Below are 56,353 nucleotides of genomic sequence, written 5' to 3'. Positions count from 1 at the left end.
TGTATATATATATATATATATATATATATATATATATATATTGATATGCAGATTTCTGTTAGGCTGTTCTTTTTACTATGTTTTACAGACTCTGTCATCTTACAGACTTACATCTTCACCTTGGTTTAAGACATAAGTTTGTGATATACCACTCGTACCAATTCATCATTAAATGTAGTGACTTTGACTTGATTTTCTTAACTTGATTGTCTAAAACAATTTTTTTGTTCCTTCTGTTTCAAGTCGTGCTCTAAAATGTTCCGTTGAGATCCTCATTAAGGTCTCTTTTGTACTGACAGAAGTTTGTGAAAAACCTTTATGTTTTAGGTTCCTGCTGATTGGAATTTGTCACCTTTAATCTTTTTGTCTTTAGCAGCTGAATCAGTTGTTGTTGTTCTGAATTAGTTATATATGACCTGCCTTTGTTCTTTTATGTGTTCTGTATTGTTCTGTACAAATGTTTGTTTAGACGTTGAGGAGTTCATCCCATTAAAATGAATTTGAAGGAAAGAGCTTAAAAATTAATTCCTGGTTGCTTCAAAAGTTTCTGAGCAGAAATCTGCCCTTGATCATGACAGGGTTGAAGCTTCATCGATTGCTGTTTATTTTAAATCGTGTTTATATTTATGTCAAGCTCCATTTGTGTATTTTTTTAAAGACAAAAGAGATCATAATTTTTTTAAGATGTTCAAATTTTATTAGGCAGAGGAGGTGTCCTTAAAGAATGAATCTGTAGTTATATGTAGTTTTGTGGACTGTATAATAAAGCAAGTTTCAGGTAGCCGTGATATCTGTCCATCGTTCAGTTTCATTTAACATCAATCATCAGTTCAAGTAATCAAATGAAGTCCAGGAGTCAACTCTGAGCATGAAAGAGTGTCGTTGGCAGTACATGACAAACAATTATAAAACTTGGACAGGTGAGCTGCCAGCAGAGTGATATATTTTAGAAAATAAAAATCTATATATACCAAGAGGTTAGACACATAAATGCAGACTTCACAACCAAAGCAGCAGTATGTAAGAGTAGTGCTGTGCAGTTATATAGCATTTATAATAGCTCCTTGAATAATTGTTAGGGTCTGCAGTGAGCAGTGTTGGGAAGGTTACTTTTAAAATGTATTCCGTTACAGAATACAGAATACATGCCCCAAAATGTATTCTGTAACGTATTCCGTTACGTTACTCAATGAGAGTAACGTATTCTGAATACTTGGGATTACTTAATATATTATCATGCTTTTTACAACAACGTGAATGTACTATTGCTGTGTGATTTATTACTGAAGGTCCGCGACTCCGAACTGTAGTAAAGGGACCTCTGTCTAATACGGCGGGGTCCCTGTCGGCTCGTAGCCGAAAACTAGCTTTACTTTGTTGTGTGGGTCAACTTTTCTTGCGAGAGACAGAGAGAGGCATTGAAAGACTGCTCCAACGGAACTTATTGTTTTCGGAGGAAAACACGAACACGGTGTACAGTCGAGTCTTAATAGCTTACTTATGTTACGAGATCGATCAACTTTAGACCAGACAACAAACGACAGAGGCTCCGGAAAAGTGCAATCAAACGATGAGTTTTATTGTCACAGGAAAACACATCAACATATGTCTTCTAATCAAAATACATGTTGTGAATACTTATAAAGCAGTGGGGTACACGCCCCCCCATGGCGTCAATGACAGATTAAAATAGGTTCCAGACATTAGTCACAGTTACTCGTACATCTTGTACATCTTTTAATAGCTATAAGCAGACATAGAACTTCTCTTTTCTATAACACCTTCCATACAAGGTAATAATCTTAAGCCCTTGGGGTCTCTGAGGCTAATTATTGACTCTGCTCATCTGTTACCAAGTAGAATAAAATGCAACAGGTTTGCAACAAGAAGCTGGAAACCTTGGGGCCTCTGCTCAGGCCTATTCCTAGATTATATGTATTATGTGTACTGTAAGCATGCATTGCAGTTATCCTTCTATGTTCTAGTTTCCCCTCAGCATGGATCATCTGGACACTCTCACCAGTGAAGCTTAAAACCTTCTAGAATGGAACATCAACTCTTAACCAAGCACATTTATGCATTGTGTATAAAATGAACTCAACCTGTAAAAATAGAAAGGTCAATGTGATGACAGACATATTCAATGCAATATAAACCCCGTAGGAAATATTACTGATAAATGATACTGTAAAACAAGTTATTAATACATTCTTCATAAGGCAGATTATATGGTAGCAATAAAAGAATCTCTGAATCCCAACACTTACAACTGGGCTCGTCAGGCACTCTTCTTGGCTGCAGTGGTTATTATTATATTTACATGCTTCCAGCTCCCGTTTTTCCTCGATGAGGACTCGTACCTTTCCACTCCCCTTTTTCTCCCTCCTCGCGCTCACAGACCCATAACGTGTATGGCAGTCCATTCTCCCTGCAACACGGACTACAGTCAAAGGATCTTGCAAAGAAAAGCATCTGGACTTCTTTAAGTTACTTGAAGACGTTTCACCTCTCATCCGAGAAGCTTCTTCAGTTCTAAGGCCAAATGGTGGAGAATCCCAGATATAAACCTAGTGGGAGTGACCCCCCACAGAGGGACAAAAGGACCCCCTGATGATCCTCTAATCGCCTGAGCCAAGGTGTGAAACTGGGTGTGGGTCACAATCAGCCAGAGTTTCGGGTGTGTTCATTGTGAAACCTGGCCCCACCTTATCATGCGAATTCCTGAGGGCAGATGGCCCAGGATGTGAGTGGGCGATAAGGCGTCTGGGAAGGGATCTCAAAACTGGATTATAGATGGCAGAGAGTTGGTGTCGTAAACCACCGCCTCTGTTCAAAGATGGTCGCTCACAGTGGACATAGATGGCTTCTTTCACTCCTCTTTCAAACCATCTGTCCTCTCTGTCCAAAATGTGAACATTGGCATCCTCGAAAGAGTGTCCTTTATCCTTAAGATGCAGATGGACTGCTGAGTCTTGTCCTGTGGAGGTGGCTCTTCTGTGAAGTGGCTGTTTGGTCTCTCCAATGTAGAGGTCTGGGCATTCCTCGCTGCACTGTGCAGCATACACCACATTGTTAAGTCTGTGTTTTGGCGTTTTGTCTTTCGGGTGAACCAGTTTGTGTCTGAGCGTGTTGCTAGGTCTGAAATGCACCGGGATGTCATGCTTGGAGAAAACTCTCCTGAGTTTTTCTGATACACTGGCTACATAGGGGATGACATGTTGTTACGTCTGTCTTTCTTGACATCCCGGTGCATTTCAGTCTGTCTCGAGCAGCCCGCTGGAAAGGTGTATTTTCGAGCAGGCGTCAAATATGAAACAGGGGCGCCACCTGGTGGACAAATAAAAAAATTACAACTCTAAGGCCCCTAGTTCAAAATGAAACTGAAAGTGGAAACATGACGATTACATTAGCGGTAATTATTTTGCAGTGAAAAATAGCGTTTATAATGGGTTTCAATGGGACACACATCGACCACTTGGCACAATAGTGTAAGTTTATCTGTAGCTTAGCCACTGAAGCTAATTTAAGGAAGTCAGACTGAAATTTTAAAATTAAATGTAACCGAACTTTTTTTTTGGAAAATCTGGCTATATTCCATTCAACACAGTGCAAATGGCTTGGATACGAAGAACACAAAAGCCACAAAAAGGTCCCAAGACAATCTACGGGTATTATCCTCACAAAAACATGAAAAAGATCTGGATACTTCATTATGTATTTAATGACACATTAAGCACAGAGTGTGGTTAAAAATGAACCGAGTCTCCTGCCCTTAAAACCTAAAATGTCAGAGTTTCAGTCTGCAGTGTAAAGAGATTCATTTACTTATAACTGATTCCATTCCTAGTTTTTATTATAGAACTATTAAGTTATTTCTGATGTTCAGTCACATGCTTCTACCAAACTGCCCTTTTCACACCCAAACGAGCCACTTATTTCCTGTTTAATGCAAAAAGTTGTGTTTGTGTTTGTCAGAGGGGGCGGTGGTGTATGGGCCATGAGAGGAAGAGGGAGGGGTGGTTAGAACGGTAGGCGTGAAAAATTTTGGCCACAAAAACTGAAAATCAGCAAACAAAACTGCCGAGCAACAGACTGGAGACACAAACTGAAGACAAACAACGAAGACATAAAGCTTCAAAACCAGTATAATGAAGTTACTGCTCCTACTCATCCTCTCTCTGACCACAGGTAATACGATTACTAACAATTGCTTACAGTGATAACAGACTTGAATATTAATTATTATATTACTGATATATAACGTTTTTTTCAACACATTTTGTTCTAGTTTGTTTTAGTTCTAGTTTGACCTTTTTTAATCTGTTCGTATAAAAACTATGTGTAAAATTCTACGGTAATACAAAAATCATCTATGATTACACAAAGCTCGAGGCTCACAAACTCAAAAAAGGCTTGTAAGCATAGCAGCTTATTTTCTTTCATTTTCAGGTCGTGAGGCTGAAGTGAGAGCATGTCACCATCGATGGGCTGAAATCACCTGCAAATATCCTGAAACAAATAACAAATATCAGTACACTGATGTAGTTCTTTCCAATGGAACACCTGTACAAACCTCTAAGAAGGACGTGTGGGAAGAAAATGGCAGATTTCGCCTCTACCATGATACAAAAAATAAAAATCTCAAGGTTGCAATAAAACAGGTTAAAGAGCAAGAGTTTGGGAAGTACAGGTGCAGGTTTTTTCAAAGATCGAACTTAACTGACATACAGGAAGGAAAACTGGAGACTGGTAAGAAATCTGACATCTGTTCAAATAATAATAATAATAATTATATATTAATCAATTTCCATAATCTGCAAGTCCTCATCGATTTAAAGTCACTGCCTATGGAGCTAAATTTTAAATACTTTAATTCTCTGATTTGTTTACAGAGCATGTAAACTGCCCGCAAACATTTCTCAGCGTGTACAGAACAGCTAACAGCACCATCACATGTGATTATCCAGATGTTTACGAGTCCCACATAAAGTTCTTCTGTAAAAAGAACCGTTTTACCTGTGAGGACAATTTATCAACGTCAAAAGGGAAGTTTACTCTCACAGGCAGCAGCCGTGCCTTGAACATTTCCATCAGTCATGCGACCTCACAGGATGCTGGTGATTACTGGTGTGGAGTGGAATCAAATGATGGAAGTTACAGATTATCACACACACAAATACACCTGAAAGTTATAGGTGAGTATTCCACATGTTCAGTATCACAGGTTTAAATGATAAAAGCTGGCTGATAAGCTGAAGGCAAATATTTGTCTTTTTGTCTTCAGATATTGAACCTTTGACATCAACTATTGGACAGAACTTCACTTACCAGTGTAAGTACAACCGGGATGCCTCCTCATGTATAAAATTCATCTGCAAAGGAGAAGATTCAACTGTATGCAAACAGCTAGTAACCAGCACAGAGCCTGGCGTGAACCAGAGGTTTATAATGAAAGAGAACAACGGGAGTATCACCATTACAGTGAGAGAAGTAACAGCAAACGATAGTGGGATATACTGGTGTGGAGCAAGAGTCCCTCACAAAGACAATCAAACACATGACGACTTCTTTGATGGATTTAATTTGACTGTAGGTAAGTTGCTTGTACAATTTATCACTAATTCTTAACATGTTTCTGTTCTATTGAGTTTCATAGAACTCTTACAAAATAATGTTAGCAATAATATTTGATTTATCTCTTGCATTAGGTAAACATCTTTTATGTTTCACTTGTGCAAGAGATGGTTTTAATTAGTATCTTAAAAATACAGAAAAGAAGTGACAAAGCTGGATGAAGACGTTCACACAGTTTATAAAAACATAAAGAAAAAGCTTTAACAGTGAGGACTGTGGTTTTTCTCAGAAACAGGTCCTCTTTTTTTTATTTTTTTATTTTTTTATTCTTTTTTACCAGGGACCAAATCACCTGCTCGAAGATCATCAGACAGAGATGAATGTGTTTAATGAGTCTTTATTTATTTGTGTTCACATTCAAATCACATACCAAAAAATACAAATTAGATTTTAAACCATGTTTGAACACATTAACAATGCATTTTCCATTTGTTATTATAGAGCTTTTGCCTGTAACAGAAACAGGTCCTCTAACCACAGCAACCACCCCAGCTCCTCAGAGTTCTGGTGAGAGACTTTATTTAATTTATTTAATATCTTAAATCTGCTATGAAGGCAAGTGCTGAAGCTGGATTAAGATGTTCACACTGTTTATGAAAACGTAGAAATAAACTGATGATGTGAAAGTCTTAAAACTTTCAAAAGGTTTATCTTTCCTATGTTCTTCAGCACCGGCAGTTGAACAATAATGTCATGCTGAATAATTTTCTGGTCTAAATTTCTGTGATGTAGTGATGACCTTGATCCTACGTGTGGCTGTGTTGCAGCTGATGTTTGCAATCATTTTATTCCTTATCTATAAACGTGAGTACATTCATTTTCATTTCTCAAAAATAAGACAATATTGAGATTCTTCCATATTTTGCACAGATAACATCTAAAAATCCACAGCAGACAGAGTGACATTAGCAGAGTCCCCAAATTCTCCATCCTATGACTTATGAATACTTCTGAATACAAGTTATGATTATCTTTTCAAATTTCTTGTTAAATCAGATTAAATCAAAATAGAAAATGGTTCAGTGATAATGATCAGTGCAACTCTGGCAGTTCTTTTTCAGAAGCAGCCAGTGGAGGCAGCTGCATATCAGTTTAGTGAAATGTGTTTATTTTCTCTTTTCACTTTGCAGGAGTCTCACATTTAAAAAATGCTGAAAATGGAGCTGGAGCATCGTATGTCAAACAGGTGGGTGCGTGTGTCTGATATGAAGTATAGTTAATGCAGCAATGTTTTGATACAACCATTAGTTAACTTTTTCATGTATTAGTCATTTTTTATACTGAGGAGAGAGCAGCAACAAAGGTACAAAAAACAATGATGTGGTGGATTTGGATGAGAGGGGAGAGTTATCATAGTGAGTAAGCTGAATCCATGAAAGGATGCACTATATGGATTTCAGTCACCCAAATGAAACCACAAACTTTCTAGTCTTTTAGTAAAACCATATAATTTTTCAGACAATCAACAAAAAGCTCTCCAAAAGCACAAAAAAATCAAGAAATCCAGTTCATTACCTCTTAACTAGTAGAGAATATTCCAAACTAAACCTCCTCATCAGCCTATCCAGTATGATAGGTATGAGTATTCATCCATCACCTCTGTGGATTTGTCATCCTGAGAGAAACCACTCAATGAGGGTTTATTATGGTGATGTTGCTAAGCCTCACTGTTTAATGAGTATTGTTGAGAGTAGAGGCAGCAATGTTGTACCAAGTGATCTAAAATAACTATGTAGTGCTATTTCACATAAAAGATTGCACTCATAAATGCAGCAATTTATAAACAACCAATTAGTTAAAACAAAAGTAGTTTCCACACAATGAGGAAGTAACGTTGATTAAATTTTAGGGACATAATTTTATTATTGACTCTCCTCATCAGGCCAGCTATTAATCTTTAACTGCATGGACATTATTTAAGCTCGTATCCAAAAAACAGAAATAATGTTGACATATTGCTCAACATGTCTTGCAGCCTGTCTGAAGAGATTAAATTTGTAGCGTTCTGTAGAAAACCACTGCCTATGTTTCCTCTGCTGAGAGGTTTGTGGCTTTGTAATCCATCAGATAAAACTCCAGCGACATTTTACATCAAGATGTTCTGAGTCTTGCTTTCATTTTGCTTGTCTGAACTAGATTCAAGGTACTTGGTTAGTACTGTTGTCTCACCAGTGGAGATTCTAGAGTCTGTTGTAGCTCAAGCAAATATTAACAGGGGGCACCTCGATCCAGTGTTTGTCACCATTATGTTTTAAATCCGACACCAACAACAAGCACAGACCAAATTCTAATTTTATTTGTCACATACACAGTACAACATGTAGTGAAATGCTTGTGTATGAGCTGTGGACAGGCAGCAGACGTAGCCACGCCATTCCAGGGCTTGGTTTTAGCATGGGGGGTCTAGCCAGGAGACCCTTACTGGATAACCAGTTGCTGGTTTTTTCTACTATCAGCTTGAAAAAACACAGCAATTAGTGCATGTAGTAGGTGTTAAAGGTACCACGCTGCAGTGTTTTGAATCACATCTATCTCAAAGACTCCAATTTGTGCATGTAAATGGAGAGTCCTCTTCACACACTAAGGTCAATTATGAAGTTCCGCAGGGTTTTGTTCTGGTACCATTTCTGCTACATTATACATGTGTCTGTTAGGCAGTATCATTAGAGGGCATAGTATACATTTTCACTGTATACACACCAATTAGTAACTGCAGGCATGTCTTAAAGTCCGGGATGGCCGCTAATTTTCTGCTTCTAAATTCAGATAAAACTGACGTTATTTTACTCGGCCCTGAAAATCTTAGAAATATGGTATCTAAGCAGATTCTTACCCTGGATGGCATTAGCTTGGCCTCCAGTAACGCAGTTGGTCTTGACCAATAAATGTCCTTCAAAGCACATATTAAACAAATATGTAAGACTGCTTTCTTCCATTTGTGCAACATCTCTAAAATTAGAAATATCCTGTCTCAGAGTGACGCTGAAGAACTAGTTCATGCATTTATTATTTCCAGGCTGGACTACTGTAATTCATTATTATCAGGATGTCCTAAAAAAACCCTGAAAAGCCTTCAGCTAATCCAAAATGCTGCAGCAAAAGAGTCCTGACAGGGACTAGAAAGACAGAGCAGATTTCCTCTTCATTGGCTTCCTGTTAAATCCATAGTCAAATTCAAAATCCTGCTCCTCACATACAAGTCTAGAATAATCAGGCCCCATCTTATCTTAACGAAGTTATAGTACCATATCACCCCATTAGAACACTTAGCTCTCTGACTGCGGGCTTGCTTGTTGTTCCCAAACCTTCAGTTTTCAGGCCCCTGTTCTGTGGAACCAGCTTTGGATTTGGGAGACAGACACCCGCTCTGTGTAGGCTTAAAACTTTCCTTTGTGCTAAAGCATATAGTTAGGGCTGGATCAGGCGATCCTGAATCCTCCTTAAGTCATGCTGAGGTAGGATTCACCCCCAGCATGTTGCAGCAGATGGCCCCGCCCCTCCCTGAGCCTGTTAAAAGGGAGTTTTTCCTTCTCACTGTTTCAAAAGCATTTGCTCATGTGATTGTTTAATTTTTTCTCTCTTTTCTTGTATTACAATATGCTTTTTATTCTGCTTTTTATTGTAGGATAATGGCAACAACAAATACCTTGAGGTAGCTGTTTTTACACACACACACACACACACACACACACACACAGACAGACAGACAGATAGATAGATGCTATTCTACTACAGATGACAAAATTTAGGTACTGTTTCATCATAGAAGATTGAATGTCATGAACCTTTAGCCATGCTAAAAGAGGAATATGTTAAGTTAAATTCAAATTTCCTTTCTTTTTTATAAACTTAACGATGTAGTTTTAGTGCCAACAGCTAACAGTATGTTATAGTCGAAGTATAAAGGAAAAAAAATGAAAGGAATCACTGAGTGAAGAGCAAAACATTACTTCAGAATGCTGTGTGGCTGCCTGTGTGTATACCTTATTGTATGTATTCTCTATTGTCTCAAACACAGGTACCCAGTAGTAACAATTTGGTATAATTATTATTTTAGTTGTAATTTGTAGTGCAGTTTTTATCACAAGTGTTGTGACTGTGTCTAAACAATGTTTGTCGTTCTCTTACTGAAGGTCTGTGCTGGTGAGGATACACAGGAGCACCTTCAGGTGTCAGAGTCAGAAAATGCAGCAAACTCAATTTAAGTTAGAGCCAACCTTCACTCTGTGCTTTCTCACCACATTATGCAAACATCAACTTTCAAAGCTGTTCTGTCAAAGCTGCTGGTGAGGTACTCAAACCCAGCTCCTCAGCCTGTGAATGTTCTACTGTGGAGTTCAGCAAATGTTCAACCAGCCCGACTTGCCTTTCTATCAGCTAAAACAACAAAGAGGAATGTTTTTCTGATTACTGCGCATTGCCAAAAAATGAGGTTTAAAGTTAACACAGTCAAACAAGAAATACTTTTTATTCTCAGAGTTCATAACAGAGTTGGGCAAAAATAAATATCATTTTTAAAAATACTGCCCTTTGTTCCTAGAATAGTCTGTAGAACAAAATAAAACTGTTAGAACTTGTTACTGTGACTTAATAGACTTAATAGTTTAAGTCAATTTAAAGGATCAACAAAATAGATATGAGACAACGAGATTACTCTTAAAATTGATTTGAAATTCATTGTTTTGTGGTTGGGTACGAGCTGGTTGTATTCACTCACACATGTACTGTTTGACAGCTGTATTTGTGTGACAGCTGATTTTTGTAATTGTTACAATTTCTCCTCCTCTCTTGGGCACATAAAATGTTACTAAATAAGGAGAAATAAAAAACACAAAGAATTTAACACCCTGCTTCTGGCTTGATAAGCAAAAGAAATTCCATAAAAATTCCTCGAACACGTTTTAAGACCAGAGGAGACGTTTTAGAGCAGTGGCCCCCAGGTTGTGGAATGCGCTTCCTCCATCATTACGTTGCCTTGATTGTATTTATTCTTTTAAAAAGCAGCTTAAGACTCATTTGTGCTGAACGTTTGACTGTGCTGTTTTTATGTATATCTGTTTTTATATTACTGCGAAGCACTTTGTGGTTTTTATCCTGTACAGAGTGCTATATAAATAAATTGAATTGAATTTTTCTGACTGTAATTATTAGGAATAATAGGATTTTCAGCTAAAGCGATATTCACAATAAACAATAAAAAGTCATACTGTCACAAACTGAAAGCAGGGACTCAAGCGTAGAGCAGGTTGACGTATCAGAACACGATTTATTTACACACCAGTGCAATACTATATACAGTGACGGGGGAAAGTCCAGGATTCCAGGGGATTAGGGGAAGGCTCTCTCTCTCTCTCTCTCACGCTCGCTCACGTCCTTACATCCGACTCACACACGTCCGTACCGCGGGGAGGTCACAGGTCCGGGAAGATAAACTGGAATAGGGAAGGGAGAAATCACTCACAAATCACGAAGGTAGGGCGTAAAGGTATAAGACCAAAAGAAAGACTAACGTCAGTAGCTCAATCATCCAGCGATGAGAGGATCTGTGACCCAGCCTCAAATAATTCAATTCAATTCAATTCAATTTTATTTATATAGCGCCAAATCACAACAAAAGTCGCCTCAAGGCGCTTCATAGATACAGAGAAAAACCCAACAATCATATGACCCCCTATGAGCAAGCACTTTGGCGACAGTGGGAAGGAAAAACTCCCTTTTAACAGGAAGAAACCTCCGGCAGAACCAGGCTCAGGGAGGGGCGGCCATCTGCTGCGACCGGTTGGGGTGAGAGAAGGAAGACAGGATAAAGACATGCTGTGGAAGAGAGACAGAGGTTAATAACAGATATGATTCAATGCAGAGAGGTCTGTTAATACATAGTGAGTGAGAAAGGTGACTGGAAAGGAAAAACTCAATGCATCATGGGAATCCCCCGGCAGCCTACATCTATTGCAGCATAACAAAGGGAGGATTCAGGGTCACCTGGTCCAGCCCTAACTATATGCTTTAGAAAAAAGGAAAGTTTTAAGCCTAATCTTAAAAGTAGAGATAGTGTCTGTCTCCCGAATCCAAACTGGAAGCTGGTTCCACAGAAGAGGGGCCTGAAAACTGAAGGCTCTCCCTCCCATTCTACTTTTAAATACTCTAGGAACAACAAGTAGGCCTGCAGAGCGAGAGCGGAGCGCTCTAATAGGGTGATATGGTACTACAAGGTCATTAAGATAAGATGGGGCCTGATTATTTAAGACCTTGTATGTGAGGAGCAGGATTTTGAATTCAATTCTGGATTTAACAGGAAGCCAATGAAGGGAAGCCAAAACAGGAGAAATATGCTCTCTCTTTCTAGTCCCTGTCAGGACTCTTGCTGCAGCATTTTGGATCAGCTGAAGGCTTTTCAGTGAGTTTTTTGGACATCCTGATAATAATGAATTACAGTCGTCCAGCCTGGAAGTAATAAATGTATGAACTAGTTTTTCAGCGTCACTCTGAGACAGGATATTTCTAATTTTAGAGATGTTGCGCAAATGGAAGAAAGCAGTCTTACATATTTGTTTAATATGTGCGTTGAAGGACATGTCCTGGTCAAAAATGACTCCAAGGTTCCTCACCGCGTTACTGGAGGCCAAGGTAATGCCATCCAGAGTAAGAATCTGGTTAGATACCATATTTCTAAGATTTTCAGGGCCGAGTACAATAACCTCAGTTTTATCTGAATTAAGAAGCAGAAAGTTAGCGGCCATCCAGGTCTTTATGTCTTTAAGACATTCCTGCAGTTTAACTAATTGGTGTGTGTTATCTGGCTTCATGGACAGATAGAGCTGGGTGTCATCTGCATAGCAGATCGGTAATCAGCTGATCGCCATCAGCTGATCGCCAACAGCTGTGTGAGCCAAGGGTGGGAGCCAGCTGTGAGCTCCGCCCAGGCAGAGAGGTAGGGGAGAGAGAGAAAAAGCAAAAACACAAGTGTAGCCTTGTGAGGCCGGCTGGGCAGGCACAGGGACCATGACACATACCATTCCCCTGGTTCTTTCTCTAACGTCTTTATTGTTCTACTAAATCTCAACTTTAGCAATTTCTTGTAAATGTTTTATAAAACTATTCGTTGGTGCTTAGAAAGTAGTCAGCCTAGACCCAGTGCGAAATCTGGGTTGTAATACAGTGCTACAACCCTGCTACAGTTAGCTCTGGGATCACAGCCAGGTCCAGCTGCTGAAGACAATCATCAGCTTCCAGTCAGCAAAACTGTTGGGTCTGCGCTTCAGCAGGCCTGCTAGTTCAGACTTATTCCTGTGAACAAAGCAGGACAGAACACTTTAACCGTTTCTTAACTTGCTAGCAAGTTAAGAAACTTGCGACCCCCCTGCAGCCTTTTATTCTGTGACACAGTTTACACAAACAGCTACTGTAAAAAAACCCTATGGTGCATCATAAAACTAAGGCACTGTGTGTGTGTGTGTGTGTGCGTGCGCGCGCGTGTGTGTGTGCATGCATGCTGACTGGAAGCTGATGATTGTGTGTGTGTGTGTGTGTGTGTGTGTGTGTGTGTGTGCGTGCGTGCGCGCGTGTGTGTGTGTGCATGCATGCTGACTGGAAGCTGATGATTGTGTGTGTGTGTGTGTGTGTGTGTGTGTGTGTGTGTGTGTGTGTGTGTGTGTGTGTGTGCGTGACTCCCTGGTGATCATCTCCCCTCACCCCTGTATGTGGCTTAGCTTCCTCCAAAGGTTTACCCTATACAAACACAGGTGAGGAGATAAAGAGCAGGAAGTAAATCATCCTCACTAAATAAGGACACGAGAACCTTACGTGAAATGTCTGCAGGTAAAAACTATAGCTAACTGTCTCCCCCACCATTCAGCAGGCGGGGAGGGGAACAGAAACAGAATGTCTTTGATCACACAATTAAAGTAACACAATGACAAGATTTAACAATTTCAACCTAACAAAAACCTTTTTTACGCAAAACTACAAAATTAATTATGACAGGTTTTATTAAAGAGTTAAAGAAACCAGAATTTCAAGTTAACGTCCTGTTACTTGATGAGATTATGAACCAAAATTAGATTGTTATGATCTTAAAGATACATTCTTTAATAAAACATGCATTATAATATATCAGAAGGAATTTTTAGCATTTTGAAATACATACATACATACATACATAGTTGTCACATGTCTATCTGCTGGTCTTGCAGTGACCCGTGGACAGTATTTATTTTGGGCTTTCAGTCAGTGTGTTCAAATGTTCAACACAAACCACGGGACAGCAGAAATAAAAATGTCTGTAAGGCTTTTTTCTCTTCACAAGTTGAACTTCTTCAGTCTTTTAATCGTGTTGTTTAACAGAGGTGACAAAATAGACACTCTTCACTAAAGTAGAAGTACAAACACTTATCTTAAAAATACTCTGGTAAAAACTGAAGTCCTGAACCAGCTTCTTTATTCAAGTAACTGTGAAAAATTACACACCCTAAAAGTGCCCAACATATTTTGAGTTTCGTGTTTTCAGAACTGTGTACATACATGGTGTATGTGTATACATTATAAACATATCTAATATAATTATATCTATTAAAATTATATTGTATGTCTTCTATTTCTTTTCATTGGGGTCTCGTGTCATGTGTAAAAACATGATTTACTGTTTATCCATCCATTCGCTTCCGCTATCCCAGCTGTCATAGGGCGAGAGGTACAAAAAGTGTGTAACTGTGCAAAAAGGTGTGCCATTAAATGATCATCTGTTTTGCAAACAAGATTGCAAGAGATACACAAACTGTATTAAATCAGGCCTAACGAGACAGGGGAAGCAAAAACCAGACACATTAACATCAGACATCACTTCAAAGTAAAACAGGAAACATAACACAGAGATGCGGACTTGACTCGGGGATACAGCAACTATCACAGACAGAAAAGCAGAACACTAAAACTCTAACAAAACCCACATAGAGAACCTAAACTAAGAATAATCCTATGACCCATAAGACAAAGCTAGAATATAATGAAATAACCAAATCAAAGAACCAAAAACACAAAACACTGGGTGGACGACCCAGGCACCCTAACAAGCTGTCCATCTTTCTCAAACTTACACATACCAATAACTTCCTCTTTACTAAAAATGAGAAGATGGCAGTGTGTGATGTTGAAAGGGGGCATTAAAAACAATTTAAAAATGGGAAGTACAAACAGGAAGGAGCAGCAAGAAAATGTAGGTTCCATAAACCATGAAGTTAAGAATAGACACTGGAGAGCAACTCAGCAGCCAACAAGCGAATGGGAACTAACTGCATTTGAATACTTAAGTCATAAAGATTTTAAAGAACAAAACAAACATAATGAAGTTACTTCTACTGCTCATCCTCTCACTAATGACAGGTAAAGAGATTACTAACCCTGATATTATATAATAATGAGTGCTGTACTGTATATTACATTATATGTTCTTATTATGGTGTTAAATCATACACAGTAGGACGTTTGAGTTTGAGCTTTTTATTTTCTGCTTATGTACTGTCTTCATAACTTATAATAATTTACTTTGAAACAGGCCATCTTTTGGCAAAAATAGAGTTAAATATGATTTGCAGACCTCATTTAATCCTCTAGTAAAACTAATGACATTATCACTCAGTAAAATACTTGTAATAAAAATGTTGACATTTACTTCTGATGATGACACACATGACAATGTGGGAGACAGAGGATTACAGAAGCAAATAGTCTGAGTTCATTTTTAGCTGTTTTACAGCTTTTTTTAACCTCATTTAGAAGAATTAGAAGACTAACACTTAATTTCACATCTGTGTTATTTTTGTGAAATTTCTCTTTGCCAAGATTTTAATTGTAGTGTGTAATGTCCTATGAAATGGGCACTCATTATATACACTAAAACACAGTGTCTTCAAACTAGAAGCGTTTAAGTTTCTATTTTATTTAAAGTGTAAAGTTTTTTGTGTGTGTGTGTTTACGTCAGAGGTTTTGTGTCCAGGTTTAGGAAACGCCCCTGAGCAGATGTAAGAGGAAACCACAGATTTGGAAAGGCAGAGAGTGAATAAAAACAATTTTAATGAACAATGTGCTTTAACAACAACAGAACTCCAAGACAATAGAACAGGAACATGAGCTCAGTGGCATCAAACAGGAACAGAAGAACACAACCAGTAAAGGCAAAATGACACACAAAAGCAAAAGGCAAAGTAAAACGGGAAGTGACAAGAAAAAGGAAAACTATAATGAGCTCATGATGTAACAAGCCAATTGTGACAGATTACAATTTTAAAAAAGAAAGAAAAAAAAAAGGTCTCTATGCCCTCCTGTAGGCCCCCCACCCACAGGAAGCACTGTGGGCGTAGGGTGGGTTGTGTGTTGTGGCAGCCGAGGGCAGAGGCCCTGACGGACCGATCCCTGGCAACCGAGGCTGGCGGTGTGGATATGAAACATCAGCTCTCTGGTGGGGTAGGATCCTGGGTCAGTATGTGAGGTTGAGAGGTACCAGCCAGATATAATCAGGCTCACCTCTACACACGGTTTGAGCTCTGGAACCAGTGTCCTTGTTGAGAGGCAGCAGGCTGGGGTGCGTAGCCTGGTGTCCCCTCGGCTTCCTTGCCTGTATGTCGGGGCTTTTGAATGAGAGGGTTTGTTCTCTGTGCGTCCAGGTCAGGGAACGGGTCCAGCCTGTCATCTGTGCAGAACAATAGATCAGAGACAATGCATTCGATTTTGTCGCTCAAAGTATTCTGTGGGACATGGTCCACTATTATGGGGTATCTGGTCGGTTGTTGCAAGCTATTTGGTTCTTATACAACTGCTGCAAGAGCCTGGTTTGCATTGCCAGCAATAATTTGGACTATTTCCTGGTGGGTTTTGAACGCTGCTCTTTGTCATTGATTGTATTCTTAATTCTTGTAGACAGAATTTCTAGGCATAGCCAGATGGTGGAAGGTTGTTCAGTGACTTGTGCAGTCACAGGGTCTTGTTCAGAGGGAAGCGGGAGGTCGATAGATGGATTGGTACTGTGGCTGCAGAGATGAGGCCGCTGTACTGCAGCTTCCATTGTGCAGAAAAGAGTGCTGTGAGAGCAGTGTTGGGGAGTAACAGAATACACGTACGAGCCCAGTTGTAAGTAAGCTGTTAAGACTTAGAAGTACACTGTGTTTGTGGTTGTGGTTTGGGAACACGGTGTTGTATTCTGGTCTCGTGCATGACAGACTACAGAATACCCCAACGGGGCAGTTAGGTTTATTAACAAGTCATGTGACTCAGATTGACTCTCTGTCATGTACAACAACAACAACAACAACAACAACATACAGCCTAACGTTCCGGCCCAACACTCACTTACTTGTGTCACACTGTCACACGTGTACACATGGAGCCCGACTTATTAGACAGAGGTCTCTTTACTACGGTTCGGAGCTGTAAATTCCGACACCACTTCACATTTAAAGTGAATCTGACCTGCCAGCAAACAAGCTGCTCTCAGCTGGAAGTAAGTTCTTTTTAAAAAACTAGCGTTAGCCTAATGCAACTAACTTGTTTTAGTTGTGGTAGTTACCTGGGTTATGTGCCACTAAAGTATCTTTGATGTACTATTGCTGTCTGATTTATTACTATTAATGAATGTTGCATTAACAACCTGCTAGCTGCAAATAATCATGTGCAGTTATGAAAGCAGACAAAAAGAAAACATCACTGATACAGGAATAGTTTTCTACGAGATCGCTGCAAAAGTGCAGCCTTACCTAATGTCCACCTACTGTTACTCATTTTAAATAAAGATTTAAAAATCTAGTTGGTGTTGGTATGGCAAATAATCTTCAGTAATAGTAATAAATCACACAGCAATAGTACATTCATGTAGTTGTAAAAAGCATGATCATATATTAGTAATCCAAAGTATTCAGAATACGTTACTCTCATTGAGTAACAGAATACGTTGCAAAATACATTTTGAGGCATGTATTCTTTAATCTGTAGTGGAATACATTTTAAAAGTAACCTTCCCTAAATACCATCTTCGGACCCCCCTCTGGGATTTTATTTCAGTGACCTTTATCATGTGAATGTTTGCTTTAGGTTGTGAGCTGCTGTCAGAAGAGAAGATTTGCACAAAAGGATGGGTTGAATTCACCTGCAACCAAAACACAACTAGAAAATGTCAAATGACTAAGGCTTCAACAACTGAGCAAAACACTCTCAGAGTGATCATTAAGCAACATCAGACGAAGAATTCATCAGCTGACAGCGAGGAATTAGAATTTAAAATTGGTAAGAAGGAATAATTTCTTATTCACATTCATATATGCTGTGGCTGATTTTAATTCACATTGGTCAACACATTCATAGTTTGGATTACTGTATCTAAATAAATGGATCATGTGAGCCTTTCCTTTCCAGAGAAAAAGACATTTGTGAGTAATACTTTTTTTTTTCCCAGCAAAACAATGCCCAAAAGCATTTCATCAAATTGCATACAGAACAGCTAAAACCACCATCAGATGTGATTATCCAGAAGACAAATACAAGTCGTGGATCAAGTTTTTCTGCAAAGGGGAAGGTTTCACCTGCGAGGACAATTTATCAACAAAATCTTATCCAAAGTCAAACAGGACATTCACTCCCTCAAACATCAGCCATAGCTTCAATATGTCCATCAGTAATGTGTCCTCTCAGGATGATGGTATTTACTGGTGCGGCGTAAGATCACCTGAGGGGATTCATCATGCTGCACTCACAAAAATAAAACTAAGTATTAAAAGTAAATAACTTATCTTTTCCACTTTAAAGGTTTACGTTTTATATTTAGGAACTACTAACGTATGTTTGCCTCTGTTTTCCACAGATATTAAGAGCTTCACAAGATCACCAGCTGTTGGAGAGAACTTCACGTACTGGTGTAAATATAACCAGACTCTCTCAAATTGTACAAAATTTATCTGTAAGGGAGAAGATCCATCTATATGTACACCTTTAGTAAGCACCAGAGATCCCAATAGGAACAAGAGGTTTTGGATGAATGACAATAAAAAAAAGAAAAATATCACCATGACAGTGAGAGAAGTGACAGTGGACGACAGTGGGACATACTGGTGTGGAGCAGAAAGCACCAATGAACACCAAAGTAACAGGTTCTTCAACAGATTGTCCCTGACTGTAGGTGAGCCGTGCTATTTTATTATCTGACCCTGGGTCATAATGCACAGCATATTAAAGCAGGCTCATTTTGCACATATATTTTACTTTTAATTCATTATTTATAATGTTTTATTTTTTGCAGTTTTAATAAAATCATTTTAAAAATAAAAATATTAAAAAATAAAGACTTTTAATCGTAACTGTTAGCAAGAAAATGACTTTAAAAGAATTTAAAAGAAACGAACCTGCCAAAAAGGTTTGACACAGAACGAGCTTTAAGAAAAGAGGATGTGCTTATACTCGGCACTAAAAATGTGTGTTTTCTGATTATGAGGTATTACTACATTAGGTTAATAAATGGTAAATGGACGGGTTCTTGTATTGCACTTTTCTACTCTGAGCACTCAAAGCGCTTTATACAACTTGTTCATTCAACAAATCAAATCCATTCACACAAGCACTTTTCTAGGTTTTCAGTGCAACCTAACTTACATTCTATTACACATTCACACTCTGATGGATGCATCGGAGAGCAACCAGCGGTTAGTATCTTGCACAAGGATATTTGGCATGCAGACTGGAGCAGACTGGGATCGAACCCCATCGAACACAAGACTTTTACTGGCTAACTTCACTTCACTTTGCTAACATTACATTTTGTAATGCCACTTTAAAAAGTGGAGAGGAAAACGAGATGGTAACCTCTAAGCTGGTGTCTAAAAATTATAAATATTCTTTTTTTCCAAATTGATGATATTATTTTATCCTTTAATTAAACTCTGTTAATCTAATGCCTCAAAGTAGAGTCTGAATGCACATTTGTTTCCTTCGGTTTCCACCAATCATTTACGTCTGCTGTTTTTTCAACTACAGGACCCACTGCATCTGCTGAGAGTCATGGTGAGAGAGTACATGTGGTATCCTAAAACTTCTGCAGCTTATGAGAACTGGGAAAGTTTGTGGCTGTTCACATAACAATTTTTATTTTTTAAATTTCTTAAAAACTGCTCCTTTCACATTTTCCAACAAAGACAGTTTGGGATGTCAATGCTGGGATGATGAATAATGTTGGAAAATTGTTGTTTGGTTTACGCTGCAGGCATTTCTGACGTTGGAATAGTTGTAATCATAATAACTGGGTTGGTGTTTCTGGTCGTTTTCATCCTTGTCTACAGACGTAAGAACTTTCACTAAATCCTTTGTACATCATCAGTCACACAAACATGTTTGCTGCTTTTCTCCAAAAAAAGAAAAAACACATCCCTGTACTTTTGTACAAATTATATCTAACAATCTGCAGTATACATGATGCATGACATTAGCTGACGTAGATTTTTTAAAGTTATGAAAGATATCATCTTTGCTGAGTTCTCATCATATCAGACATTTAAAAAACAATCAAATTAGAAAAAATGTAAATCTTTAACAGATAATTTTGCTTATTTCTTGATTTTCTGCTTCGTTTTTGCCAGGAATCTCCTTTTCAAAATGCAGAGGAGCTAATGCAGCATTGCAACATGCCAAAGAGGTTAGTGTGGAATTTTAGTTTGTTTATTTATTTATTTTCATGTATAACTGGTGACAATCCAGGAAACATAGTTGAAATGTCTCCCCAGTTAAAACCTCCTGGACTGAACTGCAGACACACAGATGTTGGCTCATAAAAGCTTTTCAGGCAGACGTCTGTTATAAAGGATGAAATATATTTCACATTACGGCAATAATGAAAGAAAATATACATTCCTTTAAAATATATTTTACTGGCAACTAATGATTACAACTAATCAGCACATTGCAACATAACCTGCCGCAATGTTTTTTTAATCATTTTGAAAATGATTGTAGGGTGTATTTATCATAAAACATGACAGCAATAAATCATACAGATGAATAAACATCCAAAAGTTTTATGTGATTTTATATGAAGTTTTTAAACTATATTTTTTTATTTTGTAGTTGAAGGACTGTACGTATGAGGAGATACAGGAGCGCCCCCAGCAACCAGACCAGCCAGAAAATGCACTGACCTCGATTTATGTCACTGCTAGCGTCCCCACAGATGTAGCTGCCTCACCACTTTACGATTGCATCAACTTTGAAAGCTGCTCTTACAAAGCGGGTGGTGAGGCGCTGAAACGCAGCTCCTCTGCCTGTGAATATTCTACTTTGACATTAAGCAAATGTCCAACCAACCCGACAATCACTCAACCATCCAGACCTGCAGAGGAGACTCTCTGCTCAGTAATCAATGAGCCTGAGCCAAAATGAAATGTGCTTTTTAAAGCGTGTTATATTCTGTGGAGCTGGGCAGGTGTAGGTGTGTGGTGCTGCTCTTTCTTCCACTCTCTCTCTCTTTTCTCTCCAGGGCCCACATGCCGCTCTTTTCCCCAGTCGGCACCTGGACCCACTCGGCCATTAACCCCGACATTATAAAATCCAGGTGTTGTTTTCTAGTGTATGAAACCGAGGTTGAGCAAAAGAAGAGCCCGGTAATGTATTTTGGAGTTGTGTTTGTGGGAGCAGTGTTGAAATCTAGTGATGGGCAAATTAAGCTTGTTTTGAAAAAGTGTTTGTTACCCAGTTTTTCAACACGGTGCTATTTGGCGGCATCTGGTGGCCAAGAATATGAAGAGCAGCTTGGAAAAGGAAAAATAAACTGCTAATGATGCTCACACTCAGCTCGCGCAATCGGACTACTGTTGTGGTCCTCTTAATATGTCTTTGGGGAGTTTTTTCTCTTTCTTTTTTTTGTGCGTGCATATTTCTTATGTATGTTTTTGGTTTGGCTTTTGACTTAAGATAACACAACGTTATTATATTTGCTTTTTTATTTAGTAATAGCAGAATGTCCTGCTTTCCTGGTGAATTGTGTCATGTTTTTCTTTTTGTTTTGATATTGATATAACAGCACTGCTGTCTCTTTGTGTCGATAAGAATAAAGTTTATAATTTAAAAGTTTCTGTATTATTTTGCTTGTTTCTTTCTCTCCCAGCTCTACTTTTGTTGCTCCCCACACCCTCCTCGGGCCTCCGTCTTGGGGACATAACAAAGAGTTTAGATGAAATCTGCAAATGATGTCATAATTGGTGGAAAGTATTTCCCAGAAGGATGACTGGCTCAGTGATTTTATTTAGCACAATGACTGGTTCATAAAATGTGAGCTGGTCACACAGACTGTAAATAACACATTGTGTGGAAGAAAGAAAGGGTCATAGATTCCTTTATCAATTCATCTATCAGTAATCGATCAGGGAATTTAAAAAAAAGAAACTAATAACCAGAACTTATCTAAACTAAGAACAAATCAGTCTGTGTGTGCTGTCGACTCAACCACTCAATTAACTTTTACCAGGCCATTCTTTGACATCTTACTGTCAGTGACAAGTTAACAGGTCCGTGTATCACAGTGATGTAGTTAGCATCACTTCCTGCTTTCAAGATAAGTGTTTTTCTGCATGTCTGTGGTCATGCAGCAGTTTATTTGTGCCACTTCTTGATCCCACAGGTTTTTAGTTGGAAGTTAACTCATCGTTATTTTTGCTGCATTGCCAACACCAACCTCTCTCAGGGTTAGAACAGTTCCTGTTCCTGGCTCTGCTTCTGCAGAAATGATGCAGGCTCATTTGAGCTTACAGGGTTTACAGATTACATCAATTTACAGATGAAACTGGGCCTTAAACATCTGGTTTACAGGATGAAAACGACAGATTTTGTGACGTGAAACTAAAGATTTGATTAAATTGGCTTGGTTAGTGATTCACATTTACATTACTACTATAAATATTCTAAAACGATTTTAGAGTTCAGCAAACTACCTGACGTTGTGAATGAATGTGGTGGGAAACATGTCGCTTTCCCATCATTCGACATGTTGTCTTCGAGGTGTTTTCAGTCGAGGTTTAAGAGACTAAAATATTTTCTTTCATCTCCAGTTCAGACAGTGTTCAAATTTTCTGGAATCAGTGTCATTCGACATCATGTGGTCACATACAAATAAACGTTGCTTTGCTTTTGTGAAATATTCTTCATAGCCTAACCTTGACGTGATGGTGCAGTAAAAACTAAAAGTATGAAGCTATTTCTCAGAGGTGGGACCAAGTCATTGTTTTGCAAGTCTCAAGTAAGTCTCAAGTCTTTATCCTCAAGTCTCAAGTCAAGTCTCAAGTAATGTCAGGCAAGTCAGAGTCGAGTCTCAAGTCACTGGTGTAAAAGTCCGAGTCAAGTCACAAGTCTGAAACTTTGAATTTCAAGTCCTTTTGAGTCTTTAAAAAAAAAAAACAACGAAAAAATAATGTTGCAGTTATATGCTAAATGTAAATATTAGACCATGTAATTTTAAAATCTGTGTTTTTCTCAACACATGACAAAATAGTGAACTTAGAAAATATACACAAATTGTGAAATTGCACCTCTTTAAAATGCAGCTCAATTAAACCTAGCTCCAAGAATAATTTTCACCGACAGTTCTGAGATAAGCTGCATGTTATTCTTGGATGCGGTTGTAGGACCGGCTTTAAAACCGCATGACAAAAATATCATACACATTAAAAAAAAACTGTATCACCAACGTAGCCTGGACAACATTTGCTAGTTAGATGAAGTCAGCTATCTCATCTTAGCATATTTATATGCATATTTATAATCATACGGTTCTTGGAGTGAGTGCATACACTCATGAAGTTTAGTAACTTCAGGTCACTGCAACAAGCCCAGGTACAGTTTACCGACGGATGGGTGCAGGACCTTGAAATGCACCGTGTAGAACGAAAGACCATCGTAGTATCATAAGTTTACCAGTCTCACAAATCGTCTTCATAAATACACATTCATTAACCGTTTATTAATAGGACCTTTGAGCTCAACGGTAATTAATTAGTAGTGGAAATAATTTCTGGTAGCATCACAGAAATGTAGCAGTGACAATAATACTGTATGCTGTAATCGTACTGGGCAATTAGTGATACAAAAAACCTGTTTTATCCTGTGAATAAAAGTATATGTTTTTGTCAATGTACCATAATAACAGAAGCGAAACGCAATATTGTGTCAGGACAATTCACTATTTATGCACAATAAATAAAGGAGCATAGCGCGACAATTTCTGTTCAGCGCCAGACTTACTTGTAACCTATATCACCAATTATGTTAAGAAAAATGACGTATTAACTACTAAAAAACACTGACCTTCGTGTAAATGCTTGGAGCAGACTAACCTGTGAGCTGGAGTGTTCTGGGACGTTATATTTGATCTTTGAATGGCTGCAATCCAGGCCATCCATCGCGTCTTTGTTACTTCGGAAACATGGCTCGAACAATTTCTCTTCAACGACGTAATCCGATAACAACCGATCTCTTTACCCGTCGGCTTCCCGTGGCTGTCATGCGACCGGCTATTGCAGTTAATAATACAACGGCTTCTTGACATTTTTGTGTTTCTTTTTATCGCTGTGATTTCAATTGAAAGCCTGCGTGCGCTAGTACCTCTTGCCACGAGTTCCCAGAATCCTTTGCAGTTCTACCCGTGAATGACGTCCCATTTTCAATCTCTATATAATATGCGTGTTAAATTTTATATTTGGGGTAAAATATCAAGTCTTTTCAAGTAAACCGGTTCAAGTCCAATTCAAGTCCCAAGTCATTGGTGTAAAAGTCCAAGTCAAGTCACAAGTCTTAGAACATTTTTTCAAGTCAAGTCTAAAGTCATAAAATTAATGACTCGAGTCTGACTCGAGTCCAAGTCATGTGACTCGAGTCCACACCTCTGCTATTTCTGTCGTGCTGTCTGATCATTTCCTTTGTCCCACGCAACACTTACCTCATCTTTACTGCCAATGATAAGATCGTAACCTATGACAAAATAACATTAAACAGAAAAGTTAGTGTGAGGAAACTTTAGGTATTATGTGACAGAAATTTAAGCGACCAACAGAAGAGCCAGCGTGACAAAAGGAAGCTAACTGCAGATCTGAAACCAACATAATGAACTTACTGCTACTACTCATCCTCTCACTGACGACAGGTAAAAACATTACTAACACATACTTACAGATATCTCACACTAAGCAACACTACATATACATATGTGACACAGATGTCTGATTATCTATAGTGTTAACTGTATGAGAAGGGGTCCTACCTACTAAACACAGAAAATTCAATAACAGGACATAACAGGATACTAACATTTCTCTTTGATCTGCAGGTTGTGCTGCCTATGGTGATGATGAAGATGTTTTGATGGCATGCAAACAAGGATGGGTTCAATTCATCTGCAAATATCCTGAAGCAAATAAAAAATATGACCACATCAATGTAGTTTTTCCCAATAGAACAAGCTTACGAAGCTCTCTGAAGGATGTTTGGGACAATAAAGGCAGATTTTCTCTGTACCATGATACAAAACATAAAACTCTCACGGTGGGCATCAGAGATCTTAAACAAGCAGACTTTGGGATATACAGATGTGAATTTGATCAAGGCTCAAACAGATCTCCTGTCAAAAAGGAATTGAAATCTGGTAAGAAATGTGATTATTATTGTTGTTGTTGATGTTATTAGTACAACACAAGAAATTAATAACTAAAATCAGATTTCCTCACCTGTATTTTGGTATTATATAGTTTGTTTCTATCACACAACATAAATCATAGTTTGGAAATGTAAAGATTTATTACAGATTACAGGTTAAACGCATGTTTACATTACTTTGTTTGTTTTTTAATCTCAGAAGTTACTTTACATCTCAGACTTTTGAAAGGAAATTTCACAGTTTGCTCGTGTCTTCATCTGTTTCACACCTTTGTCAGCACACGAGGAAGTTAAAAATGTTAAAGTAGTGTGTGACAAACGCTCTGGTGACAAAGTACAAGTTACATGTTGTGATATAATGAATGACATTCAAATACTTTATCGTCCTGCTTTGGGGGGTTTTGTCTTTATTTTTATACAGAAAACTGCCAGCAGCCATTTACTCAAACTGTGACCAGAGCAGCTAACATCAAGTGTGATTATCCAGATGATGATTTCAAGTCCAGGGTCCAGTTTTTCTGCAGAGGGGAGAATTTCACCTGTAACGATATTTTGTCAACAAAAGGTCAGAGGTTAAACGGGAAATTCAGACTCACAAACACCAACAGAGGCTTCAACGTGTCCATCAGTGGTGTTTCCTCACAGGACGCTGGTGTCTACTGGTGTGGAGTGGGATCAAAGGATGGAAGCTACAGAGTTTCAGTCAGACAAATAAAACTGGAGGTTGAAGGTGCTGTAGGTTTATTATTAATCATGTATCATATATTTAAGTCCATATATCAAACCAATTAAAAAGTCCAGGAAACATTTTTTCAGGATCTAAGAGTCAAAACATTCTGGTGTGTTTCTGTGAAGGACCAGTGTTACTTTTGCTACCTGATGCATGTTTGATGTATGTCTTAATCTTTTGTTGGACAAATACAGTTAAATATAATTCTCACTGTTTGTTTATAGAGCCATCAAGAGCATCACCAACTTTCACACAGTCAGCTGTTGTTCCTCACGAGAGCTCTGGTAAGAATCTGTGTTTGTCCACAAAGGGAGTGATGACTTTGAAGTCTCTAACATGGTCATGCGGGCCCTGTGTGAGAGCACTTTGGGGAGACATATGTCCAGCAGAGTAAGTCTGTAGTCAGAGAAACCCACACTGGGCACGTGGTCATGAAATGTAGCAGCCTATACCACAGGCTGACATTTTAGTCCTCCAGTCAGATACTGCTGCTGCAAAGTGGTCTGCTATATTTATTTAAGGGTTTAGGCATGCCTAGATTTAGGAGAGCATATGCCCACACTCTAGGTGTAGACTGCCCTACTCGGGCCCAGATATGGCCCAAATTACACACAAGTGCTGGGACCCACAGTGCAGGTCACACATGTGTCTCTTGGTGCATTACCACCAGTGAATGGTATGGAGCGAGGACCACAATGCTGCTCTAAGGGTTTCACCAAATTCAACTGGTGTATTTATCTAAATTATATCTATGATAGGTCAGTGTTACTTTTGCTACCTGATGTATATTTGATGTATGTCTTAATCTTTTGTTGGACAAATACATTTAATTATAATTCTCACTTTTTTTTACAGAGCCATCAACAGCATCACCAACTTTCACACAGTCAGCTGTTGTTCCTCACGTGAGCTCTGGTAAGAATCTGTGTTTGTCCACAAAGGGTGTGACCACTTTGAAGCCTCTAAGCCAGCAGACATGGTCCTGTGGGTCTGATGTAAGAGTATGTCCAGCAGAGGTAGTCTGTAGTCAGAGAAGCCCACACTGGACTATGTCACAATGAAATGCAGCAGCGTATACCATTGGCTGCACATTTTAGTCCTTCAATTAAATATCGTTGCTGAAAAGTTCAAGGTGGTCTGGTACATTTATTTAAAATGGCCATAATCTCTCCTTTGTTTAGGCATCCCTGCATTTAGGAAGGCATATACCCACACTCTAGATGTAGACTGCTCCACTTAGGCCCAGATATGCCCCAAATCACACACAAGTACTGGGACTGGGCACATGTGTGACCACAGTGCAGGTCACACATGAGCCTCATGGTACCTTACCACCAGTGAATGGCATGGAGCGTGAGCTGAATTTAGATTAATTACAGCTCGATTCCTAAAAATGTTGTTTTGATTGAGCATCAAAGGGCTGTACAGCGGTTCCTCGTTTATCGCGGGAGTTCTAAAAATAACCCAGGACAGGTTAAATCCAGAAAGTAGCCAACTTCATTTTTTACAATTAATATAGATGTTTTAAGGCTGTAAAACCCCTCACGACACACTTTATACACTTTTCTATGACAGGCGTGAACATTTTCACACTTTTCTGTCTTGTTTAAACTCTCAAAGTTCAAACCTTAGTAGAAAAATAAGTCCAGTATTATAGAACGAAACCAAAGATCAAACCCTGTGTTCAGGTCCAGAACATGGGAACAGAGCAGCTGCCAGAGAATTCAGCATTAATGAATCAATGGTACAGATGTAGAGGAAGCAAGAAGAATGAGTTGAGTAAAGTTTGACTTATCTGACTGTTTTGTTTCGCTTAATGTGCCCTATAATCCGGTGCGCCTAATGGTCTGAAAAATACGGTAATTTCTACTTTCCTTTAGCACGTCCAGAAGTCAGACTTTTTGTCTGATAGTTATCATCTTCCTCTGCTTTCAGCAGACAAAACGGTGCGAAAAGTTTCATCGACATTGTTGTGTTTGTTGGGGAGAAAACTTACAAACATACAGCACTGTACTTCAGAGTCACACTGCTAGCGATGGAAGAATTATGTAAATTTGACAAGCTGAACGCATTTTGTACTGAACAGGAGACACAGCACGGAGGAGATGCAGAACACAACGTGTTGTAAAAAAACAACAACAACAACAACCCATGCAAAATTGCACAAGAAAATCCGCAAAACAGCGAGGCCTCAAAAAGTGAACCGCTTTATAGTGAAGGACCACTGTATTGCCCAAAAATATGTTTAACAAAGTGAATATGAACTTAGTTGAACTCTAAACTGAGCTGATTCAATCTCACATAGAAAACTGAGTTTTAAGTTCCAGAACATTACAATTACAATGACTTTAATGTCTGTGTTGTTAATTAACACTTGGGAATCTACCAGGGATCAGTCCATTGTTTAGTCCACCTCAGCAGGTTAGCACAGAAAGAACTGGTGCAGATGCAAAAAGAGGTCATGCAAAGTCCACACAGAAAGATGGTCCAGTCCTGCTGTGAGACAACAGTGCCAGCTACTGCATCGAGTTTTTGAATTTTAAACATTATAAAGTGTCGCCTGAAATTAGAGCAAATGCAATAAGACAGTTGATTTATGAGATTAGCTAGACTCAGTAAGACTGTTTTGGTGATTGGTTGCGGAAAAGATGTTGACATTTTTATTTTATTTTGTTTCAACATGTGAACATATTATAAAAGTAAATGCTGAGTTTGAATCAGTAACTCTCTAAAGACAATTAAAAACTATATTTAGTCCCGTTAAGAATCTTAAAGTGATTTCAGACTCATCTTCACATAGTTTGAAACATGATGCCAGCTGGAACAGACATTTTTCCATCGGTGTCTAAAGTTTACACCCTTTTGTTTATTTTGCAGGTGTCTTCGAGCTGCTCATTACTGTAATGAAGTGTATAACTGTGCTGGTGCTTCTGGGAGTTTCAATCCTTATCTTCAAACGTGAGAATGTTCATTAATCTCTGTCAAATTGTAATTGTGTGACAGCAATAATGTGTGTGATGGTTATTATGTGTTGTTGAGCTAGAAATTCAGTAGTAAAAGTTTTAGGTAAAAATGTTTTACCTTATTTGCAGTTTTAAGTCCAATTTGTCTGAATAGCATTTATTATTAGGATTATGAATCAACTATTTCAACAACATTTTTCGTTCTCTTGTTGAAGGACTGTGTGTCCAAGGAGATACAGGAGCGCCTCCAGCAGCCAGAAGATGCAGCAAACTCAATTTGTGTCACTCCCAGCATTCCCACAGGTGTTGCTGCCTCACCACATTATGCTAGCATCAACTTTCAAAGCTGCTCTGGTAGTGAGCACTGAAACCCGGCTCCTCTGCCTGTAAATATATATTACAATCTTAAATTAAGCAAATTTCCAACCAACCAACTGTCTCTCAACCATCCAGACCAACAGAGCAGAAACACCACTCAGCAGTCAATGAGCCTGAGCAATAATAGACATAAGGACAGCTCTGCCACTTAGTCATTTTTGAGGTTATTTAATGTAAACAAATGTTGTACTCATTAATATCCATAGATTAACATGTAATTACAAACAAATCTGGGCAGTTTATAATGTGCCAGCTGGTTAACTGCTGCTGAATATAAGCAAAGATGATGGCAAAGCGATACTCGCCATGGAAGGATTTCTTGCTCCTGATAACGCTCCAGTGCTCTGCAGAAAAACCCCGCTCAAAAGCCTTACACACCTTGGCTAACTCATTAACTCCAACATCCCTGCTCTCCTCCCTCTGGTGTTCATTGACCTGTCGCTCATTCAGTTGCTTGGTGATCAGTCTTAACTTAAATCCGACCTCGCATTTTAAAGAGCTGTACAAATTATTCGGACTAGTGTGTACCACCTCCAGGAGCACCGAAATTAGGCTTTAAAGTCCACGATTTATAAGTTCATCCACCAGGATTAATGTAATTGGGCCTCCACTGAATCTTTCTTACTTTGAATTGTTGTTTGGCAGGAGACTGTGTGTTGGACCTACTTAAGGAAAACTTAGAGTAAGACCCAAGCTCAAGGAAAAGTTGCTTGGCCTGAATACTTTGCCCGAGGCCAGGAATTTCAGCAGCTTATGTTCAACCTGCAGAACTGTGCAGGTGGACAGAGGGAGGGACAGTATCTGGAGTGGGCAGTTAAATGGTAATGATAAATGGTCTGGTTCTTATATAGCACCTACTCTTTCTGAATACTCAAAGCGTTTTCTGTCTAACATTCATATACAATCATCATCTAAGTGTACGTTTGTGTCACAGAGGCCGAGATTTGCTACAAAAAATATTTTATAATAATGCATGTTTTAAATGGTCATGAAAGCCATTGTTCATATTTACATTTCATGTTGTGTTTTCCTTTTTCTTTGCTTCTGTGTATTGTGCTGGGTTTAATGTCACATCCTACTTTCTTATGTAGCCTAAATGTGAAGTTGCTTTAAAAAGAAAAAACAGGAATACATCATGTAGTTCACGTGCCTGTGTATTGTCACCACTGCTGTTGCCATGTTCCACAGTAATTAGAAAAACTCGTAGCTTCCTGCCGTTACCACTGATCAGCATTTAAGATCTGTGCAGGGCAGCTGAAACCCATTCAGTAATTATGCTGTCACCAGAGTTACTGAACTTCATTTTGGGGGGTGGTAATATTGGATGATGAATTAAGATGGAAATGTCATATTGAACATGTTAGAAAAAAGATGGTTAAAAATATTTATATTTCGAGTAATGTCAGAGATACTAGATTATAAGGCAATGCGTATTTTATATTTCTCACTAATTTCCCCCAATCTCAATTATTGTGTTGAAGTGTGGGGGAATACATATATAAGTAATATAAAACCTTTATACTTGTTTCAGAAGAAAGCGGTACGAATGGTTCATAATGTTAAATACAGAGATCATACAAATGAACTGTTTATAAAATTGAAATTGCTGAAATTAGAAGATTTGGTGAAATTACAGACATTATTAATTATGTTCAAGGCAAATAATAATACATTACCTCTTAAGTTACAAAGTTTGTTTGTATTGTGTTTAGGAAGTGGGGACAGTGAAGGAAGTTTTATTTTAAGCATTAGTCTACCAGGAACACAAATCACAGCAGCAGTCACCTCAAGGCACTTTATATTGCACAGTAGATACAATATTGTATTGTACAATAGTCCTTCTATTATTGTACAATTATAGATACAGAGAAAAACCCAACAATCATGTGACCCCCTATGAGCAAGCACTTTGGCGACAGTGGGAAGGAAAAACTCCCTTTTAACTCATTCACTGCCAGCCATTTTCAAATCAGGCAACTCCCCACTGCCAGGCTTTTTGAGCATTTTTACTCATTTTTGAAGAGCCACAGAAAACTGTGTGTTATGATCATATAAACGCTGAACCTACCAAAATGAAGAACAGACTCTCTTCTTTCATCCAAAAAAAAGCTTGTTTCTACCATTTTCCATTCTTTAGTAATCAGCTGTAGAAGAGAGGTGGGTTCCACCAAAAATGCCTGTTTTGACCAAAAAAAGGGAGAAAACGAGCTTTTTGTGAAAAATACATTTCAAGCAGAAAAGTGCCTTTGACACTAATATTTCTTGCTTTGTGACACCTCTAACATATAAAATAGTTTTTCACTTCTATAAAACAGAAATAACACTGAGAAAGGTTATGTTTTATCAAAACAATTTATTTACAAATATATGAAAAAATAAAATTCACTGACAAGCTGCCCGAGGTTGTATTCTGGCCCCTCCCATTGAAAAACTTAATTGACGTCTATAGACGTCAATGGCAGTCAACATAAGTTTTTCAATTGACGTCTATAGACGTCAATGGCAGTGAATGAGTTAACAGGAAGAAACCTCCAGCAGAACCAGGCTCAGGGAGGGGCGGGGCCATCTGCTATGACCAGTTGGGGTGAGAGAAGGAAAACAGGATAAAGACATGCTGTGGAAGAGAAACAGAGATTAATAACTCTTGGTGGAGCTGTCACTTGGTGTTTGCTCGCTCTGCAGTAGAGTATCACTTCCTGTTCCTGCTCAAACACAGTGGTGTTTCTGAGTAGCTTATTTGCTTAGCAATTTAATTAACAACTTTTAAATACATTCTTTTTCATAGTATAATCTTCACGTGCTTCATCCGAAGCACACTTTCTGTGTACTCACTACCTAATTTATAGCCAAAGTATTCACTCACTTTCTCTGTACTGTTTCGCTAGCTTAGCCTAGCTCGTAGCCAACTCGTTAGCACCATGGCTACTTCACCTGTCCTTTCTGCACTTTCCTGCTCATTGTGTCAGATGTTTAGTTACTCCTCGGCCTCCTTTAGCAATAATGATGTCTGTAACAAATGTAGCATATTTGCAGCTCTGGAGGCCAGGATTACTGAATTGGAGACTCGGCTTCGCACTCTTCATTCACCCGTAGCTAGCCAGGCCCCTGTAGCTGGTGCAGCCGAAGATAGCATAGGCCCCGCTAGCTGTTCCCCGGCAGACGCCAAGCAGCTGGGGAAAGAGGGTGGGTGACGGTGAGGAGGAAGCATAGTCCTAAACAGAAGCCCCAGGTACACCACCAACCCGTTCATGTGTCTAACCGTTTTTCCCCACTCGGCGACACACCCACCGGGGGTCAAACTCTGGTAATTGGCGATTCTGTTCTCAGACATGTGAAGCTAGAGACACCGGCAACCATAGTCAATTGTCTTCCAGGGGCCAGAGCAGGCAACATTGAAGGAAATTTAAAACTGCTGGCTAAGGGTAAACGTAAATTCAGTAAAATCATAATTCACGTCGGCAGTAATGACACCCGGTTACGCCAATCGGAGGTCACTAAAATCAATATTGAATCGGTGTGCAACTTTGCCAAAACAATGTTGGACTCTGTAGTTTTCTCTGGTCCCCTCCCCAATCAGACCAGGAGTGACATGTTAGACGGATATTCTTCTTAAATTGCTGGCTGTCTGAGTGGTGTCCCAGAAACGATGTGGGCTTCATAGATAATTGGCAAACCTTCTGGAGGGAACCTGGTCTTGTTAGGAGAGACCGCATCCATCCCACTTTGGATGGAGCAGCTCTCATTTCTAGAAAAATGGACAAATTTATTAAGCCCCCCAAAATATGACTATCCAGAGTTGGGACCAGGAAGCAGAGTTGCAGTCTTACACGCCTCTCTGCAGCATCTCTCCTCCTGCTACCCCCCCAAAAACCCATCTCCATAGATACTGTGTCAGCTTCCAAAAAGACAAAAAACAAACTAAAAACCAGCAACAAACAACTTAAACATAAACAATTACAAAGAAAGAACAATACAGTATCCACATCTGAACCAAAGAATAAAAAAACAGTTAAATGTGGATTATTAAATATTAGGTCTCTCTCCTCCAAGTCTCTGTTAGTACATGACTTAATAATTGATCAACAAATCGATTTACTCTGCCTTACAGAAACCTGGTTGCAGCAGGATGATTATGTTAGTTTAAATGAATCAACACCCCCGAGTCATTCTAACTACCAGAAACCTCGAAGCACAGGCCGAGGGGGCGGTGTGGCAGCAATTTTTCACACCAGCCTATTAATTAATGAAAGACCAAGACAGACTTTTAATTCATTTGAAAGCCTGATGCTTAGCCTCGTCCACCCCAGCTGTGAAACTCAGAAACCAGTCTTACTTGTTATCATCTATCGTCCACCTGGGCCTTACACAGAGTTTCTATCTGATTTCTCAGACTTTATATCTAATTTAGTTCTGAGCTCCGATAAAATAATTATTGTGGGTGATTTTAACATCCATGTAGATGCTAAAAATGACAGCCTCAACATGGCCTTTAATCTGTTATTAGACTCAATTGGTTTCTCTCAAAATGTAAAAGAACCCACCCACCACTTTAATCACACTCTAGACCTTGTTTTAATATATGGCATAGAAACTGAACATTTAACAGTGTTTCCTGAAAACCCTCTCCTGTCTGATCATTTCCTGATAACATTTACATTTACAATAATTGATTACACAGCGGTGGAGAGTAGACTTTATCACAGTAGATGTCTTTCTGAAAGCGCTGTAAGTAAGTTTAAGAATATAATCCACCCACTGTTATCATCTTCAATGCCCTGTACCAACACAGAGCAGAGCAGCTATCTGAACGCTACTCCAACAGAGGTCGATTATCTTGTTAATAATTTCACCTCCTCACTACGTACGACTCTGGATACTGTAGCTCCTGTGAAAACTAAGGTCTCTAATCAGAAGTACATGACTCTGTGGTATAATTCTGAAACACGTACCCTAAAGCAGATGACTCGTAATCTGGAGAGGAAATGGCGTGTCACAAATTTAGAGGATCATCATTTAGCCTGGAGAAATAGTTTGCTGCTTTATAAGAAAGCCCTCCGCAAAGCCAGAACATCTTACTATTCATCACTGATTGAAGAAAATAAGATAAGATAAGATAAGATAACCTTTATTAGTCCCACACGTGGGAAATTTGTTTTGTCACAGCAGGAAGTGGACAGTGCAAAAGTTATGAGGCAAAAATTAGAATACAATAAGAATAAATACAGTACACAACTGTACAGAATAGAATAAAATACTATATACAGTAGAATACAATAAAATAAATATACAATAAGATAAAAATAGAATACAAATACAAATACTATATACAACTGAGTAAAATACAACGATGACAGAAAGGATTATTGCACTTAGTATTATTGCATATGTATGGATGTGTGTGCTTGATCAGTTAAAGTCTTTATTATGGAGTCTGACAGCAGTGGGGAGGAAAGACCTGCGAAATCTCTCCGTCCCACACCGTGGGTGCCGCAGTCTCCCACTGAAGGAGCTGCTCAGTGCTGTCACAGTCTGCTGCATGGGGTGGGAGATGTTGTCCATCAGGGATGACAGCTTAGCCGCCGTTCTCCTGTCACTCACCACCTCCACTGGGTCCAGAGGGCATCCTAGAACAGAGCTGGCCCTTCGGATCACCCTGTTCAGTCTCTTCCTGTCCCCAGCAGAGATGCTGCCGCCCCAGCAGACCACGCCATAAAAGATAGCAGAAGCCACAACAGAGTCAAATAAGAACCACCCCAGGTTTCTCTTCAGCACTGTAGCCAGGCTGACAAAAAGTCAGAGCTCTTTTGAGCCAACCATCCCTTTAACGTTAACTAGTAATGACTTCATGAACTTCTTCACAAATAAAATTTATATCATTAGAGAAAAAATTACCAATAATCATCCCACAGATGTAATATTATCTACAGCTACTCTTAGTACCATTGATGTTAAGTTAGACTCTTTTTCTCTAATTGATCTTTCTGAGTTAACTTCAATAATTACTTCCTCCAAGCCATCAACGTGTCTTTTGGACCCCATTCCTACAAAACTGCTCAAAGAAGTCCTGCCATTAATTCTTCGATCTTTTTTTTTTATTAATTTTTTTAGCCTGTCCCATTTGGTTCTTTAGCCGTCAGAATTGTTGTCTGAAGACCAACAAGGATACCCAATGGATTTACTTTGCCAAATGGATCATCGTGGCATTGCCGTATTAGTCCATTTGATCGACCTTTGTTTTTATTATTTATTATATTTTATTTTCAGATGTTACAGACGGGACAGACATGAGTGAGGGATAGGAAAGGGAGAGAGAAAGAGGAAGGAAATGAAAAACAGAAGGGGAGAGGGACAGTGAGAAAAGGGGCGAGAAAAAATCTCCTGGATCACCTGTTGAGAGAAGAATAGAAAACAAGCAAAAAAAAACAAAAAACTAAAGCAACATACTAGACACAACACCATCACATTAATCTAGCTAAGTGTAAACAGCAGTAAATACTAAATATTCAATGTCGCTGTGCAGCACGCAGGACAGACAGCGCACAAAGTGCTTTGAAGTAGCAGCCAAGGAAGGTGTAATTTAAGTCTACGAGCAGTGAACACCCGTGTGCATACCTGTGTGGATCAGCGTGCTTGTATTCAAATGGTTTCCACATGTAATGGTCTGCAGGAGGATGTAGCGAGCCATAGCCCCGTCCCCCAGGGCATGAAGCAGGCATGGAGGAGATCCAGGCCCCAGACATCCAGAGGCCCCAGAGTGCGAGAGCCCGATCTTAAATATGATCAACCTATCTCTAATGATCGGCTATGTACCACAGGCCTTCAAGCTGGCTGTAGTTAAACCTTTACTCAAAAAGCATCTCTAGACCCAGCAGTCTTAGCTAATTATAGGCCAATCTCCAACCTTCCTTTCATATCAAACATCCTTGAAAGAGTAGTTGTCAAACAGCTAACAGATCATCTGCAGAGGAATGGTTTATTTAAAGAGTTTCAGTCAGGTTTCAGAGCTCATCACAGCACAGAAAAAAAATCTTCTTATGGCCTCTGACAGTGGACTCATCTCTGTGCTTGTCCTGCTAGACCTTAGTGCAGCATTTGATACTGTCGACCATAATATCCTATTAGAGCGATTAGAACATGCTGTAAGTATTACAGGTACTGTGCTGCAGTGGTTTGTATCATATCTATCTAATAGACTCCAGTTTGTGCATGTAAATGGAGAGTCCTCTTCACACACTGAGGTTAATTATGGAGTTCCACAGGGTTCAGTGCTAGGACCAATTCTGTTTACATTATACATGCTTCCCTTAGGCAGCATCATTAGAAGACATAGCATACATTTTCACTGCTATGCAGATGACACCCAGCTCTATCTATCCATGAAGCCAGATAACACACACCAATTAGTTAAACTGCAGGAATGTCTTAAAGACATAAACACCTGGATGGCCGCTAACTTTCTGCTTCTTAATTCAGATAAAACTGAGGTTATTGTACTCGGCCCTGAAAATCTTAGAAATATGATATCTAACCAGATTCTTACTCTGGATGGCATTACCTTGGCCTCCAGTAACACTGTGAGGAACCTTGGAGTGGCTCAAGAGTTAGGAGTTCGCCTTGTAATCGGAAGGTTGCCGGTTCGAGCCCCGGCTTGGACAGTCTCGGTCGTTGTGTCCTTGGGCAAGACACTTCACCCGTTGCCTACTGGTGGTGGTCAGAGGGCCCGGTGGCGCCAGTGTCCGGCAGCCTCGCCTCTGTCAGTGCGCCCCAGGGTGGCTGTGGCTACAATGTAGCTGCCATCACCAGTGTGTGAATGTGTGTGTGAATGGGTGGATGACTGGATATGTAAAGCGCTTTGGGGTCCTTAGGGACTAGTAAAGCGCTATATAAATACAGGCCATTTACCATTTTTGACCAGGACATGTCCTTCAACGCACATATTAAATATGTAAGACTCCGTTCTTCCATTTGCGCAACATCTCTAAAATTAGAAATATCCTGTCTCAGAGTGACGCTGAAAAACTAGTTCATGCATTTATTACTTCCAGGCTGGACTACTGTAATTCATTATTATCAGGATGTCCTAAAAACTCCCTGAAAAGCCTTCAGCTGATCCAAAATGCTGCAGCAAGAGTTCTGACAGGGACTAGAAAGAGAGAGCATATTTCTCCTGTTTTGGCTTCCCTTCATTGGCTTCCTGTTAAATCCAGAATTGAATTCAAAATCCTGCTCCTCACATACAAGGTCTTAAATAATCAGGCCCCATCTTATCTCAATGACCTTGTAGTACCATATCACCCTATTAGAGCACTTCACTCTCGCTCTGCAGGCCTACTTGTTGTTCCTAGAGTATTTAAAAGTAGAATGGGAGGCAGAACCTTCAGTTTTCAGGCCCCTCTTCTGTGGAACCAGCTTCCAGTTTGGATTCAGGAGACAGACACTATCTCTACTTTTAAGATTAGGCTTCAAACTTTCCTTTTTGCTAAAGCATATAGTTAGGGCTGGACCAGGTGACCCTGAATCCTCCCTTAGTTATGCTGCAATAGACGTAGGCTGCCGGGGGTTTCCCATGATGCATTGAGTTTTTCCTTTCCAGTCACCTTTCTCACTCACTATGTATTTAAGACCTTGTATGTGAGGAGCAGGATTTTGAATTCAATTCTGGACTTAACAAGAAGCCAATGAAGGGAAGCCAAAACAGGAGAAATCTGCTCTCTCTTTCTAGTCCCTGTCAGGACTCTTGCTGCAGCATTTTGGATTAACTGAAGGCTTTTCAGTGAGTTTTTTGGACATCCTAATAATAATGAATTACAGTCGTCCAGCCTGGAAGTAATAAATGTACGAACTAGTTTTTCAGCGTCACTCTGAGACAGGATATTTCAAATTTTAGAGATGAGAGTTGCGCAAATGGAAGAACGCAGTCTTACATATTTGTTTAATATGTGCGTTGAAGGACATGTCCTGGTCAAAAATGACTCCAAGGTTCCTCACAGCGTTACTGGAGGCCAAGGTAATGCCATCCAGAGTAAGAATCTGGTTAGATACCATATTTCTAAGCTTTCCAGGGCCGAGTACAATAACCTCAGTTTGATCTAAATTTAGAAGCAGAAAATCCCAGTGATTATTTGCCATTCACTTTGACACCGACACATTACTACCTTCTTGATCTGTGCAAAAACAAAGTTTGAATCTAATCTAATCTAAGTTTATGTCTAATCATAAAAGTAGCTACAAGTTCTATTTTCTTAAACAAATATAATTGCAATACCTGCAATATGTACAAAAGTAACAAATCTAGCTCCTCTAGATGCAGATGTGCACACGAAGCAGAACAGGCCAGCTCTGGCAGTCTCGACTGGTCCCATTTTTCAGTTGCCCTATTCGGTTTCTAACAAATGGTCAGCAGCCAGCTGGAGCTTAAGCAATCATAACACACAGTGGCGGTCCTAGCCTGTTTGGCTCCCTGGATTGTACATTAACATAAAACTGTTGTCGGAACCACACACACACATGAAGTACATATGTGTATGCATTGTATGCAAACGGCTACCAAACAGCCATCATAATACATCATAGAATGAGAACAGGACAAATCAACAATTGACAAGGACTAATTAATATTAAAATCATAATGTTTGGAGTTTAGTCTGTTACTGTTGCTATATTTACCATTTCTTCTTGGCGCAACTGTAACGCACATTATTTAGGGATTAATATTAAAGTATTCTGATTCTGATTGTTTCAGGATGAGCTGCCATTATCCATTGACACATCTGCTTGCATCTTTTGCTCGTTTCTCCTCCTCTTCTTTTCTCTTTTTTCTAAACTGAGCACCTGATGACTTTGAACTTGTCTTGTCCATCTTCCATTGGTTTTAATTTCGCACTCCAGTATGAACACAAGTCCCCCAACTCCAGGATCACCACAACATAACCTAATAGACCTACTGTCATGGACCCGGGCCATGTGGGCCCGGTATTCTCGGTTTTTGAATGTTTTGTATTTCATCCCCTAGTCATGCCTTGGTTCCTAGGTTCTTCTGTTAAGATGTTCCTTATTTGGTTACCTCCTGTGTGCCCCTGTGTAACTGTGAGCCCTCGTGTTTTATTCCATGTCTTCCTCAGCCCGTTATGTCTGTGTTTTTCCCCGTGCTCTCTCCTCCTGTCTGAACCTCTGTGTACTTCCTGTTTGACTCTGCCTGTCTCCCGTCAGTGTTATGTTCACCCCGCCCTGTCTCATTATGGTTATCTGTGTCAGCTGTGTTCCCCGTGTGTTCCCCGTGTGTTCCCACTTTCCTCGTTAACCCTCTGTGTATTTCTGTCTGCGTCTCCCTCTGTTCGGCGTCGCGTTCTCCCTCATGTTGTGTGGATCTTCCTGTGTCTACCTGCGAGTGTTAGTTTACTTTTCCCCAGTTTAGTTTTGTATTTCCTGTGTTCTGCCGTGCCAGCATTAAAGCTGTGTTTCTCGAGTTCATCCCCGTGTCTGTGAGTTATCCATTTGGGTCCTCCTCCTGCTTGCCACACAGCGATCCATGACAGAAGAACATGACCAGTAATGGACCCAGCAAACTCCGTACGGAACCGGCAGCGTGCAGACTCCGCCTTCCCTAACGAGAGGAGAAGGCAGGAGGCTCGGCATGCCCGGGAGCACGAGTCCGCCTTTTATGGGACTCGATTGGCTCTAGGTGGGCCGCGCAGCCTCCAAACTGCAAACGCTGCTGCCTTTTCCCCACATCGTCCCACGGCGATAAGAGTTGGAGGATTCAGCCTATCGCCTGCCACAACTCCTCCGGCCTTCTCAACTTCCGGTTCACCTCCCCAGTCGCCGCACATGTCCTGCGCAAAGAAGAGGGTTACTCGGCGGCCGAGGAGAGATTTCGTGCCTCCGACAAGCAGCCTATCCCCGCTGCAGTCCTTTGCGCTCTTCCTGGGACTTCCACGCTCGGAGCTGCACAAGCTCCCGGTCACGTCATCGGCTCAGCCAGCCGACATCTCCGAGGTGCCTGCGCCTATAGCCTCGGGAACTCACGGCACAGTTCCCCGGAAAAAACGGCGCTCACGCCGCCGCCGCCCTAAAGTTATTGAGCAAACTCCGGTGGTGAGTGACTCTGACTGCTTCTTCGATGCTACTTCCAAGTCGGACCGGCTCGGACAATATCCTGCTCCTGAGCCCGCCGTTTTTCAGGTCCGTAGCACATCAGAAACTAATAATAAGTTTGAATATGACTGTGTTTCCAGGCCTCATAATGTTTCTAAGTTCACCTCCGCACCTGTTACGCACGAGACTGAGTTCATTACCCCCCTAGAGACTGCCGTTCATGCTGAATTAAAGAATTCTGGCGCTGTAAGTTCCATGCGCGTCATCCCAGAGGCCATTAACTCCGTGTCTGGTAATTCTGGGTCTGTTAATTCTGGTCCTGCAGTGCCTACCCTCACGCCCGTGTTTGAGAGCGACTATGTTTCCTGTGCTCCTCCCAGGTCAGCTGCATTTAACTCACAGACCGTAGAGAAGCAAAGGACCGTTTTTGAGCCGCATACTTATGAACAGCACTGTGAAGTTAACAGTTCTGCGGTCTCTGTACCTGCTGAGTGTGAGACTGTGAATGGTGTGTCTCCACTCCTAGACTATGCTGCTCTCCAACCTGTATATTTAGAAACGGTCTGTGTGAATGCTCCTGTGTCCGCAACGGATCCCTTTGTGCTCGGTATTACTGACTCTGACTCTGCTAAACCTGGATCTTCCTGTGCTATGACTGTTTTAGAGACTGCTACTCCTAACATGGACAGCTTAAGGCCTACAGAGTTGCCAGGAGTGACTCGCCATGAATCTCTGTTTGCTAAAACTGTGTTTGGCTCCACTAACTTGATTTTCCCAGTGTCTGTTACTGCTCCCGAACTCCGCTCTCCGCCTCCAGTTCCTGTAACCAGGGCAGCGCGGGCCCAGCTCTCCCTTGCACCCGTATCAGCTCCTCGGGTGAGGGTGGCTGAGGTCCAGCTGGTCCCTGCTTCTGTCCCCAGCCTGGCAGAGGCTCCGTTCATCCCGGCTCCCGTACCTGCTCCTCGGGTGGGGTTGATGGACACCCAGCCATTGCCTGTGCCTGTTCCGGTTCCCCGGGTGAGGTCAGCCGTGACCCTGCCGACTCCTGCACCCGTCTCAGTTCCTCGGGTGGGAGCGACAGAGGTCCAGCTAGCTCCTGCTCCTACACCGGCCCCCAGGGTAAAGGCAGCCAGAGCCCAGCTCGTCCCTGCACCCGTATCTGTTTCTCGGGTGGGGATGGCTGGTGTTCGGCCAGGCCTAGCACCTGTTCCTGTTCCCAGAAGGAGAGCAACCCAGAGTCAGACACCTGCTCAACCACAAACGCAACTACCACTTCAACTGGCTTTACTATCCATAACACAGTCAGCGATCCATGACACCTACAGCTTAGTTCACAGATTCACTTTGTCTAAGGTGTATTTCTGGGATTTCACGCAACCCAGGATTCAAATCATGAATACATAATGGGCTTGGATTTACATCATTATAAATGAAATTTGCTCTATTTGGAAGCAGCCGCCCCCCCTCCCCTGTGTGAGACTTTAAATCATCAAACTGTAAATTATAAATTTTAAATTGTTATTGATGCCTTTACCCCGAGTCCTAAAGAGTATATTTATTTTCTTACGCTTCTTATATTTATTGTTTGTTTACTTGCACTGCTGTAACTGGAGCCTCGTCGTCTCGTCTCTCTATATACTGGATTGTATGTAGCAGAGATGACAATAAAGTTTACTGTGACTTCAGCAGCGAGCACGCGCACCGAGGGCTCTTGCGCTCACTTTTCGTGTATAGAATTTCGAGAAAACATCGGCGCAAATTATAAGTCTGTATCATGATGTCTGGTGTTTTCGTGTTTGTTGGTTTGTTTTTATTTTGTTTTATTTTGCAAGTTGGTTATTAGATGCTGCCCCCGCCGCCCCGCCCTCTCCTCTCTGTGCAGCAAGCCGCAGGCGCACCTCACAAACGGAGGGCGCCCTTACTCCCAGCAAATGGGCGACAGAAAACCGATCGGTGCCTATGCCATTCCCAATATGCGCTGGCTGATGTTGGAGCAGCATAAGTACGAGCAATTTTTTATTTTGCCGATGACCATGATGCCGCCCCCCGCCACGATGCCGCCCCGGGCAACCGCCCGTGTCGCCCGTATCAAAAACCGCTACTGATAACACAGAAGAACAAATGAACACCACCACCCTGAGGTGTGGAGCAGTGAAAGAAATGCACAAAATTATAACCTGGGTCATAAAACTGTCTTGCAAATCCAAACTGGGAGCTGGTTCCAAAGAAGAGGGGCTTTTTGTGCTCCTGCCTTACTTCTGCCTTCTGTCTTTAGAATTATTCACCACATGTAAATCATTGGGGAAAATATGCTTCACTGTGGGAGAGTGGTTAGAGTTTTGCAAAAAGATTCAATAATATTTGCAAATTGTGTCTAACTATTGGAAAACTATTGCATGTCAAGAGTGGTTCTGTTTCACAGACCACTTATTTCCTGTTTGGTGCTAAAAGATGTAATGTATAAGAGGAGGAGTGTATGCTTAGAAAGTGCAAAGGGGAAGTACAGACAGAAAGTCGGAAGACTAAATTTTGACCAACAGACCAGAGAGACAAACTAACTGCAGATAAATAAGCCTTCAAACCCAAACCAACACGATGAAGTTACTGCTAATGCTCATCCTCCTACTTATATCAGGTGAGGAGATCAGAATACATATGATGCAATAATAATAACTATGTTGTAAATTGTTATGTTATGCATTTTTAATCTCTTTTGCATCATTGCCTCGAACAATTACCATTAATATACGATCCTCCTTCTGTGGAATTTGCCTGCAGGCCAAGCCTCTTCTGCTTCGACTCTGTTTTTATCTTTAGTCTTTACTCTCAGAGCTTTAAACACCACAAGACTGCAGCAGAAACTGATGAAATACTCGAGTATAATCAATCAGATTCTCCAGTTTCGTAATGATTGAGTTTTGATATTGATAAATATTTTAATTCACGCAGCAGCTTTCTGTTCTGGATTTAAATGCACTAAGTTTATTACTATAATTTAGAAGCTATTTTCAGTTCTTTTAAATTATAGTAACAAACCAAAGTAACCAAATTGTTACTTTAAGCTGTTAAACAGCTTTGTGTCACTGCTTGTCTTGATTGCCAATGTAGGGTCAATAATTCTAAATAAAGAAAGATACTTTGGGTGTGATCAACTCGCGTAACAGTGCACGGCCCAGAACTCACGCAACTCATATGACCAGAAATAGAAGAAACGTTTAGTATTTATATTCTGGATTTTTTTTTGTTACATTTATATAAAAAAAGATGATTGATGATGATGATGATGTCTTTAAGATGATTGCATCAACCCCTGTGATTATCTTACAATGACTGACATGATGTGAGTGTTTGTCTTTAGATTGTGAGTCAGAAACGAAGAGATTCACATCAGAATGGACCGAATTCACCTGCAACTGTCAAAAAACACCTGGAAAATGTCAAATGGTCCATGTAGCTGATCGTAGCTCAAAAACTGAAAAAAAGACTCTCAGAGTAATCCTCAAACAAGATGAGAACAAGGACCCCAAAAAGAATGATGACAAAAAAAAACTGCAATTTAAACTTGGTAAGAGACTCGCTTTAAAATTCAAGTGTTTTTATTTGTTGTTTGTTTGTTTTTACTGTATAAAACAATATTTTTATAAGAACCATCAACAATGAAAAAGACAAACAAAAAAGCTTCCAATAGTAAAAATTTTATCTGCCAATTCAAGAAATTACACTTATTATTAATGCACTATTTATTTTTTTAGAGACATTTTATTTACTTACTTGCTCATTTCCTACAACCATTTTGTTAGAATTGTTTACGTTTTTCTTTGTTGTTTTCTTTGCAGAAGAAAATGGCTGTCCAAAGCAATTCAATCAAACTGCATACAAAACAGCTAAAACCACCATCAGATGCGATCATCCTGAAAATAAACCTGAGTTGTGGTTTTTCTGCAAAGAGAAATCTTCTGTCTGTAACAACATTTTATCAGACAGAATATCCTTTCACACAAACACATACAGTGTCTCCATCAGTAATGTGTCCAGTGAGGACAAGGGTGCCTACTGGTGTGGAGTAAAGTTCACTGAGAACAATCATCATGTCGCACTAACAAAAGTAAAATTGAAAGTCGAAGGTGAGTAAATTCACATGTTCAGCCCCCGAGGTCTAAATTTTAGGAAATGGCACAACTAAAATACTGTCTGCTGGCAAATTCTTTCTTTAGAGATTAAAAATTTCAAAAGAAGCCCAGTTGTTGGACAGAACTTCACTTACTGGTGTAAATACGACCAGACTGTCTCCTCAACAACAAAGTTCATCTGTAAGGGAGAAGATCCATCCATATGTCAAGCTCTCATAAACACCAGCCAGCCTGGTATGAACAACAGGTTTTTCATGACTGATAACATAAAAGAGAAAAACATCACGATAACAGTGAGAGAAGTAACATCAGCAGACAGCGGGACGTACTGGTGTGGAGCGGAAACAAAACAACAACGCAGCAACAAGTTCTTCAACAGACTGTCCCTGACAGGTGAGACGTGCTGTTTTATTCTGTGGCTGTCATCTGACCCGTGGTCATTAAGCACAAGACAGACATATGTTTTTTTTTACCTATTTTATTATACATTATTCATAATAACTAGAAATAAACTGTATGAACCCTTAAACTGCTTACTTACACAAACATAGTAACATACAAAAGTTTTATATGACAGGAAGCTGTTTGAGCTTTAAGATAGGAAAATAATAATAATAACTGTTTTTTACTCTCAGCAACAAAGCACAACGTTTTAAAAAATTACCAAGATGAATTTTTAAAAAGCTGTGACATTTAAGCAAGAGTGTCAATTTATTAACAAAACCATCCCACCAGAGATCACAACACAAGAAGAAATCAAAATAACAAACACAAGAAAAAACACTTTTAATTTGCAAACTTCAACAGATATTTTTTATTTTTTGCTTTCAGTACAACCAGCACCACCTTCATCCGCTACCCCTTTAACTACAACAACCACCACAACTGCTGAGAGTCATGGTGTGACAGTAGAGCTGGAGACAGATGGTAAGTCTGAAGATGTCCACGTTGTTTAGTTTTACCTTTTAACATCTGTAAAACTCATTTATTTCCTCAGGACATAAAGTTATGATACATGTGCGTGTTTTACATTTAATTTATGAATTCTATCATATGTAACATGAACCAAAGGCTCTGCTGCGAGTCGTTGTGAGATGTGTGATACACCCTGAAAATTCTGCTGTTCATAAGAAATGGGGAAGTTTCAAGATGGTCACACGTATAAAACATTCACATTGTTTTTATACTATTTTCTTTCAATTGTTCAACAAAGACAGTTTGAGACGTTTATGATGGAAATGTTTATTCTGGTTTTGTGTTGCAGTCATCTTTGGGATTACCACTGCTGTGATCATTGGCGTGGCTGTGTTTCTGATCGGTTTCTTCCTTATTTACAAACGTGAGAACATGCATTATTGCACATCATGAAACACAACTATATACAGGCTATTTTTACCCACATAAACACACCCATGTACTTCTCTATTTGTAATGTCTACTGCTAAAATTTCAAGTTAATAATAGTTTGAAAATTTCTATTTAAATCACACTGAACAAAACCAAATTACTAGAAAATACTCAACATGTGATTTTGCTTGTTCCCTAATTTTTCTTACTTGTTTCTGCCAGGAGTTTCATGTACAAAAAACAAAGGAATTAGTGCATCGCTGCAGCACGTCAAAGAGGTTAGTGTGAAAATGTCTTTAATATAACTGGTGCACAGAGTCTGACCCAGCAATCATGGATAATTGAACAGAGCTGCACACACGCAGATGTCGGCTTACAAAAGTGTTCTAGTCAGGCGTCTCTTGTAAAGCTTCAAATGTTTTTCACATTATTGCAAGAAAGAAAAAAATGCTTTAATACATCTGAATGACAATTAAATTAATAACAGCAACTCAACACATCACAACTGAACTTCTTTGAGAATAATTTCAGAAAATATTTAAACTACAGTTTGAATTTGCTAAATTACATAATAATTTTTAATATATATATATATATATATATTCTGAGTATAATTTGCATGTATATTGTTAATTTTTCGGATGCTATGTGTTGTTTTTTAACTTAATTTTTCATCGCATTCAATTGCAGGACTCTGCCTATGAGGAAATCCAGGAGCGCCTCCAGACGCCAGGAAATGCAGTGGATTCGATTTATGTCACTGCCGGCATGCACACAGATGTCACCTCAGTACATTACTCTACCATCAACTTTCAGAGCCACTCTCGGGAAGCTGGTGGTGAGGAAGTGAATCCCAGCACGTCTGCCTGTGAATATTCTACTGTGGATTTCAGAAAACGTCCAGATAACTCAACCATCACTCAAGCATCCAGACCAGCAGAGGAGAATCTCTACTCAGCAGTCAATGAGCTAGAGCAAATACGAAAATAAGATCAGCTCTGTCAGAAATTTCTAGATGATTTCAGCATTATACATCCAACTTGTAGAATTAGTTTTAGTGAAAATGTGTTAATGTGATGTTATGATTAAATAACGTTAAATATGACTCAGGGGTTCAGCAACTTGTCTTAGGATGTTGAAAATTTGGTTCAGAATGAAGAGTTAGTAAAACAAACTGTAAAACTATGTAGCTGCAAAAACCGCGTATAACCACGAGGAGAGAGAGATAGATAGATAGATAGATAGATAGATAGATAGATAGATAGATAGATAGATAGATAGATAGATAGATAGATAGATAGATAGATAGTTAGTAGGGGTGCAACAATACACAAAATTCACAGTTCGGTTCGATACTTTGGTGTCACGGTTCGATATTTTTTTGATACAAAAAAATGTTCATGACTTTTTAATTATTATTTTGATTAGTCAGTCTAGACTCAATGCTTGAGGTAGTTAAGCTGAGTGATAATGTTGTGTGTGTGTGTGTGTGTGTGTGTGTGTGTGTGTGTGTGTGTGTGTGTGTGTGTGTGTGTGTGTGTGTGTGTGTGTGTATATATAGAATAGCCTTTATTGTCATTGTACAGAGTACAACGAAATTGGAGTGCCACTCCCTTGGTGCAAGTTTCAATAATAAATATAAATGTAAAATATAAAAAGTACAAAAAAAACAATCGTAAGTACTCAAACAATAGTATGTACAATATATACAGGATAGCAGCATTAATATAATGACAGTATGAATAGCAGCATAATATAATGACAGTGACGGTATGGAATAGGTTCAATTGTTTTTGTGCTTATTTACTACGGTGATAGCTCTGGGAAAGAAGCTATCCCTGAATCTGTTTGTCCTGGTTTTATGTGACCTGTACCGTCGGCCTGACGGTAATAGTTCAAACAGTTGGTTGCTGGGGTGAGAGTGGTCCTTGATGATATTGCCAGCTCTGCTGAGGTACCGAGAGTTTGCAGTGACCTCCAGGCTGGGCAGAGAGCAGCCAGTGATCTTCTGGGCTGTGTTGATGACCCTCTGCAGTACTTTCCTGTCTGCAGCTGAGCACCCTGCATACCATGTTGTTATGCCGTACGTTAGGATGCTCTCTATGGTGGCTCTGTAAAATGTCACCAGCAGCCTCTCCTCCAGGTTGTTCCTCCTGAGCACTCTCAGAAAGTGGAGACGCTGCTGGGCCTTTTTAACCACCGCTGTAGTATTTGCAGTCCAGGAGAGGTCATCAGATATCTGCACGCCCAGAAACCTCATGGAGTGTACCCTCTCCACACAGCTCCCGTGAATGTAAAGTGGGGCCGGGTCTGCTCTGCTCTTCCTGAAGTCCAAGATAAGTTCTTTAGTTTTCGTGGTGTTCAGTTGGAGGTTGTTAACTGAACACCACTCAGTCAGTCTGTTGACCTCATCTCTGTAGTCGACTCCTCCCCCCTTGAGATGAGTCCAACCACTGTGGTGTCATCCGCGAACTTTATGATGGTGTTTGAGAGATGGGTAGGGGAGCAGTCGGATGTGTAGAGCGTAAACAGGAGGGGACTCAAAACACATCCTTGTGGAGACCCGGTGCTGAGTGTGATGGTGCTGGACCGGTGGGGGCCGAGTCTGACAGACTGTGGTCTATTTGTCAGGAAGTCCTTGATCCAGAGGCAGATGGGGGTGGAGAGTCCCAGGTGAGACAGTTTCTGGACCAGGATCTCCGGGATGATATGATTGAATGCTGAGCTGAAGTCCAGAAAGAGCATTCTCACATAGCTTCCTCGGTGCTCCAGGTGACTCAGCGCAGTGTGGAGCGCTATGGTGATAGCGTCCTCGGTGGAACGATTTTTCCTGTAGGCAAATTGGTGGGGGTCCAGAGTGGGAGGCAGACCGGCCCTGATGTGCTGACAGACCAGTCTCTCAAAGCACTTCATCACTACAGGCGTAAGTGCAACAGGCCTGTAGTCATTTGGGCTGGCCACAGCTGTCTTCTTGGCGATGGGGATGATGGTGGAGGTTTTGAGGCAGGGCGGGACGGTGTTTGATGACAAGGAAAGGTTGAAGATTTTAGTGAAGACTCCGGTCAGTTCGTCAGCACATGCTCTGAGAACCTTTCCATGTATTCCATCAGGACCTGCCGCCTTCCTGGGATTCACTGACCTTAGAACACACCTCACTTGGTGCTCCCTAAGTGTTAGTGTGCCAGTGCTGGGGGCGGGTGGAAGTGGTGTGGCAGCTGAGGGCTTGGTCGTCTCAAAGCGGGCGAAGAAACGGTTTAGATCCTCAGCCAGTGAGGCATCAGTCCTAGATGTTGCCTGGTTATTGCTTCTGTAGTTGGTAATGTGATTGATCCCCTGCCACATTTTTCTGGGGTCGTTGTCAGCAAAGTGATCTTCAATCCTCCTCCTATAGGCAGCCTTAGCTTTCCTGATGCCTCTACTCAGGTCTGCCCTGGCCGCCCTATACGCAGCCCTGTCCCCTGACTTGAAGGCAGTGTTGCGGCTTTTTAGGAGGGATTGCACTTCGCTATTCATCCAGGGTTTTTGATTTGGAAACACCCTGACCCTTTTGTTGACGGTGACATTGTCAACACAGTTCCTGATGTACGAGAGTACAGTGTCCGTGTACTCCTGGAGGTTGTGGCTGGAGAATAAATCCCATACAGTTGTTGAGAAGCAGTCCTGCAGTTGAGAAAGGGCTCCTTCAGGCCAGGTTTTTATTGTCTTTGTCTGGGGCTTTGTTTTTCTCAGCAGGGGGGTGTAGGTGGGGGTGAGGGACATGCAGAGGTGGTCAGATCCAGCCAGGTGGGGGAGGGGTGTCGCTCTGAAAGCATGCCTGATGTTTGAATAGACATGGTCCAAAGTGTGTTCTCCTCTCGTAGCAAAGTCCACGAACTGGACAAATTTAGGAAGCACAGTCTTTAGGCACGCTTTGTTAAAGTCGCGGGCGACAATAAAAACCCCATCGGGGTGGGCAAGCTGTTGTTTGTTTATGGTGTTGAGCAAGAGGCTGAGAGCCGTGCTAACGTTAGCATCCGGCGGTATATAAACAGCTATCACAATAACTACTGTAAACTCCCTCGGGATGTAAAAAGGTCTGCACGAGACTGCCAGAACCTCCAAATCAGGAGAACAGTGTGTGTGAATGATCCTGCTGTTACAACACCACTCGTTATGCACGTAAACACATAGCCCCCCTCCTCTGCTTTTACCTGAGTTGCTGTTTCTGTCATGCCGGTGTAGCGTGTGGCCTGCTAACTCGACTGCAGCGTCGGGAATCAGCGGGTGAAGCCACGTCTCCGTAATAAGAATAATGCTGCAGTTACATGCAAAGCTTGTGTTGGCTATCTGTAGCTCCAGTTCGTCAAGTTTGTGGGTGATGGATCTGGCGTTCGATAGGAAAAGGCTCGGAAGTGCTGGCCGGTGTGGATGTTTGCGTAGCCTAGCGTCTGAGCCCGACCGGCATCCCCTCTTCTGCTTTCTTTCCCTCCGTCGCCTTCTACGCTTGCTGGGCGGGCAGACCATCCACGGTGACCCTGGCGGTCTCGCTATCTCCACCAGGATGTTGTGTGTTCGCTGATAGTCGCCAGAAACAGACAAACTATATTTAAAACCTAGGTCAATTAGGTTCTGGCGACTGTAAGAGATGGCGGCGTTGCAAACATTCAAAAATATCCACATTAAAAGTAAAAACGAGCACCAAACTGGAGAGCTAAGAGCCGCTGCACCCGTGCGCGCCGCCATCTTGCATCTTTGTTCACATGTTATATGTGTGTGTATGTGTGTATATGTGTGTGTGCGCGTGTGTGTGTTTATCAGTCCAGTCCCTTTTTGTTGAGGAGACGGATGGCTTGTGGAAAAAAGCTGTTGCACAGTCTGGATGTGTGTGCCCGAATGCTTCGGTACCTTTTTCCAGATTTTTAGGTTTTGTATTGTTGATTGTAATTTATGCTTAGAAATATTTAACCATATATGCTTAGAGGTGTATAATCAATTGTGTAGTGATAGGATGTGTGATCTTTAGCAGGCTGCAAAGGCTTGGTGTGTATTCCACACTGGAATGCACACCTACATCCTGGGAGCATGGGAAGAGGTCGTACCTTGTTTTATTGTTTTATGGTAGGATTAACGTAGTTGAGTCTAAGTGCCTTTTACATATAGATGAACTGTTGGATTTTCCAGACCAGCAGGTTAAGGGAAGTTGTTTATGGGGTCACACTCTGACCCCCCACACACACACACACACACACACACACACACACACACACACACACACACACACACAGTATTCTTTGTTCACATGTATACCTATGTAAGATGTTATATGTTAATGACCCTATGCATGTTCATGTAACCACAATAAAAGGAGTGCTATGGGGAACCTGGCTGAGAGTCTGACGGAGGTCAAGTGGTGGAACGACACTTGGCTCCAGGCAGGTCTCCCTCATGCATGAGTAACAAGAAGAACTTTGCCTACTTGGTGTTCAATGCTTTTGCTGTGTTTTTTAATTGTCTCGTTCCAGCGGTGGGCCTGTGCTAGACGGACCCAACACAGATGGTAGGAGTGTGAAGAGTGTGTGAGAGGGGTGTGTCCGATCAGCCACAATGCTGGTGGCTTTGCGAATACAGCGTGTAGTGTAGATGTCCTCAATAGAGGGGAGAGAGACCCCGATGATCTTCTCTACTGTTCCCACTATCCGCTGTAGGGTCTTGCGGCACAGTTCCCAAACCAGACATTGATACAGCCACTCAGGATACTCTCGATAGTTCCTCTATAGAAGGTTGTCAGGATTGGTGGTGGAAGCTGGGCCCTTCTCAGTCTTCTCAGAAAGAAGAGACGCTGTTGGGCTTTCTTGTGCAGGGAGCTGGTGTTGAGGGACCAGCCGAGGTCCTTCTCCAGGTGGACACCCAGGAATTTGTTGCTGTCGACGATCTTCACAGAGGAGCCGTTGATGCTCAGCGGTGAGTGGTCGCCTCGTGTCTTCCTAAAGTCAACAACCATCTCTTTTGTCTTGTCAACATTCAGAGACAGATTGTTGTCTTTACACCAGTCCGTTAGCCTCTGCACTTCCTCTCTGTACGCTGACTCGTCGTTCTTGCTAATGAGACCCACCACGGCCGTGTCATCAGCGAACTTAATGATGTAATTCGAACTGTGTGTTGCTACTGTGTGCATCTTCTGCCCATCTATAAAACTGTCTTAAAACGAGAGAAGACAAAGACTAAGGATGTTGACATATGGTCAGAAGAATCTGTGCTTACCTTGCAGGAATGTTTTAAGTGTACAGATTGGGAAGTTTTTATTCAGTCTTGTGGAGATGATCTCGACGCTTTGGTGGATGTTACTAGCTCTTATGCAGTATTTTGTAAAGACATGATTATACCCCGTAAGCGCGTTAAAATTTACGCTAACAATAAGCCATGGGTCACTAAAAGTGTCAAATCCTGTTTAAGGAAAAAGAGACAGGCCTTTAAAGAGGGGGCTGTTACCGATTTTCAGACAGCCACCAAGGAAATGAAAATCGAGATCTTGAAAGCAAAACAGAGCTACAAAAACCTTCTTGAAAGCAAATTTGCTGCAAAAAATTTGGGGTCTGCCTGGACTTGTATGAAAACCATAGCAGGGTTTCAAAATCCCCAGAGCAGCAGTCAGGTCATTTTAGATGGTTTTAATTCAGACAGAGATTTTGCAAATGCTTTAAACATGTTTTATGCTCGTTTTAGTTCTTCTGATTTTAGCGAGGATATTTTGGAACTGAAACAGAAACTGAGAGATATTCAGCACTTTATCATTGAACTCAGCGATGTTAAAAAGGCCTTTCATACAGTCAATGTGAATAAGAGCCAGGGTCCTGATAATATTAGTGGCCGCCTAATTAAATCTTGTGCTGATGAACTCAGTCCTATATTTCAGGTTATTTTTAACAAATCCTTGCAAACACAACATGTGCCCTCTCTTTGGAAAGAAGCAGTCGTGGTTCCTGTCCCTAAATCTAGTCGTCCAAAAATTCTAAACGACTTCAGGCCTGTTGCCCTCACTTCAGTTGTCATGAAAGTCTTTGAAAAAATCATCAGAAATGTGATTATGAAAGAGACTGAAGGTCAGCTGGATCCAATGCAGTTTGCATACAGGCCCAACAGAGGAGTGGAGGACGCACTTTTGACTTTACTAAATCTAATTCTTAAACATGTAGAGAGTAAAGGGACTTTTGCAAGACTTCTTTTCATTGATTTTTCTTCGGCTTTTAATACAATACAGCCCCATATTTTAATTAAAAGACTTTTAGAACAGTTTGAAATCAGGAAAAACCTGGTGGGCTGGATTTTAGATTTTCTAACTGACAGGTCACAAAGAGTGAGAATAAATGGGGTTCTGTCTGACCCAGTGTTCTCCTCCACAGGTTCTCCTCAAGGGTGCGTCCTATCGCCCTTATTATTCACTCTCTATACAAATATGTGTCAGGGCAGACATGAAAACAGGGTCATTATTAAATATGCAGATGACTCTGTTATCAGAATCAGAATCAGAATCAGAATACTTTATTGATCCCTGGGGGAAATTATTTTTTGTTACAGTGCTCCATTTTAAACCAACATTAAGACAAGACAGACAATACGCTAACTAAGAATAGTACAATATATACATATATATATACATACATACATACATACATAAGTCACTTATAAATAAATATTTGGAAAAGAAACATGTGTAGTTGTAGCAGCAACAGTGTGTTAAGTGGATGCGTTGTACAGGGAGATGGCCACAGGCAGGAATGATTTCCTGTGTCGTTCAGTGGTGCTTTTCGGTAATCTCAGTCTCTCACTGAACGAGCTCCTGTGACTGACCAACATGTCATGGAGTGGGTGGGAGGTGTTATCCAACATTGTCTTTATCTTGGACAGCATCCGCCTCTCCGACACCACCTTGAGGGAGTCCAGCTCCATCCCCACAACATTGCTGGCCTTACGGATCAGTTTATTAAGTCTGTTGGCATCTGCGACCCTCAGCCTGCTCCCCCAGCATGCAACAGCATAGAGGATCGCACTGGCCACCACAGACTCATAGAAAATCCTCAGCATTTTCTGGCAGATGTTGAAGGACCTCAGTCGCCTCAAAAAATAGAGACGACTCTGGCCCTTCCTGTAAAGTGCTGTGGTGTTTTTAGCCCAGTCCAGTTTATTGTCAATGTGTACTCCAAGGTATTTATAGTCCTCCACAATGTCAACACTGACCCCCTGGATTGAAACAGGGGTCAAGTGTTTCCTGGTCTTCCTGAAGTCCACGATCAGTTCCTTGGTCTTTGCCACGTTGAGCTGCAGATGATTCTGCTCACACCACGTGACAAAGGAGTCGACCACAGCCCGGTACTCTGTCTCATCATCCCTGCTGATGCATCCAACCACCGCAGAGTCATCAGAAAACTTCTGAAGATGGCATGTCTCTGTGCAGTGGCTGAAGTCTGTGGTGTAGAGGGTGAAGAGGAAGGGGGAGAGGACAGTCCCCTGTGGTGCCCCTGTGTTGCTAATCACCTTGTCAGACACACACTGTGGGAGACGTACATATTGTGGTCTTCCTGTCAGGTAATCAACAATCCAGGACACCAGAGAAGCATCCACCTGCATCGCTGCTAACTTATCACCCAGGAGGGTCGGCCTGATGGTGTTGAAAGCACTGGAAAAGTCAAAAAACATGACCCTCACAGTGCTCGCCGGCTGGTCCAGATGGGTGTAGACACGATTGAGCAGGTAGATGATGGCGTCCTCTGTTCCGAGACGAGGCTGATAAGCGAACTGAAGGGGATCCAGATGTGGTCTTACTATGGGTCGCAGCTGGTCCAGGATGAGCCTTTCCAGGGTCTTCATGATGTGGGAGGTCAGTGCCACGGGCCTGTAATCCTGGGGGCCACTGGGACGAGGCGTCTTTGGTACAGGGACGAGGCATGATGTCTTCCACATCACCGGGACCCTCTGCAGACTCAGATTCAGCATAAACAGTTTATGAAAGACTCCACACAGCTGGGGGGCACAGGCCTTGAGGACAAGGGGACTCACTCCGTCTGGTCCAGCAGACTTGCCTGAGTGAAGTCTCCTCATTTGCATCTCAACCTGGTATTGAGTGAAGGTGATGGGTGGGGGAGGGGTGTCAGGAATCTCACAGGAGGCAACATGTGAAGAGAGAGGCTGGCACAGTGGTGTGGCTCTGGATTCCAGGCTGACTGCAGGTGAGGTTGTGGGGGTGGGAGCAGACACTGTGGTGTCGAATCTATTGAAAAACAGATTCAACTCGTCGGCTCTATTCTCACCTCCCTCAGCTCCCCTGCTGTTGGTTGGCCTGAATCCAGTGATGGTCTTCATGCCCCTCCACACCTCTCTCATGCTGTTCTGCTGGAGTTTCCACTCCAGCTTCCTCCTGTAATTGTCCTTAGCCTCTCTGATCTTGTCCTTTAGTAACACCTGGACCTTCCTCACCTCCTCTTTGTTGCCCCCTCTGAAAGCCCTCTTCTTGTTGTTGAGGAGGGCTTTGATGTCCTTAGTCACCCACGGCTTGTTATTTGGGTAACAATGAACAGTCTGAGCTGGAACAATGGAGTCGGTGCAGAAAGTTATGTAGTCTGTGATACACTCAGTAAGCCCATTGATGTCCTCGGCGTGAGGCTCACAGAGTGTTTCCCAGTCGGTCACCTCGAAACAGCCCTGTAGTTCCGCTATTGCCTCCTCTGACCACCTCCTAACAGTCCTGGTGGTCACAGGTTCCCTCCTCACAATTGGCACATAGCGGGGGGTGAGGTGAATCAGGTTATGATCTGACCTACCAAGTGGGGGGAGGGAGGAGGAGCTGTATGCATCCTTGACGTTAGCATACAGTAAGTCTAAAGTTTTCTCTCCCCTGGTGGGACAGTCCACATATTGTTTGAATGTTGGTAGTGTATTGTCCAGTGATACATGGTTGAAGTCACCCGAGATCACAATAAAGGCACTCGGGTGCTGAGTCTGTAGCCGAGCTATGGCAGAGTGGATAGTGTCACATGCAGCTGTGGGGTTAGCAGAGGGGGGAACATAAACAGCCACCAAGATGACGTGAGAGAATTCCCTGGGTAAATAATACGGCCTGAGTCCAACAGCACACAGTTCAGTGTCCGGGCAACAAATCCTTTCTTTGATTGTTATGTTGGCAGGGTTACACCACCGGTTGTTAACTAAAACAGCAAGCCCACCTCCTTTCCGCTTACCGCTAGCGATGCTGTCCCTGTCCGCCCGAACAGTGTGGAAGCCTTCCACGGAAGCATTCTCATCGGGAATGACCTGGTGCAGCCATGATTCGGTGAAACACATCAGGCTACACTCTCGGTATTCCCTCTGACTCCGTACCAGTGCTGAGAGCTCGTCGATTTTACTTGCCAACGATCGCACATTTCCCATCACGATAGACG

The 56,353-nt window shown here is 41.0% G+C and overlaps 4 protein-coding genes across 4 annotated transcripts; all 4 read left to right on the top strand.

Annotated features, from left to right (window-relative positions):
* Window positions 1–4,099: 4,099 nt before the first annotated feature.
* On the top strand, window positions 4,100–10,761 carry LOC147331578 (polymeric immunoglobulin receptor-like). Its single transcript, XM_086293980.1, has 9 exons — window positions 4,100–4,188; window positions 4,450–4,749; window positions 4,893–5,195; window positions 5,285–5,593; window positions 6,076–6,141; window positions 6,367–6,438; window positions 6,765–6,820; window positions 9,260–9,286; window positions 9,768–10,761. The coding sequence occupies exons 1-9, from the start codon at window positions 4,149–4,151 to the stop codon at window positions 9,837–9,839; spliced, it is 1,245 nt and encodes a 414-aa protein (XP_086150106.1). The 5' UTR covers window positions 4,100–4,148; the 3' UTR covers window positions 9,840–10,761.
* Window positions 10,762–13,442: 2,681 nt separating this feature from the next.
* Window positions 13,443–21,859, top strand: LOC147331577 (uncharacterized). The gene is made up of 9 exons (XM_086294113.1): window positions 13,443–13,452; window positions 14,941–15,012; window positions 17,713–17,904; window positions 18,074–18,394; window positions 18,479–18,793; window positions 19,645–19,671; window positions 19,871–19,948; window positions 20,244–20,299; window positions 20,728–21,859. Exons 1-9 carry the CDS (start codon window positions 13,443–13,445, stop codon window positions 21,037–21,039), a joined length of 1,383 nt encoding a protein of 460 aa, XP_086150239.1. The 3' UTR covers window positions 21,040–21,859.
* A 3,134-nt stretch (window positions 21,860–24,993) lies between these two features.
* Window positions 24,994–26,091, top strand: LOC147331576 (lachesin-like). The gene is made up of 2 exons (XM_086294387.1): window positions 24,994–25,288; window positions 25,721–26,091. Exons 1-2 carry the CDS (start codon window positions 25,009–25,011, stop codon window positions 26,089–26,091), a joined length of 651 nt encoding a protein of 216 aa, XP_086150513.1. The 5' UTR covers window positions 24,994–25,008.
* Window positions 26,092–43,905: 17,814 nt separating this feature from the next.
* On the top strand, window positions 43,906–46,931 carry LOC147331575 (uncharacterized). The gene is made up of 7 exons (XM_086294386.1): window positions 43,906–44,029; window positions 44,301–44,588; window positions 44,679–44,987; window positions 45,426–45,521; window positions 45,859–45,933; window positions 46,164–46,219; window positions 46,632–46,931. The coding sequence occupies exons 1-7, from the start codon at window positions 43,906–43,908 to the stop codon at window positions 46,929–46,931; spliced, it is 1,248 nt and encodes a 415-aa protein (XP_086150512.1).
* The last annotated feature ends 9,422 nt before the right edge of the window (window positions 46,932–56,353 follow it).

The sequence above is a fragment of the Aulonocara sp. 'chitande type north' Nkhata Bay genome, linkage group LG5 (genome assembly GCF_057382095.1).
Source record: "Aulonocara sp. 'chitande type north' Nkhata Bay isolate Kocher_YH1m ecotype deep benthic linkage group LG5, A_spYH_male_GT1.1, whole genome shotgun sequence".
NCBI lineage: Eukaryota > Metazoa > Chordata > Actinopteri > Cichliformes > Cichlidae > Aulonocara > Aulonocara sp. 'chitande type north' Nkhata Bay.
Note: the sequence above shows the minus strand (reverse complement) of the source record. Positions and strands in the feature narration are given on the sequence as shown.

Coding starts and splice junctions, on each gene's coding strand:
- LOC147331578 (XM_086293980.1), top strand. CDS start 4,149: ATGAAGTTACTGCTCCTACTCATCCTCTCTCTGACCACAG. Junction 6,142..6,366: donor CCCAGCTCCTCAGAGTTCTG/GTGAGAGACTTT, acceptor TCTGTGATGTAG/TGATGACCTTGATCCTACGT. Junction 6,439..6,764: donor TTTATTCCTTATCTATAAAC/GTGAGTACATTC, acceptor TTCACTTTGCAG/GAGTCTCACATTTAAAAAAT.
- LOC147331577 (XM_086294113.1), top strand. Junction 18,395..18,478: donor AATAAAACTAAGTATTAAAA/GTAAATAACTTA, acceptor TGTTTTCCACAG/ATATTAAGAGCTTCACAAGA. Junction 19,672..19,870: donor TGCATCTGCTGAGAGTCATG/GTGAGAGAGTAC, acceptor TTTACGCTGCAG/GCATTTCTGACGTTGGAATA.
- LOC147331576 (XM_086294387.1), top strand. CDS start 25,009: ATGGCATGCAAACAAGGATGGGTTCAATTCATCTGCAAATATCCTGAA. Junction 25,289..25,720: donor CAAAAAGGAATTGAAATCTG/GTAAGAAATGTG, acceptor ATTTTTATACAG/AAAACTGCCAGCAGCCATTT.
- LOC147331575 (XM_086294386.1), top strand. CDS start 43,906: ATGGTCCATGTAGCTGATCGTAGCTCAAAAACTGAAAAAAAGACTCTC. Junction 44,030..44,300: donor AAAACTGCAATTTAAACTTG/GTAAGAGACTCG, acceptor TTTTCTTTGCAG/AAGAAAATGGCTGTCCAAAG. Junction 46,220..46,631: donor CGCTGCAGCACGTCAAAGAG/GTTAGTGTGAAA, acceptor ATTCAATTGCAG/GACTCTGCCTATGAGGAAAT.